This window comes from Lactuca virosa, chromosome 5 (assembly GCF_052849685.1).
Source record: "Lactuca virosa cultivar CGN04683 chromosome 5, Lactuca_virosa_CGN04683_v6, whole genome shotgun sequence".
In the NCBI taxonomy this organism is placed as follows: Eukaryota; Viridiplantae; Streptophyta; class Magnoliopsida; order Asterales; family Asteraceae; genus Lactuca; species Lactuca virosa.
The window spans coordinates 211349850-211421938 of record NC_136430.1 but is presented as its reverse complement, the minus strand read 5'-3'; the positions used below and the strand labels follow the sequence as shown (position 1 = coordinate 211421938).

The 72089-nt window shown below is 35.0% G+C and overlaps 4 protein-coding genes across 6 annotated transcripts; all 4 read left to right on the top strand.

The window, feature by feature from the left end:
- The first annotated feature begins 37244 nt into the window (after window positions 1-37244).
- On the top strand, window positions 37245-45560 carry LOC145115103 (ion channel POLLUX-like protein, putative (DUF1012)). Of its 3 annotated transcripts, XM_079051271.1 has the most exons (24): window positions 37245-37594; window positions 38593-38669; window positions 38827-38945; window positions 39122-39408; window positions 39651-39722; window positions 39822-39897; window positions 40005-40103; window positions 40463-40617; window positions 40719-40823; window positions 40949-41035; window positions 41738-41822; window positions 41926-42073; window positions 42157-42233; window positions 42301-42381; window positions 42493-42693; window positions 42756-42869; window positions 43594-43686; window positions 43881-44007; window positions 44113-44189; window positions 44440-44487; window positions 44610-44679; window positions 44836-44909; window positions 45001-45111; window positions 45233-45560. In XM_079051271.1, the coding sequence occupies exons 1-24, from the start codon at window positions 37518-37520 to the stop codon at window positions 45332-45334; spliced, it is 2562 nt and encodes an 853-aa protein (XP_078907397.1). In that variant the 5' UTR covers window positions 37245-37517; the 3' UTR covers window positions 45335-45560. The 3 variants fall into 3 exon arrangements, with proteins under 3 accessions (XP_078907397.1, XP_078907398.1, XP_078907399.1); XM_079051272.1 differs by lacking the exon at window positions 42301-42381; XM_079051273.1 differs by lacking the exons at window positions 37245-37594; window positions 38593-38669 and having other exon boundaries at window positions 39105-39408.
- Window positions 45561-51658: 6098 nt separating this feature from the next.
- On the top strand, window positions 51659-54588 carry LOC145110782 (rRNA-processing EFG1-like protein (DUF2361)). The gene is made up of 7 exons (XM_079047094.1): window positions 51659-51859; window positions 52339-52468; window positions 52555-52682; window positions 52765-52903; window positions 53640-53751; window positions 53830-53893; window positions 54009-54588. Exons 1-7 carry the CDS (start codon window positions 51698-51700, stop codon window positions 54324-54326), a joined length of 1053 nt encoding a protein of 350 aa, XP_078903220.1. The 5' UTR covers window positions 51659-51697; the 3' UTR covers window positions 54327-54588.
- A 3088-nt stretch (window positions 54589-57676) lies between these two features.
- On the top strand, window positions 57677-62946 carry LOC145116555 (Glycosyl hydrolase family 47 protein). Its single transcript, XM_079052893.1, has 17 exons — window positions 57677-57831; window positions 58341-58460; window positions 58575-58667; window positions 58751-58837; window positions 58934-59024; window positions 59132-59187; window positions 59793-59865; window positions 60251-60360; window positions 60657-60707; window positions 60785-60873; window positions 60969-61050; window positions 61146-61259; window positions 61334-61413; window positions 61655-61790; window positions 62017-62087; window positions 62210-62465; window positions 62599-62946. The coding sequence occupies exons 1-17, from the start codon at window positions 57703-57705 to the stop codon at window positions 62776-62778; spliced, it is 1818 nt and encodes a 605-aa protein (XP_078909019.1). The 5' UTR covers window positions 57677-57702; the 3' UTR covers window positions 62779-62946.
- Window positions 62947-65248: 2302 nt separating this feature from the next.
- LOC145112318 (protein FAR1-RELATED SEQUENCE 8-like) lies at window positions 65249-68255 on the top strand. The gene is made up of 6 exons (XM_079048492.1): window positions 65249-65253; window positions 65315-65438; window positions 65524-65539; window positions 65653-65722; window positions 66332-67264; window positions 68093-68255. The coding sequence occupies exons 1-6, from the start codon at window positions 65249-65251 to the stop codon at window positions 68253-68255; spliced, it is 1311 nt and encodes a 436-aa protein (XP_078904618.1).
- Window positions 68256-72089: the final 3834 nt, after the last annotated feature.

The window sequence follows — 72089 nt, the reverse complement described above, 5'->3', positions numbered from 1 at the left end:
CTTAGTGCCCCAAGTGTTGCACCTCAAATGGAATCACACAAGACCACCAACAATGGAGGACTTGAGAGAGGATTCTTTGCTTCACAAAATCTGCTAGCACTCTTCTAAGCTCACTTAGGTGCTAATTTTGGTAGCCTTAGGGTTTCTTATATAGTGTGGCAAAACTAGGGTTACACCATGTAAACCCTAATGTGCATGACCTTCCACATTCCTCATGCTCCATGGGTTTAAACCTCCATGGATCATCCATGGGTTGTCACATGGGTTTAGCCCAACACAAGGAATCATGGATTATAGGCCCACACCATAAGAATGAATGATTTACCAAATCAACCCCTTATATTTAATTAGTCTCTTTTGATCACAAAATTAATTTCAAATTAATTCTTGATCAATACTAATTAAATAATATGATTTCATATTAATATATTAGAACTTATAATATATTAATAAATCATGAATATCCTCTTCTCAAAAGTCCATCCTTACAAATTGTTCTGGTGCCATGCAACCCAAATGGACCATGCTACTCTCGGGTCAAGTACATACCAATTATAGTTATGAGCTTAGACACTAAATCCAACAGTCTCCCACTTGGATAAGTCTAATAACTATTATTGCAAGTACGACTCCACAACCCGACTAGCAATCGTAGCTCTTAAAAGTCGTTGTCGAACTCTGACCTAGTCAATGACGCGTCCACTAGATAAGGGATCATATATTCCTCCATTCTAGATATCATATGGACTGAGACATGGATTATAATCATTCTCTCTGTCCATCTGTTGTTTCTCGATTTCTGATTTATGACGACCGACTAATTGAACAAATCAAATCCGTCCAGGCTTGGCTAAGCACTTAGGGGTGTCATCACTAAATCATCGAGGGGCCCACAGATGTCGCTTTTATCCACATGGGGTAAAAGGAGCGGATAAACTTCAACCCAAATGCTTGCTTGTACTTACTCATCAAATTACACACAACAATATGTTTTCTAACACCAAGTTACTGGTGCGTTTACATACGTCAATGTGCAACCGACTCGCAACTACAACTCGCATGTCTCCGTTTCAAGAATATAAGATATTATCGTCTCATAATCACTCGTGATAAAATCCATGAAGTGATTCAGATGAGCGTGGGTTGAATGTAATACTCGAATCTTATTCCAGGAGTACTCATGAACACTGCAGCAAACTTGTCCTAGACAAACTACAGACCCATTCACGACAGTCTTGCCTCAATACCTACTTCCAAAGTATGATTGACTGTGGATGGTTTGAATAACCTAGTTATTCTGGAAGTCAAAACATGCAAAATGAAACACAAGAATAATACTAATCCTATATGGCCCCAAAACTTTTGAGTACTAATTGATTAATCATTATTCATTGTATAATGTTTCGATTTATCAACTTAATACTTGAATTAAAACAATAGCTATGCCATGCTCCAAGCATGCACATTATGTTTGTCTATGGTCCTGACTTTGTGAAATAGATCAGTTCAAAAACATTCCAATGACACTCATTTCACAATTCCAAATCCTTATTGCAAGTGTAAGAATTTCAAATTCTTGTCACTGCTAGGAAGTGTTAGATTCTAAACTATCATGCAATGATTCTTCTGTAATGTCTAGGTAACAAAAGTCACAAAGACTTGACCAACGATATTACAAAATATTCCTTTGGAGATTGTTACAAGACAATTCCATGGAAATGAAGTCTCAAATTCAAAGTACATTCCTTTGAACATCCTTCTTGCATAAAAGTTTCTAACTTCCTCATCTATTCTTCAACTCCCAATATGGAAACATTCCATATTTGCCACACGACAACTCATTATCAATAAAATCTTGTCTATTCATAATAATGTCACTATGGTCCATCCATTACTATACTTCCAACTGTCCTTAAGCGACCAATCCTTTGCGAACCTTAGATTGTCCTTAACAATGTTTAACCACTTTAGTCATATCCGGTTCTATTCATTTTTGCCTCTTAATGCCCTACGCACTTGGAAAAATAGAACACGAGAATATTATAGCATATGCAATCGCTCCTATACACGAAGCATATGGGATGCGATTCATAATGTCTAACAGAAAGACATGATACTTGATCATTCTTTTGCTATAATATTTCTATTTGCCATATTCTCATAACTCGAATTATGATTGAATTTTGAGAACGCAATTGACATTTCCATATATAGAATTTCCTTATGTTGAACCATTCCAACATAACATTCATATATATTTGACTAAATTTGATTAAAAACTCAATCTAAGCTTTTATATTTTGAAATGAAGTATAATATCATCTCCCTTAATTATAGCAAAACAACTTTTCAAAACCCTGCATCTTTGCAAATTGAAACTTTTGTTTTCTATAATTAACATTGCTAACTCGCAACATTTTCCATAATAATTATGCTCCCAGTAGCATAATAATTATTATCTTACTAGCATAACACTTATGCTCCCACTAGCCTTGACATGTACCCAGAAATCAGCTGGACTTCTAGAAATCAATACTTATTGACTTTCATTACCAAAGTTCAGATTTCTGATATGAGATGCTTCGATAAGACTTTATCTAGGCTTCTCAAAATCATACACCTTTCCTTAGATAGCTCACATGTGTGTCTAAACAATTTTAGAATTTACAACAATAAGTCTCAAATGTTTATACCTTTTTCCATTTCTCACAATTTGAACTCTGAAGAAGGATGCCGTAATCATAATCGAATTTGAGAATGCAAATAACACAATTGCTATCTCCTTCAAATCTACTTAGTGAAAGCGTTTCCTCACAATCATTTTCATAAATTGGAGAGAAACCTTATGACATTTAGATTTTTATGGTATATGTGTTCCTATCCATGTGAATTTGTCATAACCATAATCACAAGACAAGGTTAGTGACAAATCCAAACTCATATGGACTGAACTTGTTCAATCTTAATTTATTGCCACCTGGCAGCACAAGGGCCTACCATTGCTTTATGCAAACAACCGTGAACTCATAGAACTCACATGCATAGTCAACTCTAACTGGAATGGGCACAGAAACAAAAATATGTCAACACGATAGGTTACAAACCTCAAGTCGTGTTCTAGTGTTTAACAATAAGTTTACTCTTGATTAGTTCTTGAAACATTCAAGATCTTTAAGACTCCCACTGACCTCTTGACATATAAGACTCTCTTGTCAAGAACCATTCCTTGACAAAAAATTATTCAAGAGTTAGTGCGGATTCTAATCAAGACCAACACTTCACACAATTGGCCTTAGTTGGTCTTTGTTTTATCCAAAACATCACAACTTACCAATTTCAAATGTACAAGAGTAGAAAACATTTTACTCTACATTTGATAAGTGTTATAAACCTTTCTTAATGTAATGTCACTCAAGGCACAATCTTGGAGTACGAATCTAAGACTTGTTTTTGAAACGAAGTATGATTCACCTTTTGATTTAACCATTTCAACAATTCACGATTCATCTTCTTAGCCATACAAGTGCACTAAGTTGTCCTTATCGGATCAATTGAGATATGGTCTTATAATCACTAAGATAATCATAAAACACGATACTCAAGTACTCTCCCATCTTTTCAGATTGGAGAAACTTCTATCTTTCTGCCTAATTTGATTTTTCTTATTCGTCCGGCCATACATTGAAACTTTTCCAATGTTCAGAATTATACTTAAACTTGTAAGCATAACCATATTTACTAAACTTTAGTAATTCATGACGAATAGTCTTATCGTTCTTTGTGGTGGACCTGACCAGCGCACACCCAGTGTACCCGATCCCCTAGTCCTTCACTTGACTCACATATTCATGTGAACAAGGAAATGGTCTTAATTTACCAAAGATGAAAATTCTCATTCATCACACACTACAAGTTGCATGATTCCAAGTTTCTATCCAATTGAAACTTGGGTGATGAGAATCTTTCCTTATTTGGAAAATTCTCGACACTACCACAAACGAAAGAATCAATTCCATTTTTCCAATATTGCTAGAAACATACAAACATCAATTTTTCATAAATGTCATTGTAAGGAGATATAAGATAAGATAAAATCAACAAAAATTTTATTTATTTATAAAATGTGGAAAAAACTTTTCCTTACAATGCAATTACAAATGAAAACTATGTTATTACAAATTTCTAAGCAATCTATAATAACTATGAAGCAGTAGCTCAAAAATCCGATCATCGAACCATGCGATTTAAATCCATCTTCGCGACCAGATTCAACATACTCTTCTTTTAAGCTTCCTTCCTTTTGCATGATCCTACAAAACATCAAAATGCAACCTTGTCACATCATGTATTAAGAATCAACAATTAGAACTTAATAGAGTTAGATAGTGGACTTACCTGAAGCAGAACCATACAATCTGACTAAAGTTCTCAGGTAGTCAGGGCAACTTCGATTTCAATGTCCCTTTCCTTGGCAATAGAAACAAACAGGTTCATTGGGAATGACATATCGAACAATCTCAGATTTGGCCTTTCCCTTATGATCAAAACTTTTGATCATGGACAATTCCTTTCCTTTAGGAGAAGGAATCATTTCTAAGATATCCATGTCATTGCCCATGTCAGCTTGAGAGGTAGATCTTCCAGTCAAATTTGCTTGACCATTGCGCCAAATCATTGTTGATTCAGCAGCAATCAGCGAATAAGTCAGATCAATAAGGGTCATGTCGTGAATAGTCACATAGTAGTCTTTAAGAAACTCACTATATGACTCGGGAAGTGACTGAAGAACCCAGTCAATAGCCAACTTCCTTGGGAACACGACACCCAACATTCTCAGCCTGTCAATGTGTGACTTCATATCCAAGACATGTGCACACACAGACTTTCCATCCTTGTGTTTGCTATCCAATAGGGCTTGAGTGATCTTGAACTTTTCAAGTCTTCGAACTTGTTGGTTAAGGAGAATAATTAGAAGAGGTGGAGGAAGTGAAGCATGATATTGTGGAACATCATCTTCATGTGGAAAGCTTGTTCCAAAAGATTTGGGAAGACCATAGTTGTCTGAACTAGACATCTACAAGGGAGAAATTCAAGTTAGTTTATTTAAGTCCTTAATATAACACCCAAATGAAAATATTAAGGCTAGGACCCAACACAATATTTTACAATTCGGAAGAGGGATGTCGTAATCTGAATGTAAAATATTTGAAGGTAGGTAAATAACGATTTACCAATTTCCACCATGAAAAAATAAATTGATTATTAAGTTTTAAATGGATTGAAATTCCTAGATCCTTTGAGATTCATTGAATTTTTTAATGGCATGTTTAAATCTCGATTGTTCCCTTCAAGTTTGTGACTGGGATGTCGAGGATCACAAACAAGGTGTGAATAACCATGCAAATTAGCTTGGTACACCTAATGTTACAACCACCTAATCAATGTGTCGGTTAACCACACACGCTCCATTGATCTATGATTAACATCAAGCTACCCTTTGCCATGCACTGTCAGTCTCAGATTAGTGTTCCGGTTAACCACACACACTCCACTAACGACTTAACAAGGTGCAAAGTGCAATTTCATGGGTTAGCACCAAATTCACATTTTTCCTAAGTAACTAAGATTGGGAATTTATAACTGTTTAGTTACTTAGCATTTCATTATACTTTTAATGAGAATTATTGTCCTGTCAAACCCGTTCGGCTAACGACCCTCCACCAGTCAAGGAAGCGGTGGGTGAGAGTGGACACCCATTAAACTGCCATTTTATAGGCAGTAACCTTATACCCCCCTTATAGACCGACTTCGTGAATGAGGCCTACTAACGGTAAGACTAACTATACTCTTATACATATATATATAAATATTAAACCTATAATATTATATTAGTATAAGGGTTGAATTTTACACTTTTAAAATTCTAGGGTTTGGAACTAAATGTTTCAAAGTGAGACTTTGCATTTACAAATTCCAAAACTTGAGGGCAAGTTTTGAACTATTCAAAAACTTTTGGTATCCATAACTTATGAGTTTAATATAGGTTTTATGAAAAGACTCTTGACATTCCATAACTTGAGGACAAGTTATGGAGTTCATAAAAACATTTATGTAAAAGACTCTTCAAGTTCCATAACTTGAGGACAAGTTATGAAAGACTTAAAACCATTTTTTGATGACATTTAAAAATGAGAATTTTCGCTTTCTATAACTTGAGGACAAGTTATGGATTTCATCAAAAACATTTAGATCAAAAATTGTAACTAACAAAAACAAACAATTTTGCCTATGGTCTAATTAAACTCATAAGATAAGATAATTCATATCAAACAAGTTTCAAGAAATTAGCCTAATCATATAAACTAATACAAATCATGAAACTTTGACAATTATCTTTTATTTGGATGAGAATAATCATTACCATATCAACAAAATCAGATTTTATGAACGAAAACATTTTGTGGTAATGATTCTAATCCAAAACAGGCCAAAGAACTCGAAAAACTGCCCACTGGAGCACCAACTCGGCGAGTACATGAACTGGACTCGTCGAGTTGGACTTTTCTGAGTGGACTCGGTGAGTCCCCCAGTGGACTTGGCGAGTTCACTGTCCAGAATGCATAAAATTCGATTTTTTTGCTTTGAAAACCAATAAAACATCAAGTATAGTGGAAAACAATCCTAGGCTCTGATACCACTGATGGGTTTTAGTATACTACAACATCCTATGGTGCACATACAACCCTAAATGCTTTGGATCTATGTTTTCTCTAATTATACATGCAATATTGTTTCCAAAGCATTAAGCCTACAACTAGCATACAATTGATATAAACAACATAGAATTGAGTTGTAGAGTTACCTCTTGGTTGTGGCTAGTAGTTTTCTTGAGTTTGGCCTTTAAGAACTTAGTGCCCCAAGTGTTGCACCTCAAATGGAATCACACAACACCACCAACAATGGAGGACTTGAGAGAGGATTCTTTGCTTCACAAAATCGGCTAGCACTCTTCTAAGCTCACTTAGGTGCCAATTTTGGTAGCCTTAGGGTTTCTTATATAGTGTGGCAAAACTAGGGTTACACCATGTAAACCCTAATGTGCATGAACTTCCACATTCCTCATGCTCCATGGGTTTAAACCTCCATGGACCATACATGGGTTGTTACATGGGTTTACCCCAACATAAGGAATCATGGATTATAGGCCCATACCATAAGAATGAATGATTTACCAAATCAACCCCTTATATTTAATTAGTCTCTTTTGATCACAAAATTAATTCCAAATTAATTCTTGATCATTACTAATTAAATAATATGATTTCATATTAATATATTAGAACTTATAATATATTAATAAATCATGAATATCCTCTTATCAAAAGGTCATCCTTACAAATTGTTCTGGTGCCATGCAACCCAAATGGACCATGCTACTCTCGTCTCAAGTACATACCAATTATAGTTATGGGCTTAGACACTATATCTCTGATGTGGATCGCAACAAGGCGAAGGCGTGATCGTGCACCTCCTCATGTTTTTGTTTTACGATTTTGGGATATCTCTGATGTGGAACTTATTTTGAAAACAATTTGTAAACAATGTTGGTTTTGGGTTGTTTTAAAAAGTTTAAAATTTTCATAAATTCTATGAATGTTACAAGTTGGTATCAGAGCCTTGGTTTGAGTGAATTGGAGGAACACTCGTGTGAATCCAGTATCAAACTAAGGAAAAGATTTTCAAATGGTTTTCAAAATACTCAAGGAGGATGCGATGTGTACGATCAGCCGAAGCCAGTAAGTAGACCCCAAAATACCATACTGTTATTTGATATTGTGATATGTTAGAACAGCATGCTAGTGATATGCTAGGGGTCTTCAGGAATTGCATGATAGAATTGCCTGATTATATGATGATTGATATCCTAGGGCCTTTCTTTTATGGAATTGATATCATTACTATAGTAGCTTAGTGTATGCATCATGGTCATATATAACTAAGATCTTATAGACTGAGAATGTTTGGTTTGGCCTTATTTCCTACTCTTGTTTGATGAAGGGCTTAGAGTAGGATCAGATATTCAAATGTCTATAGGGTCCAGTGTTATGTATGGGTAGCATGCACGAGTGCTTCAGGGTTGGTGGACGTTTCATGGATGAGTCATGTGGGGTCAGCCGTCCAGTCGTGAGATGTTTAGAATTTCCTCTAGGGAGTAAGGATTGAGTGTTCGACTATGCTTATGGGTATTGTTAGGGTGTTGTGATGATCCTTGAGACAAATACGGGTAGGTGTAGAAGGTAGCATGGGCTCGTACTACTGAAAGCACAGGACCCGTACGAATAGCAAGGAAGTCACAACCCCTAGGGCTTCGTTGGGAGTTGGTTCCCCGTTATGATATGTGGATTATCTTATATCTTCCTGGTGTATTTTCAGTATGGTGACTACGAGACGAGTTGAGATCGGATCCAGGTTGGGATCAGGAGCTGGCAGTCAGGGTGGGCCAGCATTGTCAAAGGACAGTGTCAGGGAGATCATTCACGAGGAGGTGGTTGCTATTGTCCGGGGAAAGATTCCGGAGATGTTCAGGTCTATCAAGACCATGATTATGGAGTTCTTTGATGATTTCTACGCATCCATTGTTGAGACGGCTGCTGCTGCAGCCTACGTAGCCGTGGCGGCTGCATGTGTTGGGTCAGGGTGGGTCTTTTAGTATCGGGACTTCGATAATACGAAGCCCCCGACTTTTGATGGAGTTCAGGACCCGATCATAGCCATGAGGTGGCTATCTGATATGGAGGGATGTTTCTTCACTTGCTTATGCCCTGCTGACCAGAAGGTCAGGTGCGCTCTGAACCTTCTGAGGTCCGGAGCGAAGCATTATTGGAGGCTCGCTACTAGTTCTTATTCTGTTGAGCAGAGAGATGTTGTGACATGGGAGCAGTTTTCTGAGATGTTTTGCTCCCGATATGCTCCACTGGTGGAGTGTGAGAGGTTAGCACATGAGTATCTGGATTTAAGACAGGGTTCTGAGACGGTGACGGAGATCACCAAGATGTTCACGGAGAGAGCTATATTCTTCCCTGAGTTTGCTGCATCTGAGTAGGCTCAGATCACCCGTTACTTGAGCATGCACAAGACGGAGATCAGGCAATTTGTTTCTGCACAACGCTATGGTTCATTGTTGTAGATGCAGGAGGCCGCCAGGCGGCGTGAGATTGAGATTGATATGCAGAAGAGAGAGCAAAGGATGGCATCGGCGCAGTCGCAGCCTGCGCCAAAGAGGTTTAAGACCGTTGATGTCAGATCTGGGGGCCGAAAGGGCCACACTTGTGGGAAGTGAGGCAAGGCACACGAGGGTGCTTGTCGATCATCGTATGGGTGCCACAATTATGGCCGACAGGGCCACATGTCGACGGATTACTGCCAGCAGGCTCCAAAACTCAGTTCCAGGATTTGTTATCATTGCGACCAGGTTTGCCATGTGAAGGCCAACTGTCCATCGCTCGCTGCCAGGCCGACGCAGGCTCCAGCGCCTGCTACTTTAAGGATCACTAACGCGAGTCAGGGTAGGACGGAGCCCCCGAGGTCTTGAGGTCGCGTTTTCCAGCTTATTGCCGAGGAGGCCACAGCAGCACCGGATGTTGTGACTGGTATGTTTCTATCCCTTATCTTATTGATTATGTTTGTTTTATGCTCATATATTTTTACCTTTGGTAGGTACATTTCTAGTGAACTCCTTGCCTGCTTTAGTATTGTTTGACTCGGGTGCGAGTCAGTCCTTTGTTTCTCGGTCTTTTAGTAGGGAGTTTGCTTTTCCCATAGGGGATTTGGAGTGTCCGTTGCGAGTTTCTATCACCAACGAACACGAAGTTAGTGCTTCTTCGATTTATCAGGGTTGCGTTCTGGAGATCTTCGGGGTATCCTTTCCGATCGATTTGATTCTTATTCCCATGGTGGAGTCTGCATGATTGTGGGTATGGATTGGCTGAGTCGTTTCGATGCCATGATTGACTACGAGGGTCAGCGTGTGGTAGATCGAACCCCAAGTGGGGGAGAACTGGTTATTTATGGAGAGGGCGCCAGGATGGGTTCAGGGTTTTGTTTGGCAGCCAGGGCTCGTCAGTATATACAGCACGGGTGTGCAGGTTATTTGGCTTATGTAGTGGATACGCGGGTTGGGGATCCAGTGTTGGTTGTTGATGTTCCAGTTGTCAGGGAGTTCGAGGATGTATTCCCGGAGGAGTTACCTGGTGTGCCTCCTGAGAGGCAGGTCGGGTTCAGGATCGACCTTGTGCCAGGTGCAACCCCTATTGCCAAGGTGTCGTACCAATTGGCACCGCTTCAGATGTAGGAGTTGTCATCTCAGCTGCAGGAGCTTCTAGGCAAGCAGTTCATCTGTCTGAGTAGTTCTCGGTGGGAAGCACCGATTCTATTCGTCAAGAAAAAGGATGGTTAACACCGAATGTGCATTGATTATCGAGAGTTGAACAAGTTAACGGTGAAGAACCGTTATCCCCTTCCGCAGATTGATGATCTCTTTGATCAGTTGCAGGGAGCATCTTGGTTCTCCAAGATTGATCTGAGGTTTGGGTACCATCAGGTCAGGGTGAGGGAGGAGGACGTGTAGAAGACCGCATTTCGAACTCGTTATGGGCATTACGAGTTCGTGTTGATGCCATTCGGGCTCACCAATGCGCCTGAGGTATTCATGGATTTGATGAATCGGGTATGCAGGCCGATGCTCGATCGCTCGGTCATCGTGTTTATTGATGATATCTTGGTGTATTCCAAGACCAGAGAGCAGCATGAGGAGCATCTTCATGAGATTCTAGAGGTATTGAGGTGAGAACGACTTTATGCTAAGTTCTCGAAATGCGAGTTTTGGTTGCGAGAGGTTCAGTTCCTTGGACACCTCATTAACCAGGATGGGATTTTGGTCGATCCGGCCAAAATTGAGGCAGTGATGCAGTGGGAGGTTCCGAAATCTCCCTCGGATATCAGGAGTTTCTTGGGTTTGGCAGAGTAATATCAGAGATTTATTCAGGATTTCTCCAAGATTGTGGTACCCTTCACTCGTCTGACGAGGAAGGGGGTGGATTTTTGGTGGGGCCCTAAGCAGCTGTCAACATTTGGGACTCTTCGGCAGAGACTTTGCGAGGCCCCAGTTTTGACCCTCCCTGAGGGAGTCGTGGATTTTGTGGTTTTCTGTGATGCGTCCATCACCGGGTTGGGGTAGTTCTCATTGAGAGAGGACGAGTGATAGCTTATGCTTCACGGCAGCTGAAGCCGCATGAGACGAGATATCCCACACATGATCTTGAGTTGGGGGCGGTGGTTTTCGCCCTCAAGATTTGGAGACATTTACTTTATAGGGTCCACTGTACTATCTACACGGATCACAAGAGTTTGAGGCATATTATGGATCAGCCGAACCTGAACATGAGGCAGCGCAGGTGGCTGGACGTAGTCAAGGATTATGACTGCGAGATCCTTTACCATCTGGGTAAAGAGAAAGTGGTGGCGGATGCCCTGAGCCGCAAGTCGGCTGGATCTTCTGTTGAGGCGTCATGTATGAGGATATCTGTGGATTCTCCGCTTGTGGGGTTGATTAGGGAGGCTCGGGCTGAGGGAGTACGGGAAGAAAATTGGAAGATTGAGAGGATCATGGGCGAGATCACCAGGTTTGTTCCGGACAGTTGTTGTTTGTTGACCCGTTACGGTCGGGTATGGGTTCCTATGTCTGGTGGGGTCAGACAGATTTTTTGGACGAGGCTCATAAGTCTCGTTTTGGGGACCACCAAGATATATCAGGATTTGCGGTTGAGCTATTGGTGGCCTTGCATGAAGAGAGAGATCGCTTGGTACGTTGAGAGGTGCTTGGCATGCAGGATAGTCAAGGTCGAGCATCAGATACCGCATGGCAAGCTGCAGCCTCTAGAGGTTCCCATGTGGAAATGGGAGCAGATATCGATGGATTTCATCACCAAGTTTTCGAAGACGGCAAAGGGTTTTGATGCTATTTGGGTCATCGTGGATCGATTGACCGAGAGTGCCCATTTCCTGGCAATTCGAGAGAGCTCGTCGGCCGAGAAGTTGGCCGATGTGTATATTCGCGAGATCGTTGCTCGCAATGGGGTCTCGGTCTCCATTGTTTCAAACTATGAAGTTCGATTCACCTCCTGTTTTTGGCAGAAGTTCCATGAGTAACTAGGCACGAGGCTGTATTTCAGCACAGCTTATTATCCGCAGACCGACGGCCAGAGTGAGCGGACCATTCAGACTCTTGAGGATATGCTGCGAGCATGCGTTATTGATTTTGGTGGGAGCTGGGACTCCTACCTACCTCTTATAGAGTTCCCCTACAACAACAATTTTCACTCCAACATTGGTGCTCCGCCTTTTGAGCTTTTGTATGGGCGGAGATGTTGCACCCCAATCTGTTGGGGCGAGATTGGTCATAGGGTCATGGGTCGGAGTGAGGTGGTTCTGCAGACTACAGAGATGATTCAGCAAATCAGGCAGAGATTGCAGACTGCTCAGAGTTGGCAGAAAAGCTATGCTGGCCGGCGTCAATCTGAGTTGGAGTTCAAGGTCGGTGACATGGTGTTGTTGAAGGTCTCACCTTGGAAAGGTGTGATTCGCTTCAGTAAGAGGGGGGAGTTGGGCCCCCCGATATATCGGACCATTGTGGATTATAGCCGGGGTTGGCAAGGTTGCTTACAGATTAGACCTTCCCGAGGAGCTCAGTCAGATCCATAGCACTTTCCATGTTTCGCAGCTGCGGAAGTGCGTATTGGATGAGGATGCGGTTGTGTCACTAGATGACATTCAGGTTGATGAGCGTCTGAACTATGTTGAGAGGCCTGTAGCTATTTTGGAGAGAAAGGTGAAGGTTTTGAGGAGCAAGGAAGTACCTTTAGTGAAGGTACGATGGCAGCATCGGAGGGGCTCCGAGTGGACCTGGGAGCCAGAGGATGAGATGCAGGAGCATTACCCAGATTTGTGTACTGCAGCAGAATTCGAGGACGAAGTCTGGATCAAGTGGGGGAGAGTTGTAACAACCTGGGTTTTCAGGTATTTTCAAATCCTTCCTTTGGTAATTATATGTCATTTTGGTCATTGAAATTGGTTGGAATAGCCCTAAGAAGCCCTAGTGGCAAATTGGTAATTCTTGGGAGCTTGAGTTGTACGTTGGGCGTACATGTGGGTATGCTAAGCGTACTATGGTGCGCCCTAGTATGCAGGGCGTACACATATGTACGCTAAGCATACGTGTGTCTGGGTGAAAACCCTAACTTTTAGGGTCTGCGAAGTATTTAAGCATCATTATGGACCCTTTACCCCCCCCCCATCTTTTCAGCCTCAAAGTTCTGGAATCGTTTTTGGCTAACCCTAGCTTCTCTAGTGTGTGTGTGTGTGTGAGAGAGAGAGAGAGAGAGAGAGAGAGCTAAGAGTGTGTTTCTTGTGTGGTTGAAGAAGAAGAAGTTGCATCAAGGTGATTGGAGAGTGAAGAAAGCTAGTAGATCTTGGATCATCACCTCATAAAGAAGCTCCAGAAGGTAAAAAAGCTTCTACCTTTATGTTTGGATTGTTTAGATCTTGGTTTGGTAGCTTTTGGTGTTCTTCTTGTCCCAAAAGTCCCAATTTTTTGCATGCTTTGTTTTGGACATGTTGGTCTGGCCTTTCAGACCCTAGGATGGGTCCTAAGGCATAAAAATGAGGTCCCTTTAGCTAGTTTGGTCCCTTGTTCTTAGTAGGAGGTCTTAATGGATTAAGACCATGTATTAAGCCCTTTTTGGATGACCAAAGTCTTAAAGTTTGAGACTTTATGGTTCTAGAGTACTTTTGAGTCATGGATCTGAAGTTTGAGCTTAGGTGCTTAATCCATTAAGCACTTATAAGGATTTTAAGACTTGCGAGGGTACGCCCCGCGTAAGTTGATGTACGCCCCGTGTACTGAGTTACCCACCCCGATGGTGGTCAATGCGAGGCGGAGTACGCCTAGCGTACCGAAGGGTTACCCCCCGCGTACGCCTTCTGTTTGGACTTCGGAGTTTGGGCTTCGGGTGTTGGGCCATCTTTTGGGCTTGAAGACGTGGGCCCTCTTTGGACTTATGGGTATGAGTGTTTTGTGTTGATTTGAGAGTTGGACCTTAGGATAAGGTCCAATAAAGAGTTGGGCCCAATTTGGAAAATTGGGCCAAGTGTGAGCCTTGAAGTTATCTGGGCCTTTTGGATCAAGATTTGGACTTGGGCCTTGGCCCAATTAGGGAAAGGGTAAAATGGACAATTACCCTATGTTGGGCCCTTAGTTATGAAGTGTATTCCAATTGTTAATTGGATGTTTGATTCTGTGATAGTTCAGGATTTTCCATGGGTTAGCAGTCAGAGGTTTCAGCACAGTTTGGCATTGTGAGGTGAGTCTTCCTCACTATACTTTAGGGTCGAAGGCACCAAGGCCGGCCCATTGGTCTGATAACCTGATATTGTTGATATGCTGAGTATGATATAGATATGCATGCTAGTTTTGATATGCTAGTCTGGTAAATCTGTAGGACTATCTGTGTTACTGTCTGTTTATCTGTATATGATATTATCTGTTATATGTCGACATATTGTATGGGTTGGGTTGAGGTTGTACTACTCCGTGCTGTAGCCAACAAACCCTGGAGTATGTCAGATACGAGCTGAGGACCAGGGAGGGCATGCCAGACTCATATTGATGACTCATGAGCATTCCAGATACGAGCTGAGGGCTGGGAGGGCATGCCAGACTTATACTGAGGGCTTAGCGGTATTCAATCCAAGGACTGATCGGGCCAGGGAGCAAGCCAGACATAAGCTGTGGGCCAAGGGCAAGCCATACTTATGTTGTCGGCTCAAGGGTAATCAAGCCTGTTAAGTTGTGGACTCATTACATGCTGTTATTATATTTGTGTTATTTGTTATTGTTGAGTCTAATTGTGTTGCGTCTTGGGCTTTTTGTTTTGTATCCGGATTGGGCCTGTCCATCCGTGATTATCTAGTAGGGTTATACTATAAATATGCATGCATGTATGCATTAGACATTGTTGATTATTACGTTTATTGTTTTGTAACCCTAAACACCTCTACAGTTGAAGTTCTTAATCGAGCTCTTCTGAGGTGTTGAAGTATTAATCATACGACATATTCAAAGCCATTCTTGTGTTCTTGATTACATTCTTAACTGTTTGCTTGCATAGAATCTAACGATCCTAAAAGAACATTGTTCTAACAATTGGTATCAGAGCAGGAGACTGTGTGATCAATACACATTCCTTCTGTATTCAGAATTCTTTAGGGTTTCCGCTTTTATCGTATAAATAGAAGCCGTCTTCTTCGTATCGACGGAAACTCTGTTTCAGATAAAACCCTAATCTCAAGTTTACAGGTTTGATTCTAGCAGCTCACCATGTCTCACGAAGATTCGCAAACAAATCCCATCAACATCTCAAACAGCATTGGATCAACAACCAGGATACCCATACTCTACACTCAAGACTATGAAGTATGGGCGCATCACTTTGAAGACTACGTGGTTGGATCTGAAGATAATGGTTATCTCATCTGGGAAGCTATCACACTTGGGCCGTTTGTTCATTCAGGAACGAACACGACAGTTAAGTCCCAAAAGGAATATAACAAGCTGGTGGCGGATGTAGAGAAGATGCCACAGGATGAGAAAGACAAGTTTTTGTGTAACGTGAAGGCCATGAGAATGATCAGATTTACCTTGCAATCTGACACTTTTCGATTGGTTGGATCATGCATGACGGCCAAAGAAATCTGGGATAGGTTGAAAGAACTTTATTCAACTGATGAAGATCTGGAACACTCCATTCAAACCTTGCTGCTGTCAGAATTTGGAGTTTTCGAACAGAAACCGGAAGAAAAACTCATACAAACTTTCGATCGGTTCAATCATCTTCTAAGTAAGATGATCAAGCATGGAATAGAAAGAAAGTTGATCGAGCAGAAGGTGACCTTCATGAACGGTCTGAGACAAGAATGGATGGCTGTGGTTTCAACCGTGAAAGCACATGAACAGTTTAAATCTTACTCACTAGCGAAACTTGTGGGAATACTTAAGTCCCATGAGAGTGTGGTCACCAAAGAAGCGAAGGCAGTTTCTGGTGTGGGATCGCTGGCCCTTGTCTCAAAAGCAAAAAGCATTGCAGAAGAAGAAGAAGAGTCTGATATGTCTGAGTGTGACCTTACAAGCGAGGAGTATGCTATGATGGTCACCAATCCAAAGAAGTTTGCAAGAAGAAAATTTCCTGTCAACAAGAACCGAAACTAGCAGGGAAGTTACAGTTCTGAGAAGGTGAAGGACGAAGCGAAAGTCTCTTCTCAAAAGGATGAAGACAAGAAGGAGAGCAAACTTGCAGGAGACTCTAGGTTCGACTGCAACTACTGTCACGGCAAGAACCACTTTGCCAAACACTGCATGCTAAGGAAAATGGCTGAGAAAAGAGATGGTGAAGATGATGAGACGTACTACATGCGCAAGTTGGAAGAGATCAAGAAAAAGAAGGCAACTAACAGCTCTATGAATGCCTTGATTGTGCAGGAGAATGCAGGTGAAGATGAGTTCGGTGGCGTCGAAGTTTGGTCAACCGATTCTGAAGATGAAGAGGTGAGAAAGCCCACTCATGGAAAGGCTTATGTGGCAAAGGAAGTAGGTTCGGCTGGAAAGTGTTTAATTGTCACAGCTGGCTCATCAACCGAAAGTGCAAGTGAGGAACCGAACCTGACTGAGGACAAGTGTTTTGCGGCCAAGCCTGTGAGTGAGAAGATCAACGACTGCGATCGGTTGATCAAAAAGGTACAATCCATCCTTGAATCACTTAAAGTTCCAATAACAGATTACGAAAAAGAATTAAATGAATTAAAATTTAAATTTTCTAACTTAAGTGGTAGTCTCATGCAAACTCGCTTAGCGAATTCTAACCTAACTGACCAACTCAGCAGGATGTCTTCAAAAAGTGAGGAGAGAAGGATGTGGATTGAGCTAAAGGAGGCGGAGTTAATTAGGGCTAGGGATGAAAGTATTTATTTACAAAGAGACAATTTAAAGTTTTTAAAACAAAGGAATGTTTTTTGTTTAATTGCTAAGCGTTTATACTTTAATATTGCTCAATTGCATTTAAGTTGTGAGATAGGAAAGAAGATTCATAAGATGATGTTACCCTTCCTTGAATTTAAGGAGGATGAGGTTATAGCAGAATGTGAATCAGTAGTGTCCTCAGAAGAAACGTCAATTCATTACAAAATCGGACTGGACAAGATAGAAACCTTCATTGACTCTAAGGAACATAAATGTATGCTCAAAGATCTTTTAGATGAAAATGATATGTTAAAAATAAAGTCTGAAACTATCAAATCATTTGACTCGTCTAACGCAAAATTGATTTCAGAAAATAAAATGAGCTTAGAAAATACGTCTGAATTTGATGAGGAAAGTGAGATGAGCGAAATCTCTGTGGAAGATGTAGTTGATTGCTCAGAGTTTATGAAAAGCGAAACCAAGAATGAGAAACCTCTCATTTCTGAAAATTCGGTTGAGTTCGCTCGCTTGTCAAAAGACAAGACAAAGAAACTCAAGGAAAAAGCTATGGTCTACCAAAAGGTTCAAACGGTGCCGAATCAGGTGTATGCAGTTACAGAAATCACTGCTAAACAAACAGCAGAATTACAAATCCTGGTCGACAAAGATAATGCTGAAGGATGCGACGATTACTTCTGGTCTGCCCCTATCGACAACGCAGACGAAACCGTAGGCTTATCTGAGCAAACTTCATGGAGGGTTAAAGGAAGATATGTTGTTGAACCCATCAACAAACCCTCAAGTTTCGACAAACCAAGCACAAGTGGAACCAAAGAAATCCCTGAAGAACCGATGACAGAACCAACTGTTCCAACAAATACAACCGAAATTAAAAAGGAGAAGCCAAAGGCTAGCTTCAATATCCACAAATCACAGAAGGAGTTAGCTGAACAGAAACGCTTAAGAAATCAAAGATACGCAAGGAATCTGAATGAGCAAAAACATCACTGGGAATCCCAAAATCCCAACTACGTACCTCCTAAGAAAGAATCAACGGATAGAGGAAAGGAAAAGAAAACTTCAGCCCAAATTCCTACTATTCCAAATCTCAGAACCGAAAGTCTACTTTCGGTTCCCAAACTAGCGTACCGAACCGAAAGACAAGTTTCGGTCCCCACATGGACTCACAGAACCGAAAGACAAGTTTCGGTCCAACCGCCAAGGCTAACAACCAAAAGCCTACTTTCGGTCCCAACAACAGCACTCAGAACCGAAAGTCGAGTCTCGGTCCTAAGTCTAGTTTCGGTCCTTCTAACTCCCATAGCAAAACAAATTCAATGAAGGACATCAAAGGAAAGGGAAAGCTCGAATCAAAATCTGAGTACCATAATAAGAAAAAGTCCGCTAACCCTAGGATTCAAAAGAATATTCCTAAACCATCTAACGACACACCAACTAATGCACCAAAAATTAAACAATATAAAACAAAAATCAAGGTGTATACCATTAAAAGAAAAGATCAAACGACTCTAGTAAAAAGAACATATTTAGTTGATATTTCTTCTGTACTTCCTTTTTCTGTGAAAAATTCACCAGGACCCAAGAAACTTTGGGTTCCTAAATCTGCTTAAATTTGCAGGTAATCAGTGACGAGCAGTTCGATGATGAATGGTATATAGACAGTGGTTGCTCGCGTCACATGACAGGAAGGAAGGAAGAACTGAGGGAGTTTCGGTCCCTAAAAGATGGTGGGTGTGTAAAGTATGGAAATAACTCCTATGGAACAATCAAGGGATATGGTATGATTACCAATGGAGATTTCTCGATTCGAAAAGTGGCGTATGTGGAAGGATTGCAGCATAACCTCATTAGCGTGTCACAATTAGTTGTGGGAACAGGTCTGAAAGTATCATTTGATGATGAGGGCTCTGAAATAATAAAAAAGCAATCGAAAAAGGTTCTGCTAAAGTCTGAACACAAAGGAGAAATGTATCCTTTAAATCTCAACCCAATACGAGGAAAACCAGCAATATGTCTGCTGTCAAAGGCGAACACTGATGAAAGCTGGTTGTGGCATCGACGACTATCGCACCTGAACTTCAAAGACATTAATAAGTTGGTGCTTGGTGATCACGTTCGAGGCCTCCCTCTTCTCAAGTTTGACAAGGAACATCTGTGTGTTGCATGTGAGATGGGCAAACAAAGCAGAAAGAGCCACCCTACATGAATTAATACAAAGATTGTTGAAGCTCTTAAACTATTACACATTGACTTATGTGGACCTTCGGCTATCGAGAGCATCGGTGGTAGTAAGTACATTCTTGTTATTGTAGATGATTTTTCTCGCTTCACCTGGGTTTTCTTTCTTAAGCAGAAATCAAATGCTACTCCCAAGTTGAAGACATTTATCAAGCAAGTGGAAGTGCAGCTGAGAAAGACGGTGGGGAATATCAGAAGTGACAACGGTCTGGAATTCAAGAATAACGATTTTGAGGACTTTCTGGCTGACAAGGGGATAACTCACAATTTTTCGGCCCCTTATACACCACAACAAAATGGGATTGTTGAAAGACGAAACCGTTCTTTGTGTGAAGCAGCCAGAACCATGCTTAGTTTCGCTTCTCTTCCGTTATACTTCTGGGCTGATGCAGTTGCATCCGCGTGCTACACTCAGAACCGATCCTTGCTCAACAAGAGATTCTCAATCACTCCATACGAGATCATAAACAATCGAAAGCCCAACGTCAAATTTTTCCATGTGTTCGGTTCGAGGTGCTTCATCTTTAATTCAAAGGAGAACCGAAACAAGTTTGACGTCAAAGCAGATGAAGGAATTTTTCTTGGTTATTCACTCACTTCAAAAGCCTACAGAGTGTTGAACAAACGCTCCAAACGAATTGAAGAAACATATTACGTCACCTTTGACGATAATTATATGAAGAAAGTGCAAAGAAGTGCAAATGACTTGAGTGAAATATTTCCTGAATCTGGACAGGTCTCGGTTCTAATATCCAACCTGTTTGAAGAGTACATTCGGTTATTTGATGAACCAGAGAAAGCGGCACACTCAGAGGCGAAAGCAGCAGATAACAAAATTGATAATCTCAAAAAGATCATAGATGAAGCTGCCAAAGAAATGGAAAGTGGTCCTCCTAAAACTATAAGTGTTCAATCCTCAACTGACTCTCCCATCAACGGCTCAATATTCAAGGGGGAGAGTTCTTCAGCACCAAAGACAATCAAAGTATCCTTCGAGGGGGAGAATCCAATTCCGTCCCCAACTCATAAAAGTCCAGGTGAAGGGGAACATAATGCTCCAAAATCACCCAATAGTTGTCCAATCGAGGGGGAGAATCCTACTCCCACAGAGGATGCAAATTCTAATGATGCCACAGGTTACACTTCGCCAGTCGAGGGGGAGAAAGAGAATGCAACTGACGAAGGCGAAGGTGATCAATCAGAACTTGAAGAGGAAGTGAATGCTGAATTGGATCCAGCATATGACCCAAATTATCCTCTGTTAATCAAATGGACCAAGGACCATCCCAAAGCTCAAATTATTGGAGAATCATCTGAAAAAGTACTCACTCGCTCACAGTTGAAAGTGAAACAAACTGCATTATTCTCTAAAGTTGAATTCTATATGTTTAATTCATTCATATCCAAGGTCGAGCCGAAAACAGTTAATGTTGCACTTGATTATTCTGATTGGGTTCAAGCAATGCAAGATGAGCTCCATGAGTTTGAACGCAACCGAGTTTGGAGGCTGATTCCTACACCAAAGGATGCTTCAGTAGTCGGCTTAAAATGGGTCTTCAGAAATAAATTAGATAAAGAAGGGAATGTCATTCGCAACAAGGCTCGGTTGGTGGTGAAAGGTTATTGCTAAGAGGAAGGGATAGATTATGAGGAAACCTTCGCTCCAGTAGCTAGGTTGGAATCAGTTAGAATCTTCCTGGCATATGCTGCTCATAAAAACTTCGAAGTTTTCCAAATGGATGTCAAATGCGCTTTCTTGAATGGGGAACTAGAAGAAACAGTGTATGTTGACCAACCTCCCGGGTTCGTGAATGAGAAATTCCCTGATCATTGCTATGTGCTGGATAAAGCGGTATATGGTTTGAAGCAAGCACCGAGAGCCTGGTATGAAACTTTAACTCGTTTTCTGAAAATGTCGAAATTTAAGCAAGGTTCGGTTGACCCAACCTTCTTCCGAAAGAAAGAAGGCGAACATCTAATGATAGTTCAAATTTATGTCGATGACATCATCTTCGGCTCCACGAATCCTCGCTTAACAGCTGAATTCAGGAAGTTGATGGAGACTAAATTTGAAATGAGCGCAATGGGTCCGATTAATTTTTTTCTTGGTTTGAATATTAGACAGGGACCAGAAGGTATCTTTATCAACCAGGAGGCATACACAAAGACCCTGCTAACAAAATTTGGCATGACAGGAGACTCAAAAGTGAAGGTTCCTATGGCGTTTGGCACTAAGTTAACACCTTCTCTGGAAAAACCTGATGTTGACATAACACTATATCGACAAATGATAGGGTCCCTTATGTATCTAACAGCTAGTAGACCGGACATTATGTTTTCTGTTTGTTATTGTGCTAGGTTTCAAGCTAATCAGAGAGAACCTCACATGGTGGCGGTGAAAAATATTTTTCGTTACCTGAAGCGAACATCATCTCTCGGTCTCTGGTATCCTGCTAGATCTGGATTCTTCATTCAAGCCTTTTCTGATGCTGATCTTGGAGGATGTGGTCTAGACCGAAAAATCACTACAGGTGGATGCCAATTTCTTGACGGAAAACTGGTTAGCTGGCAGTCCAAGAAGCAAACCTGCGTGTCACTTTCAACAGCCGAAGCTGAGTATATAGCTGCAGCATCTTATACTTCTCAAGTCATTTGGATTCAAAGTCAACTAAGAGATTACGGGCTAAGTATGAAGAAGATTCCTCTCTATTGTGACTCAGAAAGTGCAATAAGGATATGTCACAATCCAGTACAACACTCAAAGACTAAGCACATTGCACTTAGATATCATTTCATCAAGGATCACGTAGAAGATGGGAACGTGGAAGTGCATTTTGTTCGATCCTCTGATCAATTGGCTGACATATTCACTAAAGCCTTACCTAAAGCGAGTTTCAATAAAATTCTGCAAGGCTTGGGAATGATGGAAACAGAGTCGGTACCGAATCCTTAATTCAACACCTAAAAATTAGACAAGCGAAATGGAGCGAACGCTCGGTCTATTTCGGCTCCATAATTTTCGGGAACCGAAATGAACCGACCGCTCGGTCTATTTCGGCTCTGGAATTTTGAGGAACCGAAATGAACCGACCGCTCGGTCTATTTCGGCTCTGGAATTTTAAGGAACCGAAATGAACCGACCGCTCGGTCTATTTCGCTTCATTCCTTTTAGATAAGGTTTCGGTTGTACATTTTGTTCAAAGAGTGTTTTATGCAAAAATACTTTCTTTTTCTGTTTTTATTATTTTTCAGAAAACTTCAAAAATCCAAAAAAAAAAATTTCTTTTTCTGTTTTTATTATTTTTCAGAAAACTTCAAAAATCCAAAAATATTTTCTTTTTCTATTTTTATTGTTTTTCAGAAAATTTCAAAACTTCAAAAAAAAAAAATTGTGTGGTGTGTTTGTTTGTTTGTTCCTTTCATTAGGTCACACGTGTATAAGTGCAACAGAATTTGGAGCTAAGACAGGTATAATCATTTCCATAAGAACTAGTTAAGGGTCCCTAGAAGCATGCTGCTGCATGTTGACCAAAGCCTCTACGACTTAGAGCAAGGCCTTAATGATTCGATCTCTACCTATCGTTTCTTCCCAATCAGGTTGTTCAGATCCACTCAGTCTAGAGCTACCTTACTCTTCTCATATGAGTTAAGAGTTTTTCTGCTTAGTCACGTCTTTATAGCAGAAGGTACTTTCGGTTCCTTAACCACCCTCCTTACTTTCTCCATCAACCTTCGGTTCATCACTGTAACCCTTGAGACTCTCAATCTTTACCACTGAGGTTTATGGTTGCACAAAATCTGTGTTTATGATCTTAGATATGTATACCACGTACTGAGTGAAACCCACAATCCAACACCAACAACGAATTGACGGTGAATTGTCATATTCAAGATGTTACTGGTTACCAAATGAAATCTCATTTTTATTTTTGAGTGATCTTTTATGAATTTGTCTAACACCAAGGCTTTTTCTTCCCATAAAGATCCAGTTTCTTTTTGTTTTTGAGATTTCTATATCTTCTTTAGTCACTATAAAATATATTCCACCTACTTGTTCAACAGACCACATCGGTCTTACAAGTACTTCTTCCAATGTTCGGTCTTATGTTAAGCATCGACGTTCGGTTGAAGATAAGCTACCTTAAGCATATGACTTAAAAAGAAGCCTTTCAATGTTTCTCTACAAACATTTGATCGTTATTTCACGGGAACCCACAAAAGCACTTCAAGTCTCTCTTGAATTTGAAGGAAGCGATTCTTGCCCGGAATCCCCTGCTTTATGTCTTATAATGAGACATCACTCACATCCAATACACATTTGCTTTATTTCTTTATCTTTTGTCACTCTATTGCACGAAAATTTTAATTTTCCAACATTCTGGTTGTTGTTAGTTCGATTTGTGTTTAACTTTTGGCGAAACAGGGGTAATTCTATATCTTGGAGCGCAACTGAATTTCAAACGACGATTGAGGATAAGAATTTGGGCGCGTGAATTTGAACGATCGAGCTACCCACGCGTGCTGACGTATACCTGGGGGTAACCAACCTGTCACATCGCGCTTTTTCAGGCGACGTTTTAGTGACCGCGTCATTATCATGATGATTTTTCTCTCTCCTGGCAACGGTATATAAAGGGTTTCTAATTTTATTTGTCTTTTACCAGCCCCAAATTCTCTCCAATTACAAAGCAAGTTCAAACTGTTCATCTTCTTCCTTCGATCAACAATGGCGACTTCTTCATCCGTTCACGATCAGACTGCTTCGTCCACATTGCTTTCGATCAAGCCCAATCAGAACATGATTATTGAACTCAATCCGTTTCTGTACGGTTCGTATATGCTGCAGGTGGTTGAGTGTTTGAAGTATTCTCCACTGGTTCTAGCCCTAACACAGGTGGAAGCCGTTCCGATGTCCTTTCTATCACAAGTTTATTCTACTGCCTCATATGACAAGAACAAGGAAAGAATCTATTTTCTAATCCATTCTAAAAAGGATTCTAATTCAAAAGGGAGATTTTGTTCCTTGTTGCACCTCGCTGTGGATTCATCTGTGATTACACCCGATTTCATCACCACTACTCAGCTTTTCTCGATGCTGTACGAAATGGGATACACTGACATGCTTACAACAATAACGAAGGTTAAGAAGTCCTGCCTACCGTCCCCATGGAATGGACTGCTTACTCTTCTTATCAAGAGTTTGGCGGAGAGAAGTGCTGGATCTGATGGCACCAGCAAGGCTTTCCTAACCCTTCTCTACGACCTTTACAATGGTCTCAATCTTGATTATGGGACGATCATCTGGTCTCAAGTGGTGCAAAGCCTCAACACTACAACGAGGCATTCTGAAATCTCATGTGCACGATTCTGGACTCTCATTACCAGAAGGGCGATAAATTCTTTGGAAATTCCGGAGATGAAGGATGCCCTAGTTGCGTCTATTGCTACGTTTCACACCAAGAAAATCATAATTTCTGATCCTCTGAAGTTTCCTCACATTGGCTCTATCCCTGAGACAATGTATAGATGTGTTACAGCCAAAAGTAAACTCATAGCTGATTATCGAAAACTTCCTCCCAAGGAACCGAGAGTTCTATCTCCTGAACAGCAGGCTGCCCTAGATGCTGTTGACAAGCCGAGTAACCGAGGTAAACGGATTTCTACCAAGAAAGAGCCAAAAGAGGAGGATAAGTCTAAGACTTCCAAGTCCACGAAGCGAAAGTCTGATACAGGGGATTCTTCTAAACCGAAGAAAATTAAAAAGATGGCAAAAAGGTCCAAGAGTCCTACTCCTCCTAGCTCAGAAAATGACAAGGGAGGTGAGGAAGAGCAAATTCGTCGTGCATCACCGAGAGGTAACACTCCTCCCCGATCTCCTACTCCAACCGAATCTCCTCATAACAAACTTCCAACCCCACCTCCATCACCGAAACAGACAGTTCCAGTTTCGGTTCCTCCTATTCTCCCACCTACCACATCTCAAACAACAACTTTACCACCAGTTTCGTCTATTCCTATTTCTACAACTCCAATCCCAACTCCTATTTTTTCCCAATCCACTACCACCACTATTCCTGAACCGACAGTAGGAGTCAACGTATCTGATACGGGGGCGACTACTGAAACAGAACCCCCAGTTACTTCTACACCCCTTTCACCCTCACCTTCAACCGATTCCGGTGCCACTCTCGATGGTGCTAATGATGAGTATGATTCTACATACTTCAGTCCCTATCGGCTTCCTACTGATGAGGATGATGATGCTCCCGTTACAAGACAAAATCTGCAGAGCATTCACGACAAGCTTGATAAATTGCTTGAGGACAGCAAGTCATACAGGGGTGTTGTACTCAAGGCTTTTCTGGATACAGCTCTAGAACAATACACCAATTCCATTGAAAAATCCACCAAAGCTGTTAATGAGTCTACCTCCTCTTGCAAAAAGGCCACCACTGATGTTACTGAAATTGTACATAGTACTCAGATTTTTCTTGAGTCACTTAAAGGGCATGCTGATACAAATGCAGCAAAGGTAAATGCTTCTGTGGATTCTTTCTCCAAGTCTCTTCAGGAAGAACAAACTAAGTTTGAGGCTGTGCGTTCCTCTATCCAAGCCAAGAACTCTTCACTTATCAGTTCAGTGCATTCTCGACTTGAATCTCTTCGCGCTGATTTGGCGAAAGAAAGTGCTTTGAAGGAAGACCTTGCTCGCCAAACATCCATGGTTGAAGTACAGAAAGTGCAGCTAGCCCAAGCAGAAAAAGAAATTTCTTTGTTAAAAACCGAAAGAGCTGTTTTTAGCAGCTGTACAGGGGATGTGAAGGATATGCTCACCAACATTCTTGGTGCTCATGATCCTATCCTCACTTTGACCATTCGGAATCATCTTACAACAAAACTTCTTCCCGCCCTTGCATTGTTACACGAGATGAAGGGTGTTTCGGAGAGATTTATTGCTCCAAAACAAGGGGGAGAGGGTGCTCCTCAACCGAAGGTTAAGACTGAAACCGAAACTGCTCAACCGAAGGTCAAAGTTACAACCGAACTGAAGGATAATGTAGCTTCAGGTTCTGGTCCACAAGAAAAGCAAAAGGAGATTGATGATGATAGCAGTAACGAATCCGGTGAAACTATTGCTGAGGCTCTCAAGCGAAAGAAGAGAGACAAAGAGCTTGATGAAACCTTGAAGGTTGCAAGGGAAGCAGAGGAGAGGGAAAGGATAAACAAGGAAGAAGAAGAAGCCTTGAACTGCAAAAAGGCCTTGTTTCCCTTATGGAGTAAAGAGGCACTTATCAATCAAGCTATAGAGTTTCCAAGTATTTATTGGTTGTAACCTGTTGCTTCTTTTGACTGTGATAATTCTAAGGACTCGCAGTTCGACATGCCAATCACACGAAAGGCATTCACGTTCCACTGATTTGATTCGACTGCTGAGGTTCCTTTTCCTCATCCAAAGGTTGACCGAGAGCTTATTGATTTCTATCTGAAGTATGGACAACCTCAGTACTTGACATGGAGCGCACAGAAAATAATCACTGTCAAGGTACTGAAACCGACGTCTGCTGGGAGATTTGTAAATGTCAATTTCAAAATCACACGAGGTTCTGCAAACTCGGTGTCGATTATATCTCTAGCAGATCTTCCGAATTTAAACCCTCATGATTGGATTTTATTATTCAATATTCTGCTCACAAATCCGATGGAATATGAACCGATTTTGGAGCACTTGAAGAGGATGTTGGCTTCTTACATCCATGAGGTCGCAGCTATGGATCAAGAGATAGCGAAAGTAATGAACAAGAAACCGACCATCAAGCCAACATCGAAACCAGGAGATGTGAATAAGATGAAGATGGGCCAAATAGATTCAAAACATCTCACTGTGATGTTTACAAAAGGCGAAGCTCACAAATTTTTGTTCGCTCTTGTTGATAAACATTTATTTTCAACTGACTGCTTGGAGCACATCATCAACATTATACATCCGTGCAAGCAGAACTCAGAAGCTGACAAGAAGAATTTTACTGACATGCTACGGTGGTACATAACGTTCCGTCATCATTTGCTGGCTATCATTCCGAAGGTGTTCAAAACAATAAAGAAGACTTCTGCAGCTCAACCGAAGTGAGCTTTCGGTCCCATTGACGCAAAGGGGGAGATTGTTGAGTCTAATTGTGTTGCGTCTTGGGTTTTTTGTTTTGTATCCGGATTGGGCCTGTCCATCCGTGATTATCTAGTAGGGTTATACTATAAATATGCATGCATGTATGCATTAGACATTGTTGATTATTACGTTTATTGTTTTGTAACCCTAAACACCTCTACAGTTGAAGTTCTTAATCGAGCTCTTCTGAGGTGTTGAAGTATTAATCATACGACATATTCAAAGCCATTCTTGTGTTCTTGATTACATTCTTAACTGTTTGCTTGCATAGAATCTAACGATCCTAAAAGAACATTGTTCTAACAGTTATGTATCGGTATTTTGGGGGAACTCACTAAGCTTTGGGCTTACAGTTTTGGATTGTGTTTCAGGTACCTTAGAGGATTGCGGCAAGGCGAAGGCATGATCGTGCACCTCTTCATGTTTTTGTTTTACGATTTTGGGATTTCTCTGATGTGGAACTTATTTTGAAAACAATGTTGGTTTTGGGTTGTTTTAAAAAGTTTGAAATTTTCATAAATTTTATGAATGTTACAAATCATGTCCTTCTTCCCGAAGAACTCTGGAGCCCCACATGCCCGGAACTCGCGGAAAGTTAAATAGCGGGATCCCACCATCACCACCATCTCAGAACAAAATGCACCCGAGCACTCATCCAGAATTTCCAGAATACCCTCCTTGACCGTACCGAAGATCAAAGGAGTCTGCTCAAGAATATTGCGGGTAATCTCTAATGAAATGAACTCCCGCATCTGATCATTCATATGTCCGGCCCCAGAACCCTCACCAGCACCAGAACCACTACTAGATCCTCCTCGAGTGACCATCATACTGAAAATATACCATTCAAACCATCAGGAACACATAAATACATATACATCGAGGAATCCCATATTCTACAAGCTTCATGGTATTATCGTGACTTTCTTTGACTCGAGTACAAATCCTTTGCTTCCAGTAGTACGTGCCTATACTACCTTCCACATCTATCCATACTTTCCTCAAGGATCACCCCGAGTCCTCCAGGCCACTTCCTTATCAACCCAACAATTCTCAATATGACAAGGCTCTCAGCACCGAATCACCTCCTAGGTCTTCCTAGGGCAACCCCCACACTACTCTCCGCCATCAGGTGCAGAAGGAAGTCCCCCTAGCACCCTCTAACTAGCTCACGAATACAATTACATATTACCAACACCAGATAATTCTTCGAATGAAAGGTCTCACACTACAACGGTTTGACTCAGACAAGAGCTACACAATAAAGTTAAAACCTAACCTTCTAAAATTATCTAGTCTCAATAATATGTAACTTAACATATTCGCTTACTAGTTAGTTGAAGTTAATGGGAACTCCTAACAGCACAAAGAAAGCAACATTCGATCTTCGAGTAATCGGAACAAGCATAACCTAAACAGGCCATCATATCACTAACTGATCAGTACTGTATGCAAGTCTACACGCTTCTACAATAGACATACACATGCATCTCTCCTAGCATTCTATCATGCAATCCTGAGAAGATCCTTAGCCCTAATCTAGCATGTGATTCACAGATTCACAAATGAAAGCATATCATAAAACATGTATGGGTATTTTGGGAAAACTTACTTGAGCTCGGTCGATTGCATGTGTAACGTCCCAAAAATAATGACATAAAATTTTCATTTATAAAATAAATAAATCGTTAATACATATCATTACCATAAAACCATGGTAATCAAGATTTAGCAAAACATCATCAAATCAGAGTAAATCACAGAATACGGAAAACATGTGGTGTGTTCCCTGCAACCATCCCGAGCTCTTCCATTTGAAAACTAAAGTACCTAAAACATAACTGAAAACCGTAAGCACAAAGCTCAGTGAGTTCCCTAAGATACCATATACCATACATATCATATAACGGGCCCCGCCCAAATAAGATACAAGCCCTGCCCACACTCGCATAACGGTCCCTGCCCACACTCGCATAACGGTCCCTGCCCACACTCGCATAACGGGCCCCGCCTAATGAGATACGGGCCCCGCCCACACTCGCATAATGGCCCCCGCCCAATAAACATACATATATAAGGATATACAAGTATTACACAGACAACAAGTATAATAACATAACCAATCGAGGGTCGGCCTTGGTGCCTTAGACCCGCTAAGCCCAGTGAGAAAACTCACCTCGCACTGCCGAATCATACAGAAAATCCTTGCTGCTAGCTGACAGATCCCCAAACTATCAAAATCAAAACAACACCCAATAAACAATTGGGTTCCAATCTATATCCATAAATTCAGACTCGGGGGTAAAAAGACCATTTTACCCCTAACCTAGCTTGGACCAAGACTTAGGCCCAAACCATATAATCCACAAGGCCTAAATACCCAAAACCACCTAAGGCCCAATCCATGGCCCAACTTTCCAAATCAGGCCCAAACATGATGGCCCAGCAGGGCCCAAGACAACTAAGCCCAAAAGATGGCCCAAACCGAAGCCCAATATACAAAATCCTTCCTGACTGAGTACGCCCCGCATACTCAGTAGGTATGCTAAGCGTATGCATAAGAAACCCAGTACGCCCCGCGTACTGACCCTGCCCACAACCAACCTAGAAATCATCCTAATACCTTAAGCCAAGACGTCCAAAACCTCAGAATAGCTAAATATAAGTGACTTGATCCATAAAGTCGAAGGCTTTAAACCTTTGCATGGCTTAATGAATCCCAATCACCAAAGATGAATTCCAAAGGTCAAAATCACCCCAAAATGTCTTAAAACTTCGTAATACCTTAAGACCTTAGTCCAAACTTCCAAATCTGAGTCAACGGGACTTCTTAAGTCATAAAGTTCCTGACTTTATGACTTAGCATGACTTAATGGGACCCAAATCAAAATCCTAAGTCCCAAGCTTCACCAAAAGACTACCAAATCATGCATGGAAGGTTTATACTCATCAAGATCCAAACTTTATGACTCCATAACCCTAACAAAGGCCAAATATGAAGCTCAGAGGTTCTGGAGTAACTTCTACTCACAAGAACCACCACAAAGGGACCAAAATCATAACAAAGTGCCACCTAGCTAGATCTACAAGAAAGAGTTGTCAAGGTTGAGACTTTATACCTCCAGAAGTTAGATCTAGGTGAACAAAGCCTGGATCCAAAAGCTCCAAGTCAATCAATGACTCTTCAAGAAGTTCCTTCTTCCTCCTCAAGCACCAAAAACACACATAAATCACTTTGAAGCTCAAAAATCACTCAAATGTGGACTAAGGGTCGATTTCTAGGGTTTAAGGGATGGAGGCTGAAGAGATTAGGGTTTTATGAGATAAGGAGCTTAAATAGGGTCCAAGACCCTAAAATAGGGTTCTGGTCTGACTGGAGTACGCCCAACGTACTTATGGTACGCCCAACGTACTCCATAGAGCACTCGCGACCATCCTGATCAGTACGCCCAACGTACGCCGAGGTACGCCCTGTGTACTTCCCTTTTTACTAGTATGCTACACGTACACCTATGTACGCCCCGCGTACCCGACTATACCCTAATAACCACCAAACTTCCGACGGCCATAACTTCTTCGTTATAAGCCCGTTTCCGATGATCCTTATATCCACGGAAAGTTAACGAGAAGCCCTACACTTCTATCAACTTATACCATCCTTAAGACCTTCCGAACAAAAATCCAATTTCCACAAAAGCCCGAACTAATACTTTACCGAAATACCCCTAGGCTCCAAAACAAGAATCGAACACCCGAATCACTTCAAATACATCACTCACACCCAAATAGGCCTAGATCCCACCTTTTCAAATGCCCTAATCCTTGTGATAACTGATGATCAGGCCACGACCCCGAATGATGAAGCGATTCGAAACTGAGTGTTACAGCATGCACCACACCCCTTTCTTTTATTAGAAAACTCTTTTTATAAAACATTTCCTTTTTGAAAATTTTACCAAATCCTCAGTTTGAGTTCAGATACACCCGAGAGTATGCTTAAATCCCTCAAACCAAGGTTCTGATACCAACTTGTAACGTCCCACAATTTAAGACCAAAAATTTCTTTTTTAGAATAACAAAACCATCATCCAAAAACGTTTTAATAAAACCACAAAAGAAGATCTGAGTATGTTAATAACCATCCAAATACATTAAGTCAACAAAATGCGGAACAACATGGTGTGTGCGATGCGATCATCCCGAGCCCTTCCCATTCGATTCGGAAGTACCTGAAACATAAACTGAAAACCGTAAGCACGAAGCTTAGTGAGTTCCCCAAAATACCGAATAATATACATATCTGCCAGCTCAAGGCTGTTCCGGGTCTATTTCACCCTCGGGTCTATTTCACCCCCGATTCTATTTCAACTCATGCGTCAGCCCAAGCCGTATCGGGTCTATTTCACCCCCGAGTCTATTTCAACTCATATGTCAACACAAGCCATAGCTAGGGGTGTTCGTTTGGATGGATCAGATTGATCTGATCCAATCAAGTGATGGATCGGTTTGATCCGATCCAATCAAGTGAATCCAAATTGATTTGGGTTTCAAAACATGGATCCGAATAGTCCAAACTAAATTCAAATCCGATTTGATCCGATCCAATTACAATTCGGTTGGATCGGTTTTATAATTCGGTTTTCAAAAACTGAAACATTTTAAAACGACATATAATTATAATATTACCCAACATTACATAAGAAGAGAAAACAAATTATTTAGTTGTGATTTGAATTTTATAAACAACTACTAAGAAAATATATTATAGTTAAATATTTTATAGATAGAAAACTTTTGAGAGAAAATGCATATTAATGTTTTTTTATCGGGTGAAACGTTTTGAACCTATTTGAAAAAATAAATTACAAAATTAATAATTAACAATAGATATATATTATAAATAAATAAATAATAAATGTTTATTAGGTTTTTTTGGACTATTCGGTTCTTATTTTATAAACCAAAACCAATCCGGAATCCAAAATAATAATTCGGTTTTGTTGAAAACCAATCCAAAGATCCAAATATCCGAACCAAATAGTCCAGTCCATATTGTCCAATTGGACAATTCGGTTTTATCCAAATAGTGAACAGCCCTACATATAGCAAACAGGAACACATGCATATAACACATACAACAGGAGTCACCAAGACTACAAGCACATAACATATCCTAGTGTCCTACAGTATAGTGAGCAAACTTGTAACACCCCGTTTTGAAAGGTACTTCGGTTGTGGTCTCGGAGGCCCAGGGTATAAGCGATTACGTCTTTTTTGGGTCTCAAGTTTTATTCGAAAGGTTTTAAGGCTTGGGTGTGTAGTTAGGAGCGTAGAGCTTCTCGCCACGTTTTCGTGGATATAAAGTTCGTCGGAAACGGACTTAGAATGAAGGAGTTATGGCACTTTGAAGTTATTGGCATAAATGACCCCTAATGGAAATGTTTGGCAAGTAAGTCCCATGCATGCAAGGATGCATGCACGTGTCCGGCTGGGTACGCCCAGCGTAAGCTGGGTTACGCCCAGCGTATAAGTGAGAATGGTCGCGGGTGCGGAGAGGCGTACACCCAGCGTACGAGAAGCACGCCCATCGTACGCTCAGAGTCACTAAACCCTAATTTTAGGGCTATGTCACTATAAAAGGAATAATGTGCCTCAGGGGTCAGCCTCCCTCTTATCTTTAGACAGCCACCACGAAACCCTAAACCACCTTTGAGTGTCCTTGGAACTTTGGAGGCCATTAGAGAGCATTTTGGAGTAGTAAAGCCATTTTTCCAAGCAAGTGAAGAGCATAGCAAGGTGGGGGATCAAAGGAGAAGATATAGATTTGGGGTTATTGCTTCATTTCAGACTATCTTGAGGTATAAAGTCTTGAACTTGCCTCTTAGAAGCTTAGATCTAGGTTTTTGAAGCTTTGGACCTTTTTAGGTCCAAAGAATGGATCTTGTTCATGCAACTTCGTTTTTGAGCTTAGGGTTGCCACCCTTGAAGCTCAAAGTGTTCCTTTAGCAGTAAAGTTGCAAGCTTTGAGGCCTTTATGTAGCCATGCATGAGATCTAGCCATTTCCATGGAAGTTTATTGCTATTTTTAGAGTTGGGTTCATTTGGTGGGTTGCAAGCCACCAAGTGATCGACTTTATGGGTTAGGACGAAGTATTGGACTCAGATCTGTAGTTTGGACGTAGTGTCTTAAGGGATTAAGAAGTTTTGGATAAAATGGCTTAACGGGAGAGTACGCTGGGCGTACAACCCAGTACGCGTAGCGTACAAGCCATTCAAGCAGTACGTGCAGCGTACAGAAGGGTACGCTCAACGTACACTCAGACAGTGGGCTTTCTGTTATTGGGCCTCGGTTTGGGCCAAGCTTTGGACATAGCAGTAGTTGGGCCGTGATGGGCCTTCAGAAGCCAGTCAAGGTCCCAAGGACTAGTTGGGCTTGAGAGGAAAGCCCATTTGAGGAGTTGGGCCCAATTTAGAAAATTAGGCCATTTGGAGATTTTAATGGGCTTTAATGAGTTTGGAAGGACTAGAAAGGATTGGGCCTAGGTCATGGCCCAAATTAGATCAAAAAGGGGTTAAACAGTCATTTTACCCTTAGAAGGATTCTTAGTTTTCTGACTAAGTATTATTGTATAAAGTTAGTCGGGGAGCCGTGGGAGCAGCCAGCAGAGATTCCTCACACACGAGTTCAGCATCCAGTTTGAGAGGTGAGTTTCTCTCTAGTAGGAACGGGTCTAAGGCCACAATGCCGACCCGTTTAGTTGATAGTAGTTCCGGGCTTCGGTCCGATGTCGGGGTGGTCCCGAGGATAGTATATGTATGTTTGATGTCTTTGTGATTCATGCATGTTATGTGTTATGTGTTCCGGGGCAAGCCCGATGTATGTTAGTGTATCTGTTATGTTTTTTGTGTTCCGGGGTAACCCCGATGCCGGGGCAAGCCCGATGCATGTTAATTTATATGTTATCAGTTATGTGTTCTGGGCTTCGGCCCGATGTCGGGGTAAGCCCGATGCAGTTTATATGTTATGTTATATGTTTATGATATATGTTATGTTGTGTATATGTCGGGGTAAGCCCGATGCTGGGGTGAGCCCGATGCCAGACGTAGTCTGATGTCGGGGTGAGTCTGATGCCGGTTTCGTCCCGATGCAGTTGGGAGTAGTCCCAGAGTTGTGCTATTTGTTATATGTTATGTGTATGGTATGTGGTAGTTTGGGGGAGCTCACTAAGATTTGTGCTTACAGTTTTCAGTTTGGTTTCAGGTACTTCAGCTAGCGAAGGGAAGGGCTCGGGATGATCGCATGACACACACCATAGTTTCTAGCCTGGGAGATTTACTCTGATATTTGATATGAGATTTTGATATATTGACAGATATTATGTTATTTTGAGATACATGGTTTATGATTTTATACTATGGTAATGATATTTATGTTTTAATAATGATCTAAGAACGAAATTTTTGGACCGTATTTTTGGGATGTTTCAAAACTCACATCAGTCTGCTGACAGTCAAACAAACGATCGGGCTGCTAAACCAGAAAATCCCCACTAAATCACAAGTAAAGAAAACCTAATTATAAATTAGATCAATAATCCAACCCGTGAGTCCAAACCCTAAATCCTGTCCTTAAGGGGAATAAGTTACTTATTCCTTGCCTGATTGGCCTAACCCATCAAGGCCCAAATGTTACTAGCCACGAAGCCTAAAAGATAATCTATGTCCAAAATGGGCCCAAGCCTAAAGGCCCATCATAAAAAAGCTTACAGCCCAACAAGGGCCCAAAGTCCCTAAGTCCCACACATGGACCGAAATAAAGCCCAAAGTCCACTTTGGAGAGTACGCTCAACGTACCAATCAATACACCCGTTGGGACCTCAGACGCGTACGCGCAACGTACCCCTAGGTACGCCCGGCGTATGCAACAGCTGGCCAAAACCTCATTCTAAGGTCTTAATCAGTTAAGACCCAACGTCCAATTTTATATCTAGGCTTATTAAAGTGTATTAAGCCATAAAGTTGCCAACTTTATGCTTTTGCATATCTTAATGGGGCAAATCTTGAATTTAACCACATTATCTTCATGAAACCACCTTCAATCCTTGCATGATTGAACTTAATCCATCAAGACTCCATTTTTATGCTCAGGGGACGTTAGAAACACTAGGATCTAACATTATAATCTTCTGGAGTAGCTCATACTCTTAAGAAAATACCTTAAGGACCATATTATGATGAAATAAGCCCTAAACTAAAAACTAACACATGGAGTCATCAAGGTAGAAGCTTTTTACCTCCAATAAGCTAGAAATGATGAGAAACCTCTAGATCTACAAGTTCCTTCTAATCTAATGCTTTTCCACAAATCTTCTTCTTTTTCTTCTCTAAGCACCACACACACCCAAAATATACACACACAAGCTCAAACTTTAGGGAAAATGGATTAGGGTTTCGAGATATGACTCAAGAGGCAAAGGAGGCTGATAAGGTGATGAACTTGAAGGACTTAATGAGCTTAAATAGGGTGCAAACCCTAAAAATTAGGGTTTATCTCTGGCTTGAGTACGCCCTACGTACGCATGGGTACGCCCAACGTACGTAGGGGTTATCCCGAAACGCGCATGCAAAGGGAGTACGCCATGTGTACCTTGTGTACGCCTAGCGTACTCTCGGCTAGTCCTTGATTAATTGAAATAATTGTTAAGGTTCATACCTGGCGACTTGGGCGTTACAATCTCACACCTTATGTTGAAACCAACCTTCTTAGGAGGATATACAAGTGTCAAGCATGGCGGGTAAGACATGTCTATAGCTTCAACTATGAAGTTACAATTTCAAAGAAAACTACACTGTACATCTCGATCAGAGGGTTTGTAGACGTGGGAAATTGCAAAAAAGGTGATGTACCGTGTAGGCACGCAATAACATCGATGAGATCGTTTAACATGCCAGAGATTTACTAATTTGTTAACTATAAGTTGACTTATGTGTGTATCGAGCTGCATACCGAACTGAAATGGTGTACCATTTACCGCCTCCTCCTCAATGGGAATTGTCAAACGATGTAGAGGTAGTGTTACCCCCTTTGCAACTTAAATATTTATATGTCTTTCTTAAGTGTATGTGTAATGTTATATGTTATCCACTAATATAGTATCTAATTACTTTGACCTCCAAAAAGAAAATTCCAAGCATCACACACCATCCTAACTTGGAGCTTACAAAATACGAATTCTCAATATCCAAATACGAGTGTGACATGTCCATAGATATCTCTAGTTACATAGATCTCCAAGAATCACACACCATCCTAACTTGAAGCTTACAAAATACAAATTCTCAATATCCAAATACGAGTGTGACATGTCCATAGATATCCCTTGTTATATAGACCATAATGAAAAAAATTCACCTCAAACAGAATTCGTATAAAAAAGGAATGAAGGTTCAAAGTTGGCTTATTTTTTATATATTTCACTAAGCTAAAAAATATGACTTTTTATAAAGGATTGTTATTTTCGCATAAAAACAAATTTCATGGATTTTTGCATATATGACCTATAGAAATCGTAGCTATTTTGGTTTTTTTTTCCCTCTATTTTTTTAGGTATTTTATGGAAAAACCTTTTAAAAATAAAAAGGCAATTACGATTATTTTGTATTCTCATAGTCAACCTTTTCTTACATATAAAAAATCGGTTACAAATGAATAAGAAATTCGTTTATAAATGGAACAATTCAAACTATGATAATTGCCCTCTCTTGGTTGTATCTCCCACCCCTCCACCTTCACAAACATATTCTCAATCTCAATTCTCAAAATCAACTCACACCGTTTAAATCCAATGCCAAATGTCCCACCTTTTTTATTCCAAATACTTCCAAATTCCAGTCGACTTCAATCTCGGGATGAATTTCATCAACCCCACGTGTAATTGCTGTTTTTCATTCCGTTGTTAGAGCGAGAGTGCAAGTAATAAGAGGGAGGGAGTGAGAGAGAGTTAGAGAGAGAAAGAGAGAGAGGAGATGGTCATCTTGCATAGCTTTCAGCCATGGATATCCCCAAGAATTCAAAATATCTCAAGGATTTCTCGTCCCAAGAGGTCAGGCATTATTAATTCTAATCCGTAAACTCGATTGCTTCTCATAACTTCATAACAGACAATCGACTTCATGTAGTAGTTAATGTCTGCCACTCATTATAATCTGGGCTTGTATCAATTGTAATCACAAATCCACAAGCATGCCTGTCATGATCAAACTTGCTTTATTTGGGTGTCTTTGTATTGTGATTCGCTGTGTGAAGTTTCGTGGATTCACGCATTTTAATAAGCAACTGGTGTGCAATAATAATCTAACCTTTCATTCTTTTTCCTCCTTTTTAAGCTAGAATTACATCCCTTCTCTAAATTCTTATTTTCCCTTTTCTTTTAATCATCATCAGACATATACTCTACTACTATTCTACACTTTCTTCATTAGTTTCTTCTCAAACTCATCAATAAGCAATCAAATTAGATGTAGTCTAGTTTTAGCTATGACAGTTTACATTTTGGTTGCAAATTCTAGCAGACACAACATGTTAGAGGTTTGATGACAAAATTAAACTTCATTTATGTAAACAATACCCAATAAAGGAAGTGGGGTTTTCTTTAATGATGTATAAATGGATGATTTATAAGCTTTTAATCTAATTATCAACTATCAAGACAGTGGAGCCCCACGTATTTGCTTCCATAACTTTTAGGGAAGAAACATGAAGAAATTGGAGAGTTAGTTTTTGTGAGTGGAAATATTGAGCACTGTGAAATGTTAGTGCAGTTTTTCAACTCAACTTTCATTGAAGTTTTCATTGTTCAATGTGGGCCCCATCATCATTCATCATATTGCCACTTAGTAGTTATAGCATTTCATTTCTTCCTATTACAACTTTGTACTTTTGAAAAAAGTGAAAGTACATTTCTTTGATAGGGTAGTACTTTTAAAGTACAATGTCTTCATAAGAAGAAAATTAATAGAAAGAAATGAAAGTACATTGCTTTTGCATTTAGCTCTTTTGTATGTTTGGAATCAGAAGCTGATTTTGATACAATGATTTCAGAGAATCAAGTCAAGATTCATGTTTCTGGATTCATTCTTCAGCTTTACATGTAAATGGCATGTTAAAGAATCATCAAGGTGAGTCTAAAGAAACTTATATCATAAGAACTTCTTAATAACATTATCAATGTACTTTCATATATTTGTTTATTATATCATCTTCCTTTCTTTTCTTTCTATTAATTTTCTTTCTATTAGTTTTCTTCTTATACATGTTATCTTTTTCATTTTCCAGGAAAGCGAAAGGTCAATTCAATAAAAGCATCACATAAGACAGGTGTCTCAATGAACATGTACATCTTGAATAATATTGACTCACAGCTCTTGAAGGTGAAATTACCAGATTACCCTCAGGTGAGCATAATGGCAATCCGTAATGCAATGTCTCAATGATCAACTTTATGTATCACCAACAAGAAAACTCACTTTATTTAACTAACTAAACTACCAGAATATAAATTACCAAACTACCCTCAGGTGAGCATATATTGATAAAGTGACAAATTTCAACAGATGAATTAATCCTGCAGGTGGATCGAAAAAGGATCATGATAGCTGCATTAGCATCTTGCTTAGTAGTCAAATTGATACAACAAGATCATGGGAAAACAGTGATTACTTCTGTAAAAGATCTACTTTCAAGGGTAATTCAGTCATTTGGCACTACAAGTTTGCCTTTTGCATGCATATCTAATTCTTTGGATAAACCCACACCTCTGCAATTGGATGTATCTTTGCCATCATTTCATGACATCAAATGGGGATTTTCACGCATCATGTACTTATTCAACATACAACTTGAGAGAAATGTTTCCACGTAAGTTTAACAAATTACAGAAAAGCCCTTGTACTTCCACCATATTACCAATTTAGCCACTCAACTATTGTCAATAGTGATTAAAACACCATTACACTTCTTTTTATCCTTCTTACTAAAAAACCATTTTTCCTAACCATTTTATCAATTTAGACATTGAACTGTGTTTTATGATTGTTAAAATATTTGTTTAGTGACTAAATTACCCTTGGATTTAGCCATTTAACTATTTTTATTTGTAGGTTTTTGATTGTGCTCCTTTTAGCTTGCTTTTCGTTTGTTCTTATTGGTGGAACACTCTTCTATAAGTACAGGTACTTGTTTTATATTTTAGTCAAAGACTTTTATTAAATTATTGTTTTATTATATTAGTTATTTGATTATATTAATATCAGACTTTCATTATAATGTAGGCGTAATACACAGTCATTTGAAGATTGTCTTTGGGAAGCTTGGGCATGTTTGTGTTCTTCATCAACACATCTGAAAGTGAGATTTCATTTTAATAATTCTCTATTTTATTTTCTGAAATAAAACAAACTATTTATAGCTTTTTGTGAAATGATATTTAATAAATTTGTACATGTTTTATGCAGCAAAGAACTAGGGTTGAACGTGTTATTGGTTTTGTTCTTGCTATATGGGGCATCTTATTTTATTCTCGCCTCTTGGGAACAATGACAGAGCAATTCAGGGTACTTTCTTGAATCATATGCACAAAAGACGAAAATACCCTTGTCCTCATTAAAATTAGTTCTCCAATCCTGTCAAGTGCAAATGGGATTGGGACTTATGTCAATGGGACAAAAGTTGCAATTTTTTGTCACACCCGAAAAGTTGGGACATGACATGTGTGAAAAAGACGAAAATGCCCTTCCCATCCTCATCATTGAAAATGGTCCTGGAAAACTTCTCCTGTCCAACTGTGACAATAATTGCAAAAAAGGTTGGACATTACATGACCTTCTCATATGTGAAAAAGACGAAAATGCCCTTGTAATCCTCATCATTGAAAAAAGTGTAGAAAGCTTAAATGATATGTGTATTTGTACAGCATAACATGCAAAAGCTTAGAGAAGGAGCACAAATGCAAGTTCTAGAGACTGACCATATAATAATTTGTGGAGTTAATAGTCATTTGAGCTTCATATTGAAGCAATTAAACAAATATCATGAGTTTTCTGTGCGATTAGGTACAGCTACAGCTAGGTAATAATGTCTTAAAAAATATTTAAAATTTTTTACATACATTATAATATTATATAACTTCATTTAAGTGTAATTACATCTTTAAAAAAATGTTTAAATAGGAGGCAAAGAATTCTTCTTTTGTCTGATATCCCAAGGAAGCAAATGGACAAAATTGCTGATAGTATTGCAAAAGATCTTCATCATATTGATGTCCTTACAAAAAGGTATTTTTGTCTCATTGTTTTATGTTAAATCAAGGGTATAATATTAGCAATATATAGTTTCCTTTTTTTTTTCTTTTAAAAAAAATAAAATTTCTTCCATTTTTGGCTTCTTTCTTGTTGTGCAGTTGTAGTCTAAGCTTAACAAAATCATTCCAAAGGGCTGCAGCCAATAAGGCACGTGCCATAATAATATTGCCAACTAAGGGTGATAGGTAAGATTCTTTTTAAGGGTAAATCAGTAAATGTAAGAAATAGCAGTTGTAGTCTTACTTTCATTTCTTGCTATTATGACTTTATACTTTGAAAAATCTATTCAGTTATAGCGATTTCATCTAGGGTTAATCTTAAAAACGACCTTATATTTTGTGTTTTTTCCGGATAAAATTATTTTTACCTGAAAAAGACCTTGTATTTTTTCATTTTTTCCGATCTGGCCCTTTTAGTCATTTTTTTCAAAAAAAAAATTGTAAAATGTGAGGGTTTTTTCCTGAAAAACTAAAAAGGTTGAGGGTTTATTTGGAAGAATTTAGAAGGTTGAGGGTTTTTTTCGAAAAAAAAAATACAAAGTTGAGGGCTTTTTCGGAAAAAATGAAAAAATACAAGGTCTTTTGAGGCAATTTTTTTTTGAAGTTTAATCCAGAAAAAACACACAATATAAGGTCTTTTTTGAGACTAACCCTTTCATCTAAATACAAAGCAGTTTTCATTTGATATAATTAGATAAAAATTTCAATTTATAATGTCACTATTAAGAAAAATAGTTAAATTACAATGTTTTAGTATGTACATTTTTCAATGTATAATGTCAAATAAGAAAAAAGTTGAAATTTCAATGCTATAAATATAATCCACAAATAAATAAAAGTAAATTGCTATTTTTGATAGTATACAAAATTTGTTTTTGGAGTTGTTAGGTATGGAATAGATACAGATGCATTTTTATCAGTTCTTGCTCTTCAACCTATTTCAGACATGGAATCTGTTCCTGCAATTGTTGAGGTTAAATTTTATTTTTTATTTTTTACAAAAAAAAAAAAGAAAGAAAAGAAAATACATCATGTTTCAAAGTGTATAACCAAAATATTTTTATAATTTCTTTTAGGTTTCAAGCCCAAATACATGTGAGCTTTTGAAGTCAATCTCAGGGTTGAAAGTAGAACCTGTTGAAAATGTAACATCCAAGTTATTTGTTCAATGCTCTCGACAAAAAGGGCTTGTAAAGATCTATAGACATTTGCTAAATTACCAAAGTACCTTCCTATTTTTTTGATCACAAATCATTGTTAAAAGGGCTAAATCAATAGTAAGCTAAGCTAATTGATTTGTTTTGCAGAAAATGTATTCAATCTTTCCAGTTTTCCTCATCTAGCAGGATTGAAATACGGTCAGTTAAGAATTGGATTTCAAGAGGTTAGTTTTTCTTTTTTCTTTAAAATGTATTTAAACAATTTATATATTGTTAATTTTTTTTTTTTAGGCTGTTGTTTGTGGTCTTTATAAAAAAGGGAAGATAAATTTCCATCCAATGGACAATGAAGTTGTAGATGAAGATGACAAAGTATGAACATATATATATATATATATATATATATATATATATATATATATATATATACTATTATAAATTTATTATAAGTGATTATAATATAATAATAAGTTGCATTTGTAGGTATTATTCATTGCACCTATAACTGGGAAGAACAAAACACCAATTTCATATTTTAGTTCAATAAAAGAAGAAGACGAAATTGACCCTCATAAACTTGAAGTTATAAAAAAGATTGGTGAAGAAGCTCCACATAATGCACTTCAAATGGCAAAGTCACGTTTGGAGAAAATTGTTAAACGTCCAGCAAAACCAGGGTCCAAGGTAATACTTTTTCATTTAAATTTATTTATTTATTTATTTTGAGTGATAAATGATAAATGTAGGCATCAGATTGGAGTGTGGGACCCAAAGAATGCATATTATTACTTGGATGGAGATCAGATGTTGTTGATATGATTCAAGAATATGATAATTACCTTGGTCCTGGAAGTGTTGTTGTAAGTTTAAATTTTTACTTGAAGAGAATGGAATGGAATTGTTCTTTCCATTGTTTGTGGATTGGGAATGGAATGGAATTCGAAGGAATGTGATATTTTCCTTTCCATTTTGATAATTTTCATTCCTTATACATGTCTTTCTTTTTCATGGAATGAAAAATTACAAAATAACTTGTTTTTATTTTTGTAAGGTTCAATAACACAAATCCTTTTCCAAAAGTTTCACGAATTTGAATTGAAATACAATTTTATTTTCTAAAAAGAAAATAGAAAAATATTCTTTATCATTATACTCTTGTTTGGGTTTGTAGTGTATAGTTAAAACTAGGGTTTTATGCAGAAAAGTCTCATTATTTTGGGAAATTTTTTGATAAAGTCGTAATTTTTTTATTTTTTGAATAGAAAAGTCCAGATTATTTAATTTTACACGGTAATCTGTCATTTTCTGTTAAAATAAAAATAAGGACTTGTTTGTTAATTTGGGCAAAATATTAAATAATCAAGACTTTTCTGTTCAATTTTTTTTAGGACTTTATCAAAAAATTTCCCAAAATAACGAGACCTTACAATTATACATTGAATTACATATAATATGTCAAAAATAAATCATATGAACATTTATTCCATTCCTACAATTTCAACCAAACATGATCATGGAATGTAAAAAATCCTTTTTCAAAAGTTTCATGATTTTAAATTAAATTACAATTTTATTTTGATGTAGGAAATTCTTTCAGATGTGCCAATTTCAGATAGAGAAAAAACATACAAATTTTCAGGTCAACACAAGATAAAACATGTTAAAGTCATCCACAGGGTAATTTGAATTTCTCAAAACTATAATCTTTGTTTCTTCCTCTTTCTAATGTCAACTGAGCTCCATGTGGGCCCTACACTGTGCAGTGTGGGTCAGCTCAGGGGTTGCTAGAAGAATAATTTGTTTACAGAAACAAATTATTTTCCATTTATTTTTAATCATAAATAATGCAAGTGCATTGCCTAAATAAACAGATTGGGAACCCAAGGGACTATGATACTTTAAAGGAAACAATTGAACACACTCAAAAGTCTCTTAAGAAAGGAGAAGATGTTCCATTTTCTGTAGTTGTTATATCTGATAGAGAGTGGTTGCTTGAAGGTATTAATTATTATTTTCTTTAAAGTATAATTCTCTAATAAACAAATAAATAAATGAAAGTATGTTAGTATTTATTGCATTCAACATTTTTCTTTAATTCTATAGATCCATCAGGGGCAGATAAGCAGTCTGCATATTCTCTACTTCTTGCTGAAAGTATTTGTCTGAAGCTTGGTGTTAAGGTGAGTATTTTTTTATTTTTTGCTGAAAGTATTTATGCAACAGTGTTTTTACCTTAAAAAATATTGTATTTTTTTTGTCATAACATGAAACATAGTTGCCTAGTTTGCTTAAAATATCAACTTTGCTGCATAAATTAAGAAAAAGGTAAAACTTTGTCACATAAATACACATTTAATCCTAAGAACTTTTTTGGTAATTTAACTTTGACTTTTGACTTTTGACTTCTTTTCTTGACCTCTTTAACTATAGGTTCAAAATCTGGTTGCAGAAATTGTTGACTCAAAACTAGGCAAACAGGTATAATAAATTGTTTTACATATCATTTTAATTAGGATTTAATGATAAGAAAAAAACTGAATTATAATTGGATATAAGTTTATTTATTGCATTTATTGAAAATTGATGTTATCACTATTTAGATTACAAGAATCAAGCCATCATTGACTTACATAGCAGCTGAAGAAATAATGAGCCTTGTGACAGCTCAAGGTTATATATATATATATATATATATATATATATATATATATATATATATATATATATATAAAAACTCTGTTTCTTTTTTCTTTTTTCTTATTTTTTTACGTATAAAACTTTTTTCTTTTCTTGTAATTTTAATTTTGTATCTGTTTTGAATATTAGTGGCCGAAAACAGTGAATTGAATGCAGTTTGGAAAGACATCTTGGATGCTGATGGAGATGAAATTTATGTGAAAGTAAACACTTATCCTTTCTGCTTTCAAATTTGACATTAAAAAAAAAAAAAAATTCTTATTTTTTTAAATCTTTTTGTTATTTTTTATTCAGGACATAAGTTTGTACATGAAAGGGGATGAGCATTTGTCGTTTTCTGAGCTCTCTGAAAGAGCAAGATTGAGGAGAGAAGTAGCCATTGGTTATGTCAAAAACAACAAAAAGGTGAAACATACACTTCTTTTTTTTGTTACTATATATATAACTCTTTCATTTTTTTACTTACTTAATATAGAAACAACTACTTAAAAAGGTATTTTACATTATCTTTATCTTTCTATTATAGGTTATAAACCCTGTTCCCAAATCGGAGCCTCTTCCTCTTGAACTCACTGATTCTCTGATTGTTATATCGGAGCTTGAAGGAGAACAACCCGTTCTCTTGTAAATGTTGACTTCTTCTCCAAGAAATACTACCATAAAATCAAGCATCAAAGACAATTTTTAACAAGAAATTATAATTGTTGTTTAAAAAAAAAAAGCAAAAATGATTCACGTTGATTTTGAGTTTGATACATGCACGGGGAAGATTTGCGGAAAAGTATGGTGTAAAGTGCAATTATTGGAACTTTTGAAACTTTTACTCAATCTACAGGAGTGAAATTTGATTTTAATTTGGATGACTTTGTTGTATTTGAGTGGATTTTTTACACCCCGTTCCCGAGTTCAACTTAACGAGAGAAAAGAAAGGAAATAGGTGGAAATGAGAAGAAAATAAAAGAAATTGGTGTTCCTGACTTTCATTAAAGGAAGGAAGTGGAAAGAAGTGGAGGGAAATGAAATGATCACTTTCTCTCCTAACTTTCCTTCCGATTTGGGAGGATTTGGAAAGAAAAAACAAAATAATTAATTTTCTTTACATTTATGTCTAATTCGGAAACACAAAAGAAAATTTTGTTTTCCTTTTCTTTTGCTTCTTTTCTCTTCGGACTTTCTTTTGTCTTCTTTTCTTTTCTTTTGTTAAACTCGGAAACTAGGCGTTAAAGTATAATGATGTGATATGAACTTTTGCAAATACGATTGTATGATGAAGAAATCAATGGAAGTAATTTTTCCTCTAGCATCTATCATTGAATGGGTTATGTTCTAGCACTCGAACCAAATTTATAACAAAATGATAATCAATAATCTTTTCTTAATAACATAAAATTGTAAATTGTGTTATGTTATTTTACAAATAAGTTGTAGGCAACGGTCATTGAGTGATGTGATTCTAATAAACGTCTATCTTATAATATCATTTAAATAATTATAATTTTATATATCAACCTAGTATAAGAATTATTATTTCATACTTACTGTTAATAACGTAATTATTTTCAATAACATGTATTTGCTAAAATTGTAATTACATAGTTTTATTTTGTGCAATGTGCATACATTCGCTTAATATTTCTTAAAAAGGATGAAAGAGTGTCTAATTCATAATTCATAATAAAATGTTTGTATCTTTAAATTGTACATGGGTGTCTTCAATGATGAAAAAGAGTATGCACAAAGCATGATTATTTTGTATTCATTTGAATGGGAAATGAGTGAGATGACCGGTGTAGTCCAAACACGTAACAAATGCACACGGCTATAATAAGCCCATATGTGATGCATATGTCATGGTTCACATGTCACCTACCTAAAGAGTGTTTGGAACCCTTTCTGTTGGTGTTTGCTTTGTGCTAGGATACAAAGATACTTGATGTTAGAAACAACTTAAAGGAACATGAGGATTAGTGAATAGATTTCTAAGAGGGTGTTTGGGATTTTTTATTTAAAACAACTTATGCTTTTTAATAAAATTGTTTATTAGTTTATATAGTATTAAAACAAAGTTTAAAGAAAAATGTTTGGTTTATGCTATCCGATACAAAAACGTTATAAGTTCACAAGTTACTTTTTAGTGTTTATCAAAGTGTGCTTATATGTGTAATTAGAAAATAACTTATCAAAAACTCTTTATTTAAGTCAATAAATGCTTATGAAATCATTATATATAAAGTTTCAAACACTTAAAACCCCTTATTACCGGTATCAAACGGCAATCTACTATAATAAATAAAAACCATTTTTACCACTTGTCATTCTCTCATTTTTTATGTCACATGTCATTTTGTTGTAATTTTAGATTAAATTATCCATGTGTCATTTTGTGATTTTTTTTTTCCATTGTATTAAATTACACATAATATTTAAATGTAATAAATGTAATAATAAATGAATATCAAATTTATTAATGCAACTTTCCTTATAATTTTTAAATTTCTAAATTGAATCAAATTATTTTAATTGTTTATTTATTTATATTTTAAAGACAAATGAACACTTTAACTATAATAACTAAATATTTTTCTCTACTTTCTTATAAATTCAAACTTTCTAAATTTTTAGATCTTCATATTTATATATATATTTTTTAATAAACTCATGTAACACATGAGTCTCACAACTAGTAAGTCAATAAATATCTACCTAACTTAATAAAATAGTCATGCCATATGGATCATTCTACATTCATATTTCACCTAATGTTAAAAGTCTATTTTGCCTTTCATATCTTCCACTTTAACCCGTAGATTCTTCTCCTACAAAAGAAGATATTATGTATAAATATGATATAATTCACTAAAAAAATTAATTTACTTTCCTTAATACGTGCCATTATTATATGATCTTATATTGCCCTTCAGTAAAATATTTCATACGTATAAAGTAATTACTATGTATGAAGGTTTATAATGATGATTATTTTTAAATAATTATTATATAATCTAAACCAAAATTATAGGTTATTAATTTAATAATTTTTTATAAATATTAGATGTTTCATAAATTTTTTAATTATTAATTTCATTTTTTTTCTTACTTGTGGCTTCCTTGGGTTTTAATCTAGTTTCAAATAAATAACTTCAAACATCCCTTGTATGACATTTTAGACTTAAAATAGCCAAAGACATTATATATATAATTTGTCTTTGATAATGACTAAATCAAACCTAGTACCTTACTATAAAACAAATGATTTTTTTTTTGTTTTTGAAAATTGATTTTTTAAGACTTTCGCTATTTTTAAAGAGTAAAACATTTATGGTATATTCTTTACTAGGTGTAAGACCCGTGTAATACACGGGTTTATTAAAAATAAAAGTTTAATATAAAGTTATAAGCATTATGCAATTTTTAAAGCAATAGTTTTATATAAATACAAAAGATATAATAAATAAAGTAATTAATTTAATACATATTCTTAGAGATTTGAAACAAGAACGAAAGAAACATTTAAAGAGCATTGATTCTGATATTTAATATAATGATTTACCTTTACATATATAAACCTTACTAAAATTTGGATTTTAACTTTAAGAAAAATAAAAAATACAAAAAAATGATAAGCAGAAAAAAAATAAAAAATCCTAGAAAATAACATGTGTCAGATTCAATAAGAACATGACATTTAGCAAAAATGATTTTCATTTATTAGGTTAGATAAGCATTTCAAAACGACCCAAAAGGGGTGTTAATTTTTGCCGTGAGAAGCACCAAGCGATACAATTCTGCTTATGTGGCATCTAACCAATGATGTTGTAATATAATTTCCAAATAAACATTCAAATCTCTAAATATTATTAAAAGAGAAACCTTATGACATCATCTTAAACAATTAGGACCATTGATTGTATTTCGATCGTAGATTTTCCACCCTTAGATCACTTTGTCACATCACCTACCAAAGTATTGGTAAAAACTCTTTTTCCATCAATCGTTACCATGTCTAAAGGTAAGTTACGGTGTTTGTGACATCCTCAATTTCACGGCCAGAAAATACCGATTTATTTATGCTTTATTTGAAAATCAGAGTATACTTTTGAAGAAATATGTTGCAGAATTTGTTCCAAAAAATATGATAAAAAATTTATCAAAGCATTTTCGAAGAAATGTATTTTCATTATATTAAAAACTTCGGGATGTCATTGCCAATACAGATCAAAAGCATAAACAAAAACAACATAGACCTTACAACATTCTATTTATTTCTACTGGCCTATAACCTATAATCCTTCATCAGATCATCGCATCTATGCTCTTTGTGCCACTACCTGTAATACAAGAAACTGAGTGGGTCAGACTTGGAAGGCTGGTGAGCACATACGGTTTTCAACCCACAATAATTAAGTTTATTAATTACATCAAATCAAACAACCCGATTACTCATTCCTGTTATCCTCACTTTCTGTCCCTAAAGCATCTAAATTAAGGGACCTAGCCTGATGATCATCATCAGGACGACAATACTGCTTAGGGGATTCCTCTGCAATATATGTCACTATAACTAATATACTCAGAAAATATCAAAGCGAATTCAGAAATACCTCCCTATGGACATACGTATTCAAGATTTGTTTCAATAACTTTCCACCTCCCACCAGTTACAACGCAAACCAAATCTTCCTTCATTTTTTTTAGAGAGATTTTAAACAAATTTTCCAAAGAAATAACAACTAAACTGATAATTTTTTGCAAAAGTTTATATATAATAAGGTTGTTTCATAATCAAACTCTATCAATTTCAAAGTTAAAATTTTAAAAAAAAATTACAAAAAATATCACACATTTACAGTTGAAAAGGAGAGGAAATTGCAGATGGACTTAGTCCATCTGCGATTTTAAGGGGGAAAGAAGGCTATTTATACAGCAAAAAAAACCATCTGCGAACGTACAAGTGACTAAAGCACGTCTGTGTTTTAGCCACTTGTACGTTCATAGATGGCTTGCCAAAATCGCAGATGGGCTTAATCCATCTGCGATTTTTGTGGCTAAAAATGCAATTTCAGTTTTTTTGACTATTTTTCACAAAGTAATTAACATTTTTGGCTAAATTTACAATTTTTTCTATTTAAAACAACTTATGCTTTTTAATAAAAATGTATATTAGTTTATCTAATATTAAAACAAATTTAAAGAAAAATGTTTGGTTTAGGCAATCCGATACCAAAACGTTATAAGTTCATAAATTACTTTTTAGTGTGTATCAAATTGCGCTTATATGTGTAATTAGGAAATAACTTATTAAAAACTTTTTATTTAAGTCAATAAATGCTTATGTAATCATTATATCTAAAGTTTCAAACACTTAAAACTCATTATTACCGGTACCAAACCGCAATCTACTCTAATAAATAAAAATCATTTTTAGCACTTGTCATTCTCTCATTCGTTATGTCACATGTCATTTTGTTGTAATTTTAGATTAAGTTATATACATATATCATTTTGTGATTTTTTTTCCATTTTATTAAATTATATATAATATTTAAATGTAATAATAAATAAATATCAAATATATTAATGCAACTTTTTTTATATTTTATAAATATCTAAATTGAATCCAATTATTTTAATTGTTTATTTATTTATATTTTAAAAGAGAAATGAACACTTTAATTATAATAGCTAAATATTTTTCTCTACTTTCTTATAAATTCAAACTTTCTGAATTTTTAGATCTTCACATTTATTTTTATTTTTTTGAATCAATTTTTAGTCTCACTACTAGTAAGTCAATAAATATCTACCTAACTTAATCAAAGACTCACCATAGTTCTACATCCATATTTCACCCAATGTTAAAAGTCTATTTTGTCTTTCATGTCTTCCATTTTAACCTGTAGATTCTTCTCATGCACACAAAAAAAGATATTATGTATAAATATGATATAATTCACTAAAAAAAATTAATTTACGAGAAGATATTATGTATAAATATAATATAATTCACTAAAAAAAATTAATTTACTTTTCTTAATACGTGCCATTATTATATGATCTTATATTGTCCTTCATTAAAATATTTAATACGATATAAAATAATTACTACGTATAAAGTTTTATAATAACGATTATTATTAAATAATTATTATAAAATCTAAATCAAAATTATATTTTATTAATTTAATAAATTTTTATAAATATTAGATGTTTCATAACTATTTTTAATTATCAATTTCATTTTTTTTCTTAGCTGTGTTCTTTGGATTGTAACCTAGTTTCAAATAAATAACTCCAAACACCCCTTAAATATGACATTTTGGACTTAAAATAGTCAAAGACATTTTATATATAATTTGTCTTTGATAATGACTAAATCACGCCTAGTACCTTACTATAAAACAAATGATTTTTTTGCTTTTGAAAATTGATTTTATAAGACTTCCGCTATTTTTAAAGAGTGAAACATTTATGGTATATTCTTTATAAGCATTTCAAAACGACCCAAAAGGGGTGTTAATTCTTGCCGTGAGAAGCACCAAGCGATACAATTCTGCTTATGTGGCATCTAACCAATGATGTTGTAATATAATTTCCAAATAAACATTCAAATAGTTTCAAATAACAAAAATAAATAGAAGCAACGAGTTTCAAAACCTAAACATAATGTTGGATCTTAACATTTGATCTATTATGCACCGTTTAATTTTAAAGAATTATAAATATATTTTATACTTGTCAACTTGTATGCTTTCTTAATTTTCTGTTGATTTATGTGTGGTTTTGTTTTCTATATTATTTATTTCTCATCATTCTCTAGATGGAGTGATTGACAATCGTTGTTTCCGAAAGAAAATATAAAGATGTCGTTATTATAAGCTAGCAAAATCTAAAACTTATGCAAAGTACAGGGACCAAAACTGTATATATGTAGCAACATTTCGACATATACATCCGACGGAAAAGAACGAAAACCTAAAAGGAGAACGCAGAGATGGCACACGGTGGCTACGACAAGCGACGGGTCGCCGGACGGAAACCGGTGAATAAAGCTACCAATCACCGTCCAAAATCCTTGGGTGTCGAGAAGAAACCTAAAGCCAAGCTCTTCTCTCTAAAACGCCAGATTCGCTCTACGGAGCGTTTGATTCGCAAGGTATTTTATACACACTGTTTCTTCAGATAAATTCGTCTATAGAAAACGCAATAACCTCCTGCTCAAGTGTAGATATTGTTGTTCGGATTCTTTGGATAATAAAGTATGTACTTAGATTTTATCATGTCCTCCCTCTGTTCAAAAGATTGATGCGTATTATGTATCCTCCGAAGAATATTTGATAACTGCATAAAACTTGATATTAATGGTATTTTGGTAGCGAAAACTTGATAATACACCATTATCACCAACATATTTTCAGTAGTTTGTCACACTACATGGGTTCCAAAGACAATCACTTTTGACAGAGACGCCAAATTCATATCTATCTTTTGCTATACCATTCACATACATTGGATTTGATTTCAAAAAGTTTCACGATTTCTATTAAGTTACAGTTCTATTCCCTTTAAAGTTATTTGATCCTTCTTTATTGGATGAAATAAGCCCATATTTTTCTTTTTATGATATATTTAAAGGACACAAGGCCTGAAGTGCAAGAAGCCCTAACAAAGAAATTAGAAGGATTGAAGAATCAACAGCAGCTTCTGGATAATCTAGCTTTGGAACACAAAATATTCTTGCGTTACAGAAAGATCAAATTTTTTGGTAAAATTTCTTCATTTAAATTCAAGAAATAGCAAAGTATTTTCATTTAAATTCAAGAAATAGCTAATTAATGTTTTGTTCAACAGAAAGAAGGAAGGTTGAGAGAAGAATAAGACGTTTGGAGAAACAACAGCGGGCAGCATCCGGGCAGGCTCAAGAAGCTGACCTGGCTGACCAGCTTTCCAAATTGAAAGAAGATCTTGAGTATATCAGGGTAAATGCACAAAATAGCAACCTACTTTCATTCATTTGTTTATTATAATTATAATAATAATATTATGATTTTGAAACTGCAGTTTTTTCCAAAGGCAGAAAAATACGTATCATTATTTAAAAAAGGTGATAATACAGAGACTGTTAATAAGAGAAACGCCTTACGCACACAAATCAAGGCAAATATAGCTGCTGCTATAGCTAGTGGGAAAGATTTGGAAGGTAATTAATTTCTATTTTTCATTTTTTGTTCTAAAAAATATATATTTTCATTTATTTGTTTTTTGTAGCTTCATACTTTCATTTCTTCCTATTATAACATTGTGCTTTGAAAAATCTACCCAATCATAGCAATATCATCCAAATACAAAGCAATTTTGGGTAGTTTTTTAAAGCACAATGTCTTGATAAGAAAAATAAAAGACAAATTTGCAAATATGGTCCCTGTGGTTTGTCGAAAATTGCCAGTTTGGTCCAAAAAGTTTTGGACTAGCACCACCAGTCCAAAACTTCGATTTTGTTGCGAGTTTGGTCTAATTTTTTTTTTTAAATATTTAAGATGACAGATTTGCCCTTGCAAGGGTAAATCCATTATTATAAAGAGTTTAAAAAATTTATGGACCAAACTTGCAACAAAATCAAAGTTTTGGACAGGTGGTGCTCGTCAAAAACTTTTTGGACCAAAATGACAATTTTTGACAAACCATAGGGACCATATTTGCAATTTTGTCAAAATAAAATTAAAGTACAATGTTTTAAACTAAATAGCAATGCTTTAGTAAGAAACATACTGATTGTTCTTTCAATATTTTCCTTAATACTTTGAAAAATCTACTTAATTGTAGAAGTAAAATTTGCTATAAAATTGGGTAGAATTGTCAAAATAAAAAATGAAAGTAGGATGCTATAAGTTATAATAAACAAATTAATTGCTATTTCTTACAATAAACTGTTTCAGAAACTGGAAGTGAAGACGATGGGTTGGATTTAAGTGAAGATGATTTCTTTCAAAGTGGAAGCTCAAGTGATGAAGCTGATGCAGATGATGAGTGGACTGATAAAAGTGCAAGGTTAGAATCGTCTTTTCTCAATTCATACACCAAACTTTTTTTAAATTTTTATATATAAAAATAAAAACTTTGTAACAGGGAACAAGCATCTAGTGCTTCTGGAAAAGCAGCTTCCGGTATGTCCAGCGATGAAAGAAATCAGGTTAGCCTGATCTGTTATGTCTTGTCCTGTCCTGTCCTGTCCTGTCCTGTATTAAAAGACGTGTAAATATATTTATTTTTATTAATTTATTAATTTGCTTATTAAATTTAAATAGAGACACGTTTCGGCTCGTGCACTTATGCCACCTCCTCGGGCATCAAATAATCCAAATCCAAATCACATGAAATCAAGATACACTAAACCGTTCAACAAGAACACATCATACTCCTCTCATAGGGTTGACATGTCATCATCCTCTCGTAGAGTTGACATGTCATCGTCCAGTAATACGTCGACAAGTGTCGAACGCCCGTTTTTTAATAACCGGCGACCCGTGGAGTCGGGCACGGGTAATAGCGGGAGTAATTTGAGCTCCAATTCGGATGCCCGGAAACCCAAAAGAAAGAGGCGACCCAAGAAGAAGAAGCAATAGGTTTGATTGATGCTACTTATGAATTATTATGGTGTCTAATTTCAAAAAAAAATGTTGTTTTGTTTCTATTATTTATAAAAGATTTGTAAGTCGAAATGAAGATTTTGTGAAAGTTAATTTCTTTATAGTGTCAACGAATCATATGCGGGGACCTTTTTGGTCATATATTGTTTAATCGCGGTTGTACGAAATTGTTCTTGGATTTTTCATGTTAATTTATCTGAATTTGAAAATCTTGATATTGACATGTAATTTTGAGGTCCGAGGTTTGTGTTTAGTTTTATTTGTTTTTAATTTATATATTTAATTATTTACCAATTTGTTAGTTTTTTATTTAATGAAATTAGAAGACATAGCCACTATAGTTGTTTTTTTTTTTTTAATACTTTAGCAACTCAAGCCTGTTAGCATTCAAGTTAATATTTTTTTTGGAATGTGTTGATTTTTGAAAAAAACGAATTATGAAACCGATACAATCGAATTTTAATTATAATACATGGTTACAAGTGGGCCACTTAACTGCCTTTCCAAGATCATCCATATCGTCCCCAAGATCATGTATCTAAACTTTTCCCCTCAGGTTATGTTTCCCCATCTTTCACATTTCAAACGTCATCTTTGTTTTCTTCTTAAAAACAGAAAAGTAAGATGCAAAGAAATTTCATTTGCTTTTATCATATGTGTCCAAATCAAATCACTAGTAAGAAATAAGACCATCCCTTTCACCATCTTTGTCACTTCCTCTCCATATCTTATTATCAAATGTGCTTTTTATCAAATGTCTTATTATCAACAAAATTCTTTTTCTATTAAGTTATTTTTCCACTTTGTATGTCTATCGTTGGCTTTGGCTCGTTGCATAAATTCTTTCATAACTTGGAAAGACAAAAGTGAGTTGGACATTAATAGGAGAAGAGACTCGATATTTTTTTTTCTATGAAAAAACAGGATGGATTGTCTAAATACCATATTTATGTTTTTTCAAACGACAATTTCAAACACTCATCTAATCATACTTCTAACTCTAAATCTTTTGTCCAAAGTTCAAACCCTGGTACACCCAAAATATTATTAGTGTTCTGCGATTGACCTCTCATATAAGCCTTCGAGTGGGTTGACGTGAGCCGCTCATATGATACAGTTTGCCATTTTTTGCTCGACCAATTGGAAAGGAACACATTTTTAACATACCTAATATTTTTTTTTTCGTAAGACTTGAATCCTCTACCACAATAGTAAAATTTGTACCTTGAAACGTATTTAAATTCTTTAAAATCACATAATAGTTCTATAGATGATTTTGTGACCTTTCTTGTTAACCACTCTTATCTTGTTTTACTACGTTTAATCTATACTATAGTATAAAAGATATATTTTTCTTTTCACCACATACATTTGAAAATCTTATGATTTTTCAAAAAAAAATTTGCAATAACGATTATAAATTGGTTATTTAATTTTAAATAAGTGCAAATAATTAAAAAAAAACATCTACATAGACATAAAATTAAAAGATGTAAAATCAGTTAACAATAATAATTAATTATAGTAAGTGGTTTTATCATGAATACATTAAATAGTTTTAAAACTTTCTTTGTTCTTCCTATAACTCTTTAATAATAATATATAATATATCTATTCTATTGTTTATATATCTATTATAATATAAACCATTATCCTTAATCGTTATTCATTTGAAACATCCACACATCTTTAACTTATCTTTTAACTACTACATATCAAAAGAATTTTCAATAAATGATTATTAACCGGTTTATTAGTGTGACATAAATGAAAAATGTTATTAGTACTAAAAGGATTATAGTTTACTTATCTTGGAAGGAGAGCCTTCATTTTGAGTTGAAATTCCAATATCAGTTGAAGCACAAGTGATGTCCAAAATGCATGATGGGAACAAAGTCACTGTTCCTCAAATCATATGTCGTAATGAACAGTTTTTGCATCATACAACAATCAGTTTTACAATAATAAGGTTACTAACTTCATAATATCTTCGCTTATGTTTTATATTTTTTTTCAGTCACTTTCTTTTTAAATTTTGTATTATACTTGAACTTACAAAAAGATTCGTAGTTTTGTTTTGTAGGATGATATGAGTGATTCGGTTACCATGGGTGTTATGGATGAGCATATATGGATTGCTGTGAGTCATAGTGGTAGAAATATCATAAAAATTAGTAGATTGGTGGACCAAAATGAAGATTATATATATATATTTTCCTAATATATTTATTTTTTCAAATACATTAATATGGCATAATGGTAAATAATATTTGATAGAGTGATTGTTTGTTAAATTAAAAACTTAAATATAATTTTAAATCATGATTATCAATATTGTAAAAAAATGTACAAATGTAATTACAATTTTGATTGTAAGTAAAGAGCATTGATATGTTTGTGATTAGATAACCAATTTGAAGCAATCAAGTAGCAAAAAAAAAAATGTAATTATCGACAAAATTATATGTAGATATTTATTTTACCTATTAGTTGTATAGGATATGATTAGTTGATCTCTCCCCTCCCCAATAAAAAAAAAATTATGGTCCATCCCCATTTACAAGTTACAACCAACTTATTATTTACAAGCTACAACCAACTTATAGAAATTAATTTCAATCCATTTACAACCAATTTACAGAAATAAATTCAAATTTCTATCGTCTACTAACCATATGCTTATAAATTATTTTTAATAACATATCAATATTTTAATTATCTACTTCAATTTCTACACAACGTACAAAATTCGTCTTCAATAGAAGTTAGCAAGGCGATGAAAACAAACCCTATCAAATGTTTATAAATCATTTATTATCACATTCTCGTTATATACACCTAAAATATGCATCACTAACTTTCACATACTTTTTCGATGGATAACATCCCTTATAATAGGTGGATCACAGTTAAGAAAACTCTAATATTGGAAATTTTTGCCTCCCTAAAACCATTGATGTTTGGCCCAAATTCTAATCGTTACTTTTATACATTTATGACGTTTTCAACCCTTATATTATTACTTTTCTCATGCATTGTCCTCTTTCTTTCTTTAAAGTGTTAAAAACCATCTCAAAAGTTTCTCTATTTCACATTGTACCTTTAACTATAATGCACTAAATCATGAGTTTTTACACATATTGACAATGGCATAATATACATACAAATTTATAAAAAGAAACTCAAATTAAGAGCAATGAACATGATTTTAAAGTTGAGCGACTAAAAAGGATATTTGTAAACAGTTGAGGGACCATTTATGTAATTTACTCAAAACAATGTCCGGCTTGATCCGCACCCTATTAATCAGCAATTCAGCTAAAATATTTTCTGAATGTGAGGGATAAAATCCATGGAACCCGCGAAACCACGGATTGCATTCCTCATAATCTCAATAGTAGTAATAATTTCCGATGGTTTGATCTTTAGAGGTTTAGCAGAAGGTGTGACTTTTGAAGAAGCAAAACAGCTGAGAGATGAGGTAAGATTTTTTCCGTATTCATTTATCTGCCCATGTGTATTGTTCATCCATTTGATATTGTTAATGTTAAAAGCTGAAAACATTGATGGTGATTGGTGATTGGTGACTAATTCACATTTTTTTCGAACATCCCATGTTCTTGATTTGATAATCGGGAAGAAATTATCGTTTCGCCTAATTGCCTTTTGATTCGTTATATATCCCTCCTCTGTGGACGTTCTGAAATTAATGAAGATTAAGAACATGTTTGATTCATATGAGAATATGAGATTCCTTATAATGAACAGAAGGGTTTTACTTTTTAGTAGATGAAGTCTAGCTGGGGTTTGGGTAAATTGAAACCCTTTCAGAAATATATTCTGATGAACTGGTTTATGATAAGAAACTCTTTGAGAAGGGTGTCGAAAGTTTACAAATTTGATTATATAATAGGGGGTCTTTACTCTTTACTCTTTAATTTATGGTTTTATAATAAAACTTGTATCAAGCAATTCCCTTTTGTGAATTAGGTTAGTGGAATGTTTTATCATGCATTTGATGGATATATGGATCATGCTTTTCCACGTGATGAATTAAAACCTCTATCATGTGAAGGAGAAGACACACTTGGTGGATATGCTCTAACTTTGGTAAGTAACATGATAACATCTACATTCTTATTAACATATTTAATATTTTCATTCCCCCTTTTTATTATTAAAAAAATATATACTTATGAATTTACTATAATTCCCCCAGTGCAGATTGACTCCTTAGACACTTTGGCTTTACTTGGTGATAAAGATCGATTCACTTCTTCTGTTGAATGGATTAGTAAAAATATTAGATTTGATATTGTGAGTATCATGGAATTAGTATTATTTTTGTATATTTGATTAAATAATGAAAAAAATGTTTTGTATTTATTTACAATTTTCAGAACAAGACAGTATCCTTGTTTGAAACTACTATCCGAATTGTTGGTGGTTTGCTTTCTGCTCATCTCATTGCAAGTGATTATGCAACGGTATTAATTCTTACTTTTTAAATTTTAATTTTGTAACATGTCTTTTCTTATTAAATTTAAAAGTACTTTTGAATTAAAAGTTTAAAACAATTGCAGGGTATGCGTATTCCTTCATATGATGATCAACTCCTTCATCTTGCTGAAGATTTAGCTCGTAGATTATTACCTGCATTTGATACTCCAACAGGTTTTTTTTTTCTTTGCATTTAATATCATGTTTTTGCTAAACAAATAGACATTTTTAAAAAATGAATATTTTTTTTTTTCTGATCTTGTTGAAGCTATCTACTGCAGGAATTCCATTTGGATCTGTTAATTTGTTACATGGAGTTGATGAAAATGAAAGTAAGGTATGGATTTGTTTTTTTCTCTTGCTACATTGATTTTTATATTTATCATCACATATAACAAATTATTTTAGGGTTAATCTCAAAAAAGACCTTACATTTTGCGTTTTTTCTGGATTAAACCTCAAATTTATTTTTTGCCTGAAAAAGACCTTGTATTTTTCCCAAAAAGCCCTCAACTTTGTATTTTTTTTTCCGAAAAAAACCCTCAACCTTGTAAATGCTTCCAAATAAACCCTCAACTTTTTTAGTTTTTCTCGAAAAAACCCTCACATTTTACAATTTTTTTGGAAAAAATGAAAAATACAAGGTCTTTTTCAGGCAAAAAATAAATTTGAGGTTTAATCTGGAAAATATAAGGTCTTTTTTGAGATTAACCTGTTATTTTATGAAACTATTAATGATTTTTATATTTATCATTAAGTCCTAACCTTTTACAAATTTGTCCTTGTTTATTTTTTCTTGAAATCTAGACATTACTTTAAAAAAGAACTATTTCTTGTTTAAATTTAAAACTTTATAGATTTGTTTTTCTTCAAATTTCCTTATCTTTTAAATTTCTATAAAATATTATGACATTACAGTTTTTTTTTTTTTTTTTTTTTTAGATAACATCAACAGCTGGTGGAGGCACTCTGACATTAGAATTTGGTGTGCTTAGTCGATTAACAAATGATCCAAGTAAGCCACTTCTTTCTTTTTCACAATTTCCAAAAATAAAATAAATTTTCTCTAAATATTTTTTTTACAAGTTCTTAACATAATCAATAGTTTAATATACATAACCTCTTCATGTTGTAAAATGCAACAATTTCCTTTTTAAGATGTCTTGTATTTATTGCAACCTCTTTATATTCCACTCTGATTATCTAAAAATGTAAATTTTTGTCCACAAACTTGTATTTTTATAAATTTAATCAAACACTTCTAACAAACTTTGGGCCCACATAATTGAAAATTCCTACAATGGGAGTAATACATGAGATGGATCTTGCATCCTTTTCCTTAAATAGCTGTGATTACAAAGTTGCACAAATTGTGAATTTTTTTTTTTTTTAATTTTTAGTTTTTGAGGAAGTTACAAAGAATGCAGTTAGAGGAATATGGGCAAGGCGTTCAAGAATAAATTTAGTTGGTGCTCATATTGATGTTTTCACTGGAGAATGGACACAAAAGGTAAATAAATTATTATTATTATTATTATTATTATTATTATTATTATTATGAAATGTTAAAATTAAATTCAAGAAATAGCAACCTTTTTATTACATTTTTCTACTCTTGTTTCTTTTTCTTATTACATTGTACATTCAATTGTTTTCTTATTATAGCTTTGTATTTGGATTATTAAATTACAAAATCAATGAAACCACATTTCTATTTTTTGCATTTAACCTTTGATTATTTTTTCATCAAAACATAAATTCATGTATATTTGCTCCTTTTTTTTAATCATATGAAATTTCTTTCAGGATGCTGGAATAGGGACAAGTATTGACTCTTTCTATGAATATCTATTGAAGGTAAATTTCATAAGAAATAATACATACAAAGCATAAAGCATAAATTTTTTATATTCAATAAATAAATATCCCTTCAGGCATATCTACTATTTGGAGATGAAGAATATTTATACATTTTCCAAGAAGCTTATGGAGCAGCTATGCACTATCTTTTTCATGACCCTTGGTAAAATATTACATTTTTCAGTTTTTTCTTTATATTTATTTTTTTTTTTATAAAATATAAATTCATACATGATGACAATTTTTAAAGATGTGTAGGTATGTAGAAGTCAACATGAATTCTGCTGCACTTGTTTGGCCATTATTCAATAGTCTACAGGCATTCTGGCCAGGTCTTCAGGTAAAATAAATATTCAGTATTTTTTATTTTTTATAAAGTATTATTATAAGTCACTCAAAGGGTAGTTTTGTAAATCTGACTACTGAAATTGGAAGGTTTTAGCTGGGGATATTGATCCTGCTATTCGAACACATACTGCTTTTTTTAGTGTATGGAAAAGATATGGATTCACTCCAGAAGGCTTCAATCTTGCATCCTTTTCTGTTCAGGTAAATATTATAATAACTTAACTGAAAAGGGTAATTTCGTCTTTTGGTGTTTTGAAATTTGAATTGATCTACAGCATGGTCAGAAGAGCTACCCACTGCGTCCAGAACTTATAGAGAGCACTTATTGGCTATACAAAGCTACAAGGGATCCAAGGTTTCATATATAATTTTATTTTTTGTAATTTTTCTGAAAAAGACGTGAATGCCCTTGTCATCCGAAATATCCTAGAAAGTAAGATCTATTGTGTATGAAATAGTATGGTGGTGTTATAATACACAAAAAGAAAAAAGAAAAAAAAATGAAAGTATGTTGCTATTTTTTGCTTGGATTCAGCCAAGAATACGGGGTGAGTTAAAAGACGATAATGCCCTTCAAAATAACCCTTGTTGTGCAGGTATCTTGATGTAGGAAGAGATATTGTTACAAGCTTACAGTATGGGGCCCGCTGCACTTGTGGATATTGTCACATATCAGATGTTGAGTTTCACAAGCAGGAAGATCACATGGAGAGCTTCTTTTTAGCCGAAACGGTATCAAACATAAACATATGATGAAATTACTTTTTTGCCCCTAGCTAGCTGTTTGTTTCACTTTCACATGACATTAATTACATTGTCTTGTACTGTGTCTGGCATACACCGGACTCAGACTAATGAATGACAATGGGATAATAAAAACTGGACTCTTTTGTCCCATTCAAAAAAGACATAAATGCCCTCCTCATGATGGATATTGACATTTTTTGATGCTGTGTAGGTCAAGTATTTGTGGCTTCTTTTTGATTTGGCTGCTGGCCCAGATAACCTAGTTGAAAACGGGCCCTACAAGTGCGTTTCTTGAATTGCTTCACACTGTTTTAATTTTTATGTTCAATTAAAAAAAAAAAAAAAAAAAACTATTTCTTACATTTAGCCTTTTAATTGTCATCTTACATTGATTCCATTTGCAGGTATATTTTTAGCACTGAAGGTCACCTCTTGCCTATGACACCAAGAATTTCTTTAGCCCATGAACAATGTTTATATCTTGGGGCATATTGTCAAACCAATAATTTTGGACAAGAATACCCTCGGTCTTATATCTTGAAAGATGACATGCAAATGCAAGCTACTAATAATAGTCGATTTCAAAGAAGTCTTGGATCCCCAAGCTATGTGACTCAATATGGTCTCTATAAAACCACTTCTATATCTGGAATTATCAAGGTTAGTATTTTCTATTTTTATCTTTAAAGAAATGAAAGTAGAATGCTATGATAAACAAGTGAAAGTACTTTGTTAATTCATTCATTTTAAACGCATTAACATTTATATAAAAAAAAAAAAAAAAATGTTTCAGGGGCTTTGTCCCGGGCTAACTCATGAGCAAAAGTACGGTTTATCATATGTTCCTTCACCACCAACGGTCCATGAAGATGGGCCCACGGGCCAAAGAGAGAATGATGTTGGTCAAACCCAGTCAATGGTGATGCTTCATGTGTCAAATGAGGTCAATGAGGAGTCAACTCTGACCAATTAAAACTAGTAAATTTGTTAAAGTGTGATTCGAAGTATTTAAATTTGTAGATTATATACATCGATTTTGTGATATTGGCCATTAGGTTACCCGGGGGTGGATTTTATACCCTCAGTGTGTTGTATATTGAAAATTGAAACTATTTTATTTTTTTGTGTTATTTGTTTCTAATATAGCTAGTTTTAAAGATTATTTAGTTGGGATTAAAGTAAGAGTAACTATTTTGTTTGGTCTTATTTTGATTTTCTTGAAGGTTGTAATATGATTTTTCTTGATTTTTTTTTTTTTTTTTTTTTGTATTGTAGTGCATTGCTATTGATTCCTGATTTAAACATTTAGGTGTTATTTGTTTTTTCTAAGGTAAAATGTTTGCAGTTTGCGGATCACATTTGCATACCTCTGCAGTAGAAGAGGTGGACCAAACGTCTGCAGTATGAAAGAAGAAGACTGTTTGTTTTTTAATATTTACAGGTTGTTAGAATAATTAAAATCTAATTAAACTGATTTAAAAAAAAAACAGAGTTTTTCAATAATTTTTTTTGACTTTATTATAAATAATTAACAAATGTATATCAATTTTTATGTATTATTGTATAAAAAAAGGAAAATAAAATGGTAAGAATTAACGTATATATTTGATAAAACCTAACAAACTTTGGTCGCGAAGTTATATCTAAATATTGTAATTAGGAATAAAAAAATTTAACACATAAATGGGATCAAGATAAACTGATTTTAAATGAAAATTTTAAAAATTTTTGTTTTACGATTTCAATTAAATCAATTAAAAACTGACCATAAATATTTTTCCCAAGAAATGAACGATACTGCATTAAATAATGTTATATGAAATTTTGCATAAAAAATATAAGACAATATTATGATTTTTTTATATCGATATAAACAGCTCCAACGACCATTATTTTAATTAAATCTTTATTTATAAATTTGTCACAAAGGTCATGATTGTGTCGTCGAACCTTTTTTTTTTTTTTTTTTTTTTTTTTAAATATTGTAACTTTTTTTTTTTCAAATTGTTTTCATAGATAAAGTTGGAATAAATCTAAGTTAAAAAAAAACAAAGATATATGTGTTTTTTAAACTAGAAGAAGTCTGAAGATGTTTGAAGACTGTCGTCCACATCTGCGCCAAGAAGAGGACGCACAAACCTTTTTAGGTCTGCAGTCTTAAAAAAAACAAACATTTTGCATAGCATAATGTCTGCATGTTGTCTGCGCGGCGCAAACAGAAGAGGTCAAGAAGATCTACAGACAAAAAACAAACAACGTTACTCTATGTTGGTTATGAAATTGGTTGATGCCGTTTACTTTTTGCTATTTGTCTTAGACCTCAATGTAGAAAATAGCTACTTACATTTATTTATTTATTTATTTATTTTGTGTGTGTTTATTACAATGATGTATTATTGTTTTCTATTACCCATTCTACTTTCATTTATTTTTTCTTATATAACATTGTATTTTGAAATAAATCTATCAAAGTATAAATTGTTCCGTTTTTGTTGTTTTAATTAAGACATTTATCTGAAAATCTACTGTGAAATATGGTTTTTTCAAGTACATTTTCTAATTATAATTTTATAATAGGAAGAAATTAAAGGTGCTATTGTTATAATAGAAGGAGCGCATATATATAAAAGCAACTATATTTTGGTTACTTTGCGTTTTAACCACTGATTATTTTATTTTGGTCAATTAAAGCAACCTTTTTTTAAAAGAAATTTCCAATGCAACACTGAGGTAAGAGATTTAATGATTTTGGACAAACCGTAAAAGCATAAAGGACTAAGGTTGAAATTGGTCCTTCAGTTATTGTTCAAATGGTATATATATATCTCAACCGTTAGAGGTCCAACACCATTTAACTTTCAAAACAGTATATGTTATAACAGGTTTCTTAGGTTTTATTAAACTTGGTTTTTTTACAAATTTGTCCCAAGTTTTAACTTTGTTGCAAATTTGGCTTGAGGTTACTAAACATGTACAAAGAATGTGTCAAAACAAAATCCTAAAAACGTGTAAAACTGAAGTTGTGAAAATATATTAAAAAAAGTTGTAAAAAATTAAAACACATTTTGTAAAAAACTGGAACAAATTTGTAAAAAGATAATAGTAATAACTAATAAGTGGGATAAGTGGATAACCCATGAAACTCACATGGTATGAATACAAATTTGAAAGTTATATGACTTTGGGCCTCCAAAAAAGAGTTAATGACTTGATACCTATATAATATATCTTTGAAAGTTTTAAGGACTAATTTTAGCCTTAACTCAAATGTAAAAGCCACAACACTTGACATTGTTTTCTTAAAATCGTTTATTCTTACAAATGAGAAATTAAATTTTCTCCTATTATTTCTTCCTATCAATATACCTACCCACTAAATTATGTCATTTGTCATCAATATTCCATCTCATCTAATTTAGTTTGATATTCTTATAGTGCCCTTAATGAGGTAATTGAGAAAAACGAAAAAAAAAAATCACGTAAGATAATGATCACATGAACGTGCACAGCAGACCTGTAATCCCAATTCCTTCTCAAACCCTTCTTCTCGTCTACTCTGTTGCCCACGACAATTGCTACCCCTGCGCCAGCAGCAACAATCACAGCAACAACAATCAAAACAGCAACAATCAGGTAATTTTTGCTTTAATTATGTGAAGGCACTATACACAATAATGGTGTTTTTGAGATGGATCTTGTTACCTATTTCTTTTTGAAGTTAAATGATTCTCTTTGTGGGTTCTGAATATTTTTATTTTTTGTCAAGACTTCTGTTGACAGCTATAATATTTGGAACTTCGTTTACCGGTTTAATGTGTTATTTTTCTTGATTTTGTCATGTATTTAGATTTTACATATAAACCAGCGTTGTTAATTCATCCTACTGTTAATGTGGTTGTAATTTTATCTAATATTATGTAAAATCTATCATCTAAAGTAGGTCTCATACAAAACAATTTTTATTTATTTATTTATTTTTATTTATTTTTTTTAAGAAAAAGAGGCCTTTGTGTCTTTCACGAATTTTAAACATATGTCAAAATCTTGGCCAACATTATGTTTTCTATGATAATATGGTATTCTATTTTTAAATTTCATTGATTAGTTTTTGTTATGTGTGTCATTTTATGTCAAATGGCCAAGAGCATTTGTTATGTTCTATCTCATTCTACATACCAAACACATTCTTTAAGTTGTCATGTAGTGTTGATAACAAAATGTGTTTCAACACTGTTTATTTCATTTCCTTCACGTTTTTTACTTCACATAATTGTTTTAACAGTGAATCAATCGTTTGATTTAACCTTCGATTTACAATTAAGTGATTGATAAAAGAGGATAATATTGAATAGTGATTATAGAAATTGGTCAGTCATATTTGCGTTTATAATATAGCCGTATAGTTATATTTCTAATAAAATAACTCTTATTTGTTGATTAATATTACAATTTATAGTAGGTTATGCTGCTTTATTATTGATAAAATCTTTGGTTTATTGTTAATAAAATATTTGATATTTAATCAGTATGGAGGCTACAAATTCAGTTGAAGATGCTGCAAATTCACTAGAAAAGGTTGCAATTTCAGTTGAAGAGGCTGCAAATTCAGTTGAAGGGCATACAATTCTCAATCCTCAAGATCAAAAAATTCCTAAAGATGGAATGAAGTTTGATTTAGAAGAAGACCTTTACAATTACTTTAAAGCATATGCATTCCAAACTGGATTTGGTATACGAAAATCTAGTACAAGAACAAAAGATTCTTGTGCTAAAACATACTATTCACTTGGATGTGCTAGAGGAGGGGTATATGTGCCTAAAACAAGCAAACCATATAAAAAGTCTTCTAAAACAAACTGTAAAGCAAAAATTAACGTAATTGCATATGGTGATGGAAGATGCGTTATCTCTAGTGTTTTTCTTGAACATAATCATGCTTTAAGTCCCAAAAAATCTCGTTTCCGACGATCACATAAGAAAATGGATTCATATGCTAAGAGAAGACTTGAGTTGAATGATTATGCTGGAATTCCGTTAAATAAAAGTTTTCACTCGCTAGTTGTTGAAGCGAAAGGGTATGACAATTTACCTTTTGGCGAGACAGATTGTAGATCTTACATCGTAAAAGTAAGACAACTAAGACTTGGGCTTGGGGATGCCGTGACACTTCGTAATTATTTTGTCCGTATGCAAAAAAGGAGTTCAAATTTTTTCTTCGTGATTGATATGGATGATGAAGGTCGTATGCGAAATGTATTTTGGGCAGATGCAAGGTCTAGGGCAACATACGAGTCATTTGGGGATGTTATTTCGTTTGATAGCACATATTTGACTAACAAATATAATATGCCGTTTGCGCCTTTTGTTGGAGTAAATCACCATGGGCAATGTATCTTATTTGGATGTGGTTTGCTTTCACGAGAGAATACAGAAACATATGTATGGTTATTCAAGTCATGGTTAGAATGCATGAATGGACGGGCACCAAAAACAATAATAATATATCAATGTCGATCAATGCAAGGAGCTGTGGCACAGGTATTCCCTGAATCTCATCATCGTCTTTGTCTTTAGCATATTATGAAAAAGATTCCTGAAAAATTAAGTAGGTTGCCTCAATATAAAGTAATAAAGAAGACTCTAAAAACCTTTGTATATGAGTCTACGGACACTCAAGAGTTTGAAGATGGGTGGTGCAAGCTGGTTGAAAAGTACGCAGTTGAAAAAAATGAGTGGTTAAGTTCTTTTTTTAACGATCGAATACGTTGGGTGCCGATATATGTAAAAAGAAAACTTTTGGGCAGGGATGTCTACTATGCAAAGAAGTGAAAGCATGAATGCTTTTTTTGATGCGTATGTTAATTCTAAAACCTCATTATGACAATTTGTTGAGCAATATGACAATGCACTGAAAAGCAAGATTGAAAAAGAAAATAAGGTTGATTTTGGGAAGAACACTAGACAGTAGAGGGTATTTTTTTGCAACTAAGAGAGTATTCACGATTTAACTGAGTGAAATTCCAAATATAATCATTTTAAAATCTAAGCTTTTGCGTATTGTGGATAAAGTTGTTAATGTGGCAACTCAAATTCCTACTATAACCTGAATCTTGTGGAACAAATGACTATGTCTAGTCCTGTTACAACATAAAATTCAATACTTAGCTAGTCGTTTTGCTGGTTTCTCAACCCCAAAAGACAAATAAAAACCTTATTCTAACACATGACATTTAATGCAGTTATGAGGTTCAAAAAATTGAATAAAGAAATGACTAGTAAACCTGTAGGTTGATGGTGGCTCCGGTATCGATTGAAGATCAGAAGGCGGCAATTGGCGGTGGTGACAAAAGATCGAGTGGCGGGATTCAATGTTGTTTGAAGATCAGGAGGTGGCGATTGGCGGTGGCGATTGAAGACCGGGTAGCGGCGAATGAAGTGGATGTCGACTGAAGTTGATGAGAAGAAGGGCTTAGAAACGAACGAGGATTGACAGAAGATCGGGTGGCGGCGTTCCAGTGTTGTTTGAAGATCAGGAGGCGGCGATTGGCGGTGTCGATTGAAGACCAGGTAGCGGCGATTGAAGATGTCGATTGAAGTGGATGTCGACTGAAGTTGATGAGAAGAAGGGCTTAGAAACGAATGAGGATGAAGATTTAGGTGATTTTTTTTCTTCTTTTTTCTCAATTACCTCATTAAGGGCACTATAGGAATATCAAATTAAATTAGATGAACCGGAATGTTGATGACAAATGACATAATTTTAGTGGGTATGTATATTAGTAGGAAGAAATAGTAGGAGACAATTTAATTTCTCTAAAAAAATATATAAAGAATGCAAGTACCATATAATCGAATCCAAAAATGGTTGGAACCGGTTACGAAACTAGATTTCTAACTTCCTACACGTTCTTCCCACATATCTTCCTATCAATATTCAATGATGACATGTGTCATATTTAATAAAAATAACAAATATTTTGATTGTCTTAGCATGGCAACGAGTATGACCCTCCAATTGCTCCACCAAGGATGCAACACGGATCATGCTATTAGCATCTGCCGAGGAAAATAGCACACAAAGCACATGAACTATCAGTGCCTCTAGCGTATATTGACCAAATATCACCATTTAAGATAGATAGAATGATATACAGGAAAAAAATATAAGAGAGAATTTAACCATTACAAACCATAAAAATAACCATCTATTTAAATTATTAGTGCAGTGTTTATTATTTATTAAAAGCATTTTGAACCATAATAAATTTGACCATTTTCTCTAGTTTGTAAGTTAACGAGCTTCTGTTTTGAACCTAAAAAACTTCAAATTATTTAAAGAATGCAATTGCCATCCATTCACTTTACATTTATTTTTGGCACCTCCTTATTTTTGCACCAACAAATTGTTATGTGATAGAATTTTTTAAGGCCCGTCTTTGCATCACAATAGATAAAACTAGGATAATAATAAACGAATTATATAATAAATTTATATAGGAATACCAATAACTTCTATAACTATTCTCTAATCACAACTTAATTTGAGTATATAAAACACTAGGCGAATGCCCACGCGTTGCACAGAAACACCTATGTAGTTAAGGTCTTTACAAATATATGTTTTTTTTAAATATAACAATAACGTTGTTGTTAAATTTGATATAATAATTCATATACTAAATTGATATAATATATTGATTATTTTTAATTATATGATAATATATACATCTATTATAACTACATAATCTCAATCGTTTGAATGACTTCTACCCGCAAGTTACACATGCATAAAATTAAATATAATATATGGTTTAATGTCATTTATAGTTATTGTTATTGTTAATTAATTTTTTAAAACTTTTTAATGTTTTAATTTATATCACTATAATTATTTAAAACATCAAACATTATTTTTTGATTTTAAAGGTAACAATATAACCATTTATATAAAGTTATTTTTAATTATTGTTATTGTAAGTTATTTTAAGCTACTTATTTGAAAACTTTTAACGATTGTAAAAATATCTTTAGGAAATATTTTAGTTAAATTGAGATTACAATTTAGTTTTTTGCATTTATCACTACAATTTATCACTTTTAAATATTTACAAAATATTCTTTAGTTTTTTTTAATGAAACTCAAATTTATATTTAAGTTGACATTGTAATGTTATATATAAATTAACAATTTAAGTATTTTGTCGAAACTGTTCAAAAGTTGTAGCTTTAAACTGATAATGGTTTACATACAACAACATTTTAAATCTAATAAATTAAGTATAATATGTTAAAAGTTAAAGATATAACTTTATAAGTAGAAGTAAAGAAATTATTTAAAATTGAAATTTAGTTTATTTATGATTACACTTTAGGTTTGATATTTATTTAACCTTATTAACCAACTTATAATCATTATTAGAAAGACACTATAATTTATCACTTTTAACTATTTACAAAATATTTTTTGGGTTGTTTAAGTTAAACTAAAATTTATATTTAAGTTGACCCTGTAATTTTATATTTAAATTAATAATTTAAGTATTTTATACAAATTATTCCAAAATTGTATCTTTAAAATGATAATGGATTACATTCAACAATATATTAAAACTAATAAATTAAGTATAATATGTTAAAAGTTAAAAAACATAACTTTATAAGTAGAAGTAAAGATATTATTTGAATATTGAAATTTAGTTTATATATGATTATACTTTAGATTTGATATGTATTTAACCTTATTAACCAACTTATAATTATTATTATTAGAAAGAAATTGAAAAGTAATGGGAGTTTCAAATGAATGTGGTGGAAGGAAAAATGTTTCCTTTATAATATAGTGTGATATGATGATTATATCATGCAAACTATCATTCATCCAACAAATAAAATAATGAAAATATGGATTCTACTAATCAGGTCCAACTATAACATTTTGAAAGTGTTGTATGAAAATCAATATAAAATCCAATAAAAAAATTATTGTGAATTGTTATCAAATATATTACCTATTCTGAAATTCAAAACTTAAAGTTGATAGCAAACGTCTCGTAAATTCTATACATGAACAATAATGCGGTTTTTCACTCATTAGTAATAAATTAAAATTGTTACAAGCAACTTTCCAAAAAAAGATAAATAACCAATACTTTACTATTTTTAAACATTAACATTCTAACAATTTTAGAAGATTCATATATTACACTTTTACATATTTTCAAGAAACTTGTTCTTAATCGAAATTAAAGCCAAAACATTGAATCTTTCTTAAAAAATGGTAGATTGCAAATAAAAATTTAAAAATAAAATTATTCTATATGTCAAATCAAATACATGATAATTGTTTAACTTTTTAGAAAAAATAGTATTGAGTTACTTGTATGATGTTCTATTGATATTTTTTTGTAAAATTTCAATTCACTGAACAAATAAACACCACCGATGTATAAGATATGGACATTCTTAACCTCTTTTTAAGTTTTTTTTTTCCAACTTACCTTTAGTTCATTAGTATTAACAAACTCTAACTTTTATTGTTATGAATAAGAAACCAAAAATGTATTTATACTGCATCTATTGTTGAAACTTTTTTTTTAAATAAACAAATAAATTGATCAACTATGTACATAAAATACCGAATCATCAATGATTCTCAACAAATACCTAATCAATTCCTAAATTTTAGAAACTATTACTTTAGCACATTTCAAAGCCTTCTAAAAATAATGATTTCGATAGTGTTGTTGATATGTAAATGTCTTTATATTGGTATCTAAATTCTGATTTAATATTAATAATATATTTAACGAACCTGATTTTATAGTTAATAAAACATGAGTTAGATTAGTAACATGAAACTATATGTTGATTAATGTATTATTTTTTTTCTTCTATTGCTAAGGGAAATTATTATGGTAGGGTCCATGCGAACGCATAACCCGCACTGTTAGTGTACACGTTTTATGTTTTGTATATTTATGTTTTTTATATTCGGATCACGTGTATAACTCGACCAAGTTTTGCATGTAAAACTTCTATATTTTTCACATTAATGAGAAGATGATCTTTATGAGAAAATATTACTCTTTCATGGTATCATAGCGATTTTCGTTTATCTATTCCCAAAACATCTCCTATTTTCTTTCTCTTCATCTTCCTCATGACTTTACTGTAACCGATATGCCTTCTTCTCTCTTTCCCTTCACCATGACTATTGGAAAACCTTATGAAATTGAAAATATTAAAGCGTATATTCCATCCATTATAGATCTTGAGCGTTTGAAT

Coding starts and splice junctions, on each gene's coding strand:
- LOC145116555 (XM_079052893.1), top strand. CDS start 57,703: ATGGAACCCGCGAAACCACGGATTGCATTCCTCATAATCTCAATAGTA. Junction 58,461..58,574: donor GTGGATATGCTCTAACTTTG/GTAAGTAACATG, acceptor CCCCCAGTGCAG/ATTGACTCCTTAGACACTTT. Junction 61,791..62,016: donor GCTTCTTTTTAGCCGAAACG/GTATCAAACATA, acceptor GATGCTGTGTAG/GTCAAGTATTTGTGGCTTCT.
- LOC145110782 (XM_079047094.1), top strand. CDS start 51,698: ATGGCACACGGTGGCTACGACAAGCGACGGGTCGCCGGACGGAAACCG. Junction 53,752..53,829: donor TGGACTGATAAAAGTGCAAG/GTTAGAATCGTC, acceptor ACTTTGTAACAG/GGAACAAGCATCTAGTGCTT. Junction 53,894..54,008: donor CCAGCGATGAAAGAAATCAG/GTTAGCCTGATC, acceptor AAATTTAAATAG/AGACACGTTTCGGCTCGTGC.
- LOC145115103 (XM_079051271.1), top strand. CDS start 37,518: ATGGTCATCTTGCATAGCTTTCAGCCATGGATATCCCCAAGAATTCAA. Junction 40,824..40,948: donor ATTGATGTCCTTACAAAAAG/GTATTTTTGTCT, acceptor CTTGTTGTGCAG/TTGTAGTCTAAGCTTAACAA. Junction 44,680..44,835: donor GAGCCTTGTGACAGCTCAAG/GTTATATATATA, acceptor TTTGAATATTAG/TGGCCGAAAACAGTGAATTG.
- LOC145112318 (XM_079048492.1), top strand. Junction 65,723..66,331: donor GTAATTTTATCTAATATTAT/GTAAAATCTATC, acceptor ATATTTAATCAG/TATGGAGGCTACAAATTCAG. Junction 67,265..68,092: donor GTATGGTTATTCAAGTCATG/GTTAGAATGCAT, acceptor GTAAACCTGTAG/GTTGATGGTGGCTCCGGTAT.